The following is a 70058-nucleotide window of genomic DNA, read 5'->3' on the forward strand; positions in this document are numbered from 1 at the left end:
AGTAAGAGATTAAAAAGCTGGGGGCTCACAGAAGGAGGAGCAATGTCTGCCTAGGGATCCAGGCTTCACTTTTGCAGAGACGGGCTCCAGGAGAGGGACCAGGTGGCAGAGAACTTGCTTCACTGTCAGGGAGCCAAGTAGAGCTGCCCCCTTCCCTGGGCTTTGCTGACATCCAGGGTCCTTTAGAACTCTCTGCATTCTCTGCAGCCCTATCCCCATTACCACCCAACCCTGTCAGACAGGCTTCTCCCTCTGCTTTTCTGAAAGCTCTGTTTACTAGAAAATAAAATCATCTTAAATTCTAATGGGGGAGCACTCAGCTGTGTGCCCTCTCACCACAACCCAGAGGCTAAGGCGGATCCTGCAACGCGAATGTACCGAGACTCAGTTTTACGTAGATAAATAAGGGGAAATGGTCCAGGTTGGACATCTGTTATGTTCTCAGTTGTGCCCTATGTTAGGAAGCAGTAGTGAAGTCAGAATTTACCAGAACAGGGAAACTGGGCACCAGACCAAGGATGGAGCTGCTGGTGTTCCAGAGGCTACACCCCCTCCCCCCCCTCTGACAGTCCATCCTCTCTCCCAAGCTACACTGAGCCTTTACTCACACGTGAGGGTCTCCTCTGAAAATGATGACTTGGGGTGTGGCTCTGGGTTGATCTCCTGCACCTGCAAGCCAGTGAGGCAAGGCACAACTGCCATCCCAGCACTAAGAGGTGGAGGACGAGGACTCCAAGCTCATCCAAGTTTGAGACCAGCCTGGGGGGAGGAGGGTGCATGGGCAGAGGACACAGTGAGCCATGGCTGCCTGCAACCCACAGATTGAATCCTCAGAACGAATCCACTGACACTTGGAGCTTGGTCTTCCAGGCTCCAAAACCATCAGAAACAAAACAAAGGCCCCAGATTGTCACAGTTATCACAGTAGCCCTGGAAATTGAGATATAAAGTCAGATGTTGATTCATCAGGTTATCCAGGAACTCAGTATGAAGCTCAGGATGGCCTTGGACTCCTCATCCTCCTGTTTCCACCTCCCAAGTGCTGAGGTTACCTGTGTATGGTGGTTTGCCCACTCAGAAGAACCGTTTGGAGTTTTTGTTGTATCTTTGTATCTTACTCAGGTTCCCATCCCATCCCCCACCCTTCCTGCCCCTCCCCCTTTCTCCCTGGGTGGCACCTGTGTTTTAATTTTCAGTCTTTCCTTTCAGGTGAGGAGACTGAAGCTGAAAGACGTTAAAGGGACAACTTGAGGCTACTTGCCACTCACGTCAGAGATTTACTTGTGCAACATCTGGCCTTGGAAACAAGGTGGCTTCTGTAAGGTTCTAGAGCCCACAGCAGGTCCCCTCAGGGCCCACAGGCAGAGTAAGTGGCCACCACTGCTTCTCCAAGGGAGCAGCTGCAGCTGGGGACAGGAAAAGGCTGGCCTGGTCGGTCCCCCCCACTTCCAACAATTTCCTATCTTGGCAACCTTGGAGCTCCCTCTTGAGGCAATGAGGTGAACTGCTGCCTGAGGCCTGGGCTGAGACAGGCTGGGCAGCAGGTCAAAGAGCCAGAGCTGAGAATTGGACAATCTAAGTCTGCCCTGTGCACCTGCAGGCCAGGGTGTCATCTGGGCTCCACCCATCGGCTTATGAGCTGCACATTCTCAGGTGTGCCACACATTAGGGAGCAGAAGTGAAGCTCAGGGCCCAGAGGACCCAGGGACCAGTCAGATTTCCAATGTACATCTCTAGATTTGCTATTGACAAAGTGAGGATTTCCCATGGCTTCCTACAGAACAACCATTTATGCATTTGAGAACGTACTTTAGTAAGAGATGATGCATCTAACCCTCAAGAGACTGGAGGCCCCAGGGAGATTAGAAGTCAGGTGGGGTTGAGGGTTGGGAACATCCACTTGGAGGCGGGGTGGGGTGGGGTGGAGGTGTGGGATGTAGAGCAGTCTGAGGGTGCATGGGAGTGGAGTGGGGGATTGAATATGGAGTGTAAAAAATAAATTAGAAATAAAATTAAAAACAAGAAACGAATGTACTTAGGATGGGAGGTGGTGGCACGCGCCTTTGATCCCAGCACTTGGGAGGCAGAGGTAGGTGGATTTCTGAGTTCGAGGCCAGCCTGGTCTACAGAGTGAGTTCCAGGACAGCTAGGGCTATACAGAGAAACCCTGACTCGAAAAACCAAAAAAAAAAAAAAAAAAAAAAGAATGAAACAAAAGAACAATAACAGAAAGAAAGAAAGAAAGAAAGAAAGAAAGAAAGAGAGAGAGAGAGAGAGAGAGAGAGAGAGAGAGAGAGAGATAGAAAGGACAGACAGGAAGGAAGGAAGGAAGGAAGGAAGGAAGAAGAAAGTGTTTTAGGGGCTATCTCCCAGGCCTGAGGATCCTGTGCTGCCACCAGAACTGGGTCACATGACATTGAGAGCACACTTCAGTTTCTCAGCGCTGGAGAGGTTTTGAAGAACAACAAGGCCAATTTCCAATAATTAGTTCCAAAAATAATTATCAATTTCCACTCCCAGTCAACAGTTCTTATTCTGTATGAAGAAAAGTACATGTAACATACAGTCATGTGTTCCTTAACAGAGAAGACTCACCTAAGAAAGATGCCACTAGATACTTCTGTCGTTATCAGATATCACAGGGTGCCCTTACACAAACTGAGAAGTACCCACGTCATTAGGAGATATGATCTCTTGGAACTACCATTGAAGTCGTGGCGCACTGTTGACTGAAACATTTTCACTATGAGACTATATATATGCCCACATGGGAACTCAGAATAAAGTCACCTATTAAAACCAACACGGCCATTTTCTCAGAACCAATTGCTCCAGCCAGTAAAGGAAAGCCAGCCATTAGAAATAAGGATCAGCAGTGTCTGGAGGTGTCCTGCTGCCTCTCTGTGAGAGAGGGAGGCTTTGGAAGGCCATTCTCTAACTTAACAGTCACCTGAATCAGTATTTTGTCTGTGGCTGGTCACCCACAGTTTGTGGTCTCCACAGCCTACCTTGGGGGTGGGAACTCTGGGTTAAACCTTAGATGGAAGAACCTCTTGGGATGGTGAGCTTCTCACTGCCCTGCTGCCTCAGTAAATACATAACAGGCCTCACAGACAACAGACATTCCTAAGGACACTACCAAGTCTGTCTGATAAACACTATGGCCCTGTGCTCTTCTCTCCACCGAAGCCCTCTGCTGTTTCTTCTGCAGCTGATGGACAAATCCTTGCCTCTGTAGGCACAGCAAACTCTGGTCTGTGTGTGTGTGTATGTGCTGTGTATGTGTGTGTGCTGTGTGTGTATGTGTGTGTGAGTTGTGTGTGTATGTGTGTATATGTGTGTGTATGTGTGTATATGTGTGTGTATGGTGGTGTGTGAGTGTGTGTGTACATATCTGTGCATGAATTCTTGTGTCTATTGATGTGTGTTCCCATGTGTATGTGGTGTGTGTGTGTGTGTGTACATATCTGTGCATGAATGCTTGTGTGTCTATTGATGTGTGTTCCCATGTGTATGTGGTGTGTGAGTGTGTGTGTGTGTGTACATATCTGTGCATGAATGCTTGTGTCTATTGATGTGTGTTCCCATGTGTATGTGGTGTGTGAGTGTGTGTGTGTGTGTGTACATATCTGTGCATGAATGCTTGTGTCTATTGATGTGTGTTCCCATGTGTATGTGGTGTGTGAGTGTGTGTGAGTTGTGTGTGTACATATCTGTGCATGAATGCTTGTGTCTATTGATGTGTGTTCCCATGTGTATGTGGTGTGTGAGTGTGTGTGTGTGTGTGTACATATCTGTGCATGAATGCTTGTGTGTCTATTGATGTGTGTTCCCATGTGTATGTGGTGTGTGAGTGTGTGTGTGTGTACATATCTGTGCATGAATGCTTGTGTCTATTGATGTGTGTTCCCATGTGTATGTGGTGTGTGAGTGTGTGTGAGTTGTGTGTGTACATATCTGTGCATGAATGCTTGTGTCTATTGATGTGTGTTCCCATGTGTATGTGGTGTGTGAGTGTGTGTGTGTGTACATATCTGTGCATGAATGCTTGTGTGTCTATTGATGTGTATTCCCATGTGTATGTGGTGTGTGAGTGTGTGTGAGTTGTGTGTGTACATATCTGTGCATGAATGTTTGTGTCTATTGATGTGTGTTCCCATGTGTATGTGGTGTGTGAGTGTGTGTGTACATATCTGTGCATGAATGCTTGTGTGTCTATTGATGTGTGTTCCCATGTGTATGTGGTGTGTGAGTGTGTGTGAGTTGTGTGTGTACATATCTGTGCATGAATGCTTGTGTCTATTGATGTGTGTTCCCATGTGTATGTGGTGTGTGAGTGTGTGTGTGTGTGTACATATCTGTGCATGAATGCTTGTGTGTCTATTGATGTGTGTTCCCATGTGTATGTGTACTAAGGATCAGCTAGAAGAGGGGGTCCTGAAGAAGGGGTGCTTAGGGGCAGCAAAAGAAACAACTTGAAGTCAATCGCAGGGTACAAGCTGACAGCCTGTGTTCTGCTGGAGATGGCTCCCCAGACAGCTCTGTAGATAGTGCTTGGCTCTGCAGTCTGCTCAAGACAGCTCTCTAGTGCTAGAGACAGCTCTCTCCTGCTAGGACAAAAAATCCTAAAAGCTCTCTGGATAGCTCGTGGGTTTTCCCACCAAAGTCAGAAAAGTTGCTTGAATAAATTCTTGGATTTTCCGACAAAAGCCAGAAATGTTGTTAGAAAAAACTCTTAAAGGGTTGTGTTTGTTCTCCAAGCAGTTCTCTCTGGGTAGCTTTCTCCTTGTAGACCATGGCCCAGTCTTTTATCTACATATCAATCCAGTAATTTACTCCAGGTTCCATCTTGACCATCCCATGAATCAGCATTCCATGCCCTTAGACCCTTGACTCTTAGGAAAAAATAGCCAGCATATATATATTTTTAATGTTGCAAATGAATTCAGAGGCCTGCCTGCCTTTAAACTTAGCTGGGTGAGGTCCTGCCCTGGGATCACCACTGTTTAAATTTCCTTATCTCCTTCTGGATCTTTCTGACAAGCTGGCTATATCGCTGCTGCCTCTGTTTTGTTAGGTCCGTGAAGCCCCTCATGTAATTCATATTGCATCCTTATATTTTGCATAGTTGAGAAATCATGTTTATATATATATTGAACTCAACCAGAGTTCTTTCCCACAGCTTCATGGGCTGTCCTGAAGGTCACACAGCGTTCATCATTTTTTTTTTTTTTTTTTTTGGTTTTTCGAGACAGGGTTTCTCTGTGTAGCCCTGGCTGTCCTGGAACTCACTCTGTAGACTAGGCTGGCCTCGAACTAAGAAATCCGCCTGCCTCTGCCTCCCAAGTGCTCCACCATGCCCGGCTCATCATTTTGCTAAAGACATTAGACACACCTTCACTGGATTCAAACTGTCTCTGATTATCAAGGAATTATTAACCTTGGTAGAGAAGACATTCCCCCAAAAGAGTTAAAAATATACAACCAAGCCTTACAACCATAAACATTCATGGAGGTCCATGCCCTGCTGGCTCTGCTCCAGGGACAGGAAACATGTCACACTGTCCCTTGCCCATGGCCATGCAGGACTGGGCACATGTGGAGGTCAGAGCTCAGTGTGAGGCATCCTTGTTTGTTGCTCCCTACGTGTTTTGGGGAGGGGGAGGGGCTTACCTAGGGGCTGGAGGGAGGATGAAGAGAGGATGCAGGGTGGGGGAAGAGGAAGGAGGCAGAAGCAGGAGGAGATAAAGCCAACCAGCCACTGAGTTTTCAGTTGGAGTGGCCAATGGCCACGCTATCCAAGTATGCCTGGGGAGGTTTGCAAGTGCACAGTCATTGAGTTAGCAAAGGCATTTTAAGATTAACTGGTGCGCCCACGCGCGTGTATGTGTGTGTTGTTGTGTATCCGTGGATTCAGGGGAATCTGGGTAGGGGCTGGTAGCGCAATCCTCCCAGAGCTTAAACTAGAATAGCAAAACTACACACAACATTGATCTTCATTTCAAGATGTCAGAAGCACTGGTGAGAAGTAGATAAGGGTTAGAAACAGCAGCTTAATCAGCGGCACCTCTAATGCACTAGGCCACGAAACAATGAAGATTTTTTTTAAAAGGCTGAGGTGACGCCATCCACAAAGTGTTTGTTGTATAAGCATTAGGACCCGGGATTCATACCAAAACCCATGTGAAAAGCGCATAGTGGCATGCGCTTGTAATCCCAGCACCAGGAAGGCAAAGACAGGAGCTCTTCTGGGGCTCAATGGCCACAGAGCCTAGCCTGTTCTGTGAGCTCCAGGCCAATGAGAGATACTGTCTCAAAAAACTAAGATAGATTGGTCCTGGGGAACAACACCTGAAGTTTTCTTCTGACCTCCATACACACATGTGTGTGCCCCACACAAACATGCAACCACATGCACACGCAAAAAGTGGGGAGAAAAGACAATGTGCCTGAAGAGAAGAAGCAGGACGAAGTGTTAAGCCAACAGAATTTCAAGTGCGCATGCCTGTCTGCTCTCTGGTATGAAAGGCTGGTTACAACAATGTAACAGGTGGGTCTCCACTCCTTTATCCAGTGGCAACTGCTAATGCCATTTTGCGAAGTGCTGTTGTGGGTGAAATCAAACCTAAAAAGCCCAAACTCTCATCTCAACTCAGAAAATGTCTCCAGAGAAAGAAAAACAGTGCTGTGATTGAATACACATTAAACCAGAAGCCTCGGCCACCACACAAAATCCTGCCCACCACGTACAACCCACTGTGGTAAGAGCTGGGGGTGGAACTCAGCCTGGACATGCTTGGCAAGTACTCCACCATGTGCCTACAATCCAGCTCTTAGGTTTTGTTTTCCTTCTTTAATTTATTCGTTGATAATTTCACGCTTATGTAATCCATTCTGGTCACACACATCCCTCCAACTCCCTTACTTATCCCACCGTGGACAACCCGCATTTCTCCCAACAAGTTCCCCCATGTCTTTTTACTTTGTTTCTATTTTTGTTTCCTGACCCACTTAACCAGGGCCATTCATGTGGACATGGACATGAAGTTACCCATCAGGTCGCGATGAACTCACAGTGGCTTCAGAAGCCACCGAATTAATTTAAGCCACATTCAATTAATTTAAATCTTAGTGCAGCAGGAGGCCTGTGATTGGCCAGGGAAAAGCCTGCCACAGACTTCTGCTCCTCAAGGACTCCCCTGGGTGGGGTGGGGAATCCATGAGACCTTCACCTGTCTATGAAGATGTTTCTGGGCTCAGGCTTGTGCAGACTCTTGCAGGCAACCACAGCTCCTGTGAGCTCATGAGTACAAGGGCTCTGCCACATTAACTTCCGTTTGCTACAAAGAAACAGCTCTTTGAAAAGGCTGAGAACCGCACCAGTCTATATATAGGTAGAATCATAAATATTAGGAAGGCAGTCTGACAATGTTCGTTTAGCAATACAAAAGTTTCATGCCCTCTTTTGCTTTTGACCTCCCCAGTTGTGGGCCTTTGACCAGATGCACAACACCAAGCATGACCTTTCTTCTGCAGAGTGGGCAGCAGGTCCAAGTGTAGATCAGTAGGCTACCCCTATAACCGATGTGCCGCTATTGTATCGGTAGGCACGCCTTGTCTGGCAAGTTGCTATTGTAGCATGTAAGGTCTGATACTGAGGATGACCATGGCTGACCCTGCTCTCCCGCCTGCCTGCAAAGTAGCTTCCATGAAGGCTACACAGCAGGGATGAAGCTTCTAGCGCAATTCCAGCATGGCTTCTCTGTATTCTGCAACCAACATGTGTTTTGTCTTCAGCAATAGGGTCTTACGATCCTGTTCTTGTGGCCAACCAAGAAGCTCTTAGGTTTGTTTTTTTGTTGTTTTTTATTTTTGTTGTTGTTTTTTTGAGGTAGGGTCTCACACTATAGTGTAGGCTGCTACATCTTTTATGATAGCCAGAAAACCTCGTTCTTCAATCTTTCCTCACATTGACTAATTGCATTTAGACTCTTACGTCGAGAGATTTCAGCTGGTGTGTGTGTGTGTGTCAAGTGACATTAAAGTATATTTTGTGCAAAATGAGAATATGATATTGTAGCTGTCCAGCAGCCATGGATTAACTGGGTTACCTGAAGGGGGGTTGGAAATGAAAAAGGAATGGGGTAGGAGAGAAGGATGAAGCCGAGACAAAGTTTCTGATCAAGGCTCAAAGTTCAATTTTCAGCGCTGTGTTTGTATAGGGAAACCCCACAGATCTATCCTTTGTTTCAGGTGGACTGAGTTGCAAAGCAAGCTCAGCGGGTGGTCAACTCCTCAAAGCTCCAGGAGGGAACTGCAAATGCTGGGCAGCCAGCTAGGTTGTAAAACCACTGGGGGTTTGTTTAGCCTGCTAAGACTGGGGGAAGTGCACATGATATTATGAGTTTTAAGGGATCTTGACGTTGTGTGTTATTTGACTATGATGTCATACGTGATACTTACCTGGTTACTTTAAAATTAAAAAATAAACAATTTGGGGCTGGAGAGATGATTCAGCAGCTAAGACACTGAGTGCTCTTCCAGAGGTCATGGATTTGGCTCCCAGCACCTCATGGTGGCTCACATTTGTCTATAACTCCTGTTTCAGGAGGGTCCAATTCCTTCTTCTGACCTCCACGGGCATTGTATTCACATGGTACACATTCATAAATGTAAGCACCCACACATACACACCAGTTGTCACCAGCTGGAGGAATGCTCCTTCAACACCAGAGAGTGAAGTTAGCTTTTTTGTTGTTGTTGTTGAGATGGAACTAGTTATAAAAGGCTATTTGGGTTGAGTGTTTTCATCTGCAGCAGGCTGCCTTGTACACCTAAAACCAGAATTCTTTCACAGAACACTGGTGCTAGGTGAGTGATTTTAAACATCAATGGACTTTGCCACTTGTTAGCTTTCTTGATCACGACATCAGGAGGAAGGAGGGAGGAAGGAAGAAGAAAACCCTGAAATCTGATAAAAACGCTTTTAGCAACAAATCAGGTTCCAAATCAACACGCAAGACCAGCAGCTTCTCTTGTACCGGGGTGGCTATGCTAAGAAAGCAGTAGGAAGACAGTCTTGCAGACCTTGATGCAAGCGAAGAGAAAGTGCAGTATACATGTGTGTAAAACTAAAAAAAAAAAAAAAAAAAAAAAAAGAGAGAGAGAGAGAGACTGTTGCAAGACTTAAAACTCTGAAACAACTAAATATTGGCTCATGCCTGAAACTTGGGAGCCTGGCTTGCTGCTAATTGGCTATGGAGACAGTCCGTGTTTCAAAAAACAAAACAAAACAAAACAGAACACCAATCCAAAAATCCCAGAAACAAGCAGAAGAAACTAGGGAGAAGATACAAGCATTGTGCTTCTGACAAGACTCCAGACACTCAGGACCCCAGTGTTGAGAACCGAGAAGCCGGGTGTGGTGGCTGGAGAACCGACGGATGCAATTACCTCCAGCTCAAAGCTTCTGGCTAGGAACGGTGACCATCCATGGAAGTCCCCACTGCAGCTTTCCTCACAGACTCACACATTGGCTTCTCAGAGGCTCCCTACAGAGTTGTGACCCTATTCCACATTGGCAGGCATCCCAGGCTTTCCTTAAAAATCTGGAAGCAGTGCCTAGAGAAATGGCTCGCAGTCAAAACCACTCGCTGCTCTTCCAGAGGACCCAAGTAAATCAGTGGCTTACAGCCACTCACAACTCCAGCTCCAGGGTGTCTGGCGCTCCCTTCTGGCCTCTTAGGGCACATACACTCATGTGGCACACAAACCCATACACAAATAAAACAAAAAAAAAATTTTTTTTTGAAAATCTGAATGCAAGCCTTCACAACCCTGCGACTCGTGTATACTGCATGACTGTAAAAGCTGTGCCATGGGAACAAAGCTAAGGACAATCTCTGCGACTAGCTTGTGCATTATTCGGGCCCTGGGCAGAGCTGCAGCAGCCACTAATGTCTGCATGGCAGAGTTTGAGAAAATGCTTCCTCAGGAAACCTTACTCAAGCAGCACACCCCTCATGGAAATACTCTAAAAATCTCTCCAATGCATATACAGCTTCATACCTTGGAGCCTGCAATAGATAGGTGGTCTATAAATTTCTTAATGCACTGAAGGCACCTTTTCTGTTGTCCCGATATGCATCACCTTTCTTCTTCAAGTTTTATTTTATGTGTATAGTTGCTTTGCATGTCTGTACATGTGTCATGTGTATGAAGTACCCACAGAGGCCAGAAGAGGGCGCCAGATCCCACTGGAGCAGAGTTACAGATGCTTGAGAGCTGCCATGTGGGTTCTGGGAGCTGATGCTTCCTGGGCAGCCAGTGCTCCTAACCGATGAACTGTCTCTCCAGCCCACTTGGCTCTCAACGTGCCTTTAGTTTTTCTAGGACACAGGCAAAACAGAGTGTAACCTGGGGCTCAGTAAAACAAAACACAAAATAAACAAGCAAACTTACAAAACCCCACACAAGTGGAGTACAAGCATCCATCTCTCTGTGCTCCCTGACTGTGGACACCCTGTGGCCAGCATCCATCTCTCTGTGCTCCCTGACTGTGGACACCCTGTGGCCAGCATCCATTGCTCTGTGCTCCTTGACTGGGGATACCCTGTGGCCAGCATCCATTGCTCTGTGCTCCCTGACTGTGGACACCCTGTGACCAGCTGCCTCACACTTCTGCCATCTTACTTTCTTTTCATCTCGCTGTGGTAGGTATTCTGACAATTGCAGGGAGAGAGGGCTGATCCTGGCTCGAGTCTCCTGGGCATGGTCCACCCAAGGCTCCTGGGCGTGGCCCACTGTGGCAGGGAAGTTGAGGAGCCCTTGGTCACAGCATATCCATAACCAGGATGGGTAAGCAGGCTGCTGCCCAGCTCCCTTTCTGTTCTCACATAGTCCGGGATCCCAGCCAGGGAACAGACAGCCCACAGTGAGGCTGTCTTCCGGTTTCAATGAAAACAATCAGAATTATTAATCCCCACAGTCATGTTTGGGGCTTATCTCCCAAATGACTCCAGATCCTGTCAATGTGACAGTTAACACTGAAAACCACTCCCACTGTGATGAACTGTGCTCTTTTTAAACTGGGGCCCAAAATAAGCCCTGCCTTCCCTGTCTTTGCTTTATCACAGGAACTAACTAGTCTGGAGAACTCACCCAGTGGCTCACACAGTGACATTAAGATTGATGGGGGGGGGGGGCACTGAGGTTGGGATGTGATATATGAGAGATTATATTAATTAAAAACAGCTACCTGGTGCAGATGCAAGGCAGACAGAAGAAGGTGGTTTCAGGTATGTGTGTGTGTGTTTGTGTGTGTGTGGGGATCAGATGGCAGGAAGTGTGGGGCTTACCTTCCCTGCTGTCCCAGACCTGGGTCCTTTTGTGGTGGACGGCTCACACTGAGGCATGCCTTTCCTATTTCTTGGCTCTTCCCACCTCCCTGTCTTACCCAGCTCATTGAGCCTCAGGGCCTCAGCCTCCCTCCTCCTCTTTTCCTTCTGCCGCCTCCTCCAGGTTCTCACCTTGCCCACAAGAACAGATAGACAGAGCTAGAACTGGAACTTCAAAAGATGCCGTCTTTGTGGCATTCTCTGTTTGAAGAGGGTTCTGCCTGTGTGGTGAGGTTTGCGATGGCTTTCTTGAGATGCAGGCTCATTGACGTCAAAAGTCTCATTAGCATCAAGTCCATCCATGAACAAATGTGTTCCAAGCCTTACTGTGTGTTAGGGCTATTGTGTGAGCTGGAGCCATTTCTGAGCCATTCCTCCTATGTGTAACAGAGGAGAGGGACCGACCCTAGTATAAAAACAATGGTACCCATTTGAGTCCCCCCCCCCCGCCCCCCGCACCTTTCAGGCTGCAGAGGAGACTCCTAGTGTTGCTGGGAGATGGCCACCTGTGCTCAGGCCTCTGTGGCTTTGCCTTGACTGAAGAAAGACACCAAGTCAAAGGTCAAGATCCCTCCTGAAGCTTCTTGTATCTGCTGGCGGCCCAGCACATGGGTGCGAGCATCTGGCTTCCTCTTTCCATTCAGGAGACAACTCCAGAGTTCCCTGTGATAAGAGCTGGGGTAACACCACAGCGTGGTTCCTCTGTGACCACCACAGCATGGCTTGTCTGTGCCCACCACAGTGTGGCTCCTCTGTGCCCACCACAGCGTGACTTCTCTGTGCCCACAGGTCTCCACTCCCTGCTGTCCCACAGGTGCCACACTGAAGGACATGCACTCGGGCTCAGGTCCACACTGAAGGTGTGCGCTCCGGCTCAGGTCCACCCTGAAGGACATGCACTCCCGCTCAGGTCCACACTGAAGGGTGCGCTCCGGCTCAGGTCCACAGTGAAGGGTGCGCTCCGACTCAGGTTCTGTTCTCACACCATCCTGACTGAGCAGGTCCTTGCGCGTGTTTCTTACCTTACCTGCTCTGAGAGACCCTAGAGCTCACTTCACTCTCCTCCTACAGAGCAAGAAAGATGCTGGAGGTCAAATCACAGATTCCTGCCCCGCAGCGACTGAGCAGAGCCTCTTTGTTTTTATTCTGGCTCTTCTAAACCTTAGGCTGTGCCAGGAGAGAGAAGCTTTGAGTCCCACAGAAACTGTCCACCACGGGTACCCGGAAGTTCAGAGGCCGAGCGTAGAGGGTGCCTAGCCTCAGTAGCACCTGCCATGGAGAATGGACACAGACCTAGAAATTGAGTTTATCGATGATTATAATAAATTCTTCTTCTCCCTAGCTCTTCCACCTGTTGCCTAAACTGGGTGTGGTAACTCAGTGCAATCCCAGCACCGGGGAGGCTGAGAGGGACAGTGATCTGGGGCTCAAAGATGGCTCTAAGTTCAGTGAGATACTCTGTCTCAAAAAATAAGGTAGAGTTTGAAGAAGACAGACAACATCAACCTCTGGCACCCCCCTCTCCAAATACATGCACACACACATACATACATACACATGTACACACACATACACACACACACAAGAGATTTCAGGAAAACTCAGAGGCTGAGGCTCCACCCATCTGGAACACAGGACCTGGGCACCAACATTTTAAACATTCTCCACAATCCTAGGAAAGGAGAAAATTGAGAACGCTTGAGAGTGCCTAGGAACCATAATCATCATTTACTCATAGGACGTAAGTCGTGAACAAAGCCATCGGAGTCTCTACACATGCCGTGAAGATAAGCCAGAAGCTCACTACCACTCCCCATCTGCAGCCTTGTACCTCACACCAGCGCACAAGATAAAACCTTCTGATAAAAAGCATCCCTCTGCCCTAACCACCATCCGGCTGTGTGTGAGGCCACTGAACTAACTTAAAGCTGGGGCAGGCCTTAGAGATGCAATGTGGCTGCTTTGAAATTTCTGTGCAGTCCCAGGGAAGGTTTGTGTGCAAAATCCATGCACAGAAAATCAGCTGTGCACTGTGACAGAGAGCTGGGGTGGCCACACTCCTGACACACTCACAGACAATGAGGTCAAATCCCCTTAAGTCTCGAAGTTTCTTCCCTTTGATATAATCAGTAGTTGTAAGAGCTTGAGATCAATCCCCTGCCAGTTCCCAAATATAATTATTAGTGCATATTAATTGCATAAAATAACAGGCTCCCCAAGTCTTGCTCCTGTTCCTTGGTAACCCCCTTTTCTCCTTTTTGACTCTTTACATTTTATCTTACTTTATTTTTATTTTATGTTTTGTTGAAACAAGACATCACTATGCAACCCTGGCTATCCTGGAACTCACTCTGTAGACTAGGCTGGCCTCCAACTCACAGAGATCCTCCTGCCTCTGCCTCCTGCCTCCCGCCTCCCGCCTCCCGCCTCCCGCCTCCCGCCTCCCTCCTCCCTCCTGCCTCCTGCCTCCTGCCTCCTGCCTCCTGCCTCCTGCCTCCTGCCTCCTGCCTCCTGCCTCCTGCCTCCTGCCTCCTGCCTCCTGCCTCCTGCCTCCTGCCTCCTGCCTCCTGCCTCCTGCCTCCTGCCTCCTGCCTCCTGCCTCCTGCCTCCTGCCTCCTGCCTCCTGCCTCCTGCCTCTCTCTGCCTCTCTGCCTCTCTCTCTCTCTGCCTCTCTCTCTCTCTGCCTCTCTGCCTCTCTGCCCCTCTGCCTCTCTGCCCCTCTGCCCCTCTGCCCCTCTGCCCCTCTGCCCCTCTGTCCCTCTGCCCCTCTGCCCCTCTGCCTCTGCCTGTCTCTGTCTCTGCCTCCCAAGTGTGTGCCACCATTTTCGGCCCTTTTTTATTTTAAAGTTTCTGTATACGACAGGAAGTGCACACTGCATGTAGTTCTGTGTCTGGCTTAATTTTTGGACTATAATCCCCCTCCCCCATCCATTCAATTGCTCCAAGTGAGATCATGCTGTTCTATCTGGCTGTGTGCTAGTCCTACTGTGACTTGGGCAATACTTAGAAACAAAGCAGGAGTATTGTTTTTAGCCAAAATCCAAATAAAGGTTCTAAGCAGTTAGTGACCCCAAACTGAATGCTGAGAGAGAAAAAAAATCACTGAAACAATTGGTGAAGTTAGAATATGTACTTTCTTCATAATAGTGTTTATTGTGCTGGCGTTAAGTTTAAAAAACTATTGTGTTTCCTGTACATGCGTGGGTAGTTTGCTTGTATGTATCTGAGTGGTCAGAAGAGGGCAGCTGGAGTTACAGCCAGTTATGGCCACCATAAGGTGCGGGAGGGGAACACAGCTCCTTTAGAAAAGCAGCCAGAGACTGCTTGAGACCGCCTTGCCACTTTGCCAGCTCCTAGTGATACATTTCTTGGTGCTGATAATGGTACCACTTTTTTCAGAAGAGAAATGCCACCTTACTTTTTACAGAATTCATTCATTTAGGGAGAAAGAAACACGGAGGAACCTGTTATTTTTCTCAAATGGTTCAGAAAAATCTACCACAGCACACAGAGAGAATGATGCAGGTAGGTTGTAAGAATGCTAATACTCGGTCCATCTGGAAGAAGAGATCACAGCTTTCTGTACACACTGTCCAGTGTCCCTTTCTATACCATTTTAGAAGCATCAGAAAGACGTTTGCCTGTAGGGAGTTGGAGGGTATCTAGGCAAGAGATAAGGGTTGCCTCAGGGGTAGGATCTAAATCGTAACTCTTAACAAATACTTGGTTCTAGATCTCTTTAGAGGAGATGGCTTGTCTTTTAAACAATCCCTTTATGTGGAGATTATCATACCTCCCCATGGCTCCTGCCCATTTCACTCATGGGTGTTCCAGCACACCCATGCTTGGTACAGACAGAACCATAGTACATGGGACATCTTACCCTGATTTTGCTTGTTTCTTTGTTTAGATAAGAGTCTAGCAACATAGCCTAGGCTGAGGTGTACTGTGTAGATCATGATGCTTCCCCCTAAACTTGAAAGCATTCTGCCATAGCTTCCCAAGTGCAAGGATTATAAGCGTGTGTCACCATGCCTGGTTTTAATTGGATACTTTTTACAATAAGTATTTTTTTCTGGACATTGAAATGGTCTTCTCTCTTTTATTCATTACTCCTCCTTAGACTTTTGTGATGTGAAAGGGTCTTGATTGTTCAACTCCTTAAAGGCTAAGTATATAATTTAAAGTATTTTTATTCTTTCTAATTACAAGTGTTTGAAATGTTGGGGGGAAAGGAGTGGTTGTGTACTGGTTCATTTGGTAGTCAACTTGATGCCGGGAATCACCTGGACAGAGTCCAGGGGCTCTTCCAGACCGGGTAGACCTGTGGGCATGTCTATGGGGAACTACCTTGATTGCCTTAGTTGATCTGGAAAGACACTGTCCACTGTGGGTGGCGCCATTCCTTGCACTTAGAGTCCCTGACTGAATAACAGAGAAGAAAGCTAGCTGAGCACAAGCCAGCACCATGCATGTACCAGTTTTCCTTGCTCTTGACTGTGATGTGACTGGTTGTTTTAAGCTCTTGCCACCGTGACTTCCCAGCAGTGATAGACTATGGCTGGAATTATGAGCCAAGCAAGCCTTTTGGTCTTTGAAGTGGTCTGAATGATAAAGGCCCCCACTAGGTGCATATGTTTGAATGTTTGCTTCTCAACTGGGACAGATTAGAAGGCATGGCTTCTTTGTTAGGGTTTTACTGCTGTGAACAGACACCATGACCAAGGCAACTCTTTTTTTTTTTTTTTAATTTGTTTGTTTGTTGTTTTTTGTTTTTCTGTTTTTTTGAGACAGGGTTTCTCTGTGTAGCTCTGGCTGTCCTGGAACTCACTCTGTAGATCAGGCTGGCCTCAAACTCAGAAATCCACCTGTCTCTGCCTCCCAAGTGCTGGGATTAAAGGCATGTGCCACCATCGCCCAGCTTTTTTTCTTTTCTTTTTTAAAGATGTATTTTATTTTTATGTATATGAGTGCACTCTAGCTATACAGATGGTTGTAAGCCATCATGTGGTTGCTGGGAATTGAACTTAGGACCTTTGTAAGAGCAGTCAGTGCTCTTACCTGCTGAGCCATCTCTCCAACCCCCCAAGGCAACTCTTCTAAGGACAGCATTTAATTGGGGCTGGCTTACAGGTTCAGAGGTTCAGTCCATTATCATCAAGGCAGGAACATGGCAGCATCCAGATAGGAGCAGCTGAGAGTTCTACATCCTCATCTGAAGGCTGCTAGTGGAAGACAGATTTCCAGGCAGCTAGAACTAGGGCCTTAAAGCCCACATCCACAGTGGCACACCTACTCCAACAGGGCCATACTTTCTAATAGTGCCATTTCCTGGGCCAAGCATATACATACCATTACAATTGCCTTTCTGGAGGAGGTGTTGAAAGAGACCAGTGGGTTCTGAGGTTTCCAAAGTTCATGCCAGTCTCTCTCTCTCTCTCTCTCTCTCTCTCCTCTCAGCCATTTTCTCTAGCACATGCCCGCCTTGTTCCTGTCAGCATGATAATGGTCTAACCTAACCTTCTGAAGCTGTAAGCAACTCTCTAATTGCCTTCCTTATGAGAGTTGCTGTGGTCCTGGTGTCTCTTCACAGCAATAGAACAGTAATGATGACAGTCTCCTTGGGTGCCTTTTGTCAGTGTGTTATATCACAGTGACAGAAATAAAACAGTGTTAGGAAATGGATCTTGGGAATAAGTGAGTGTCAAAACCTCCCTACCTAAGTTTCTATTTAGTTCCCACGAAATAGGAGCACCAGGTACCCCAGGAAAGTCCACTGTGCTCCGTCCGCCTCAAGGGCGAGAGATGTAATCAGCTTTCCTTGGATACAATGCGCTATAAATCTCTTGGGGGGAAAAAAGCACCTAAAATATCAGCATCCTGCCATTAACCATTGTTTTTCACACTCAACCTTGTCGTCTTGTGGTTGTATCTTCAGTGATATGTGAAAATATCGCTATAAACAGCACTTTCCCCGGGCTGATCTGTCAGACCTTCTGTAACTTATGTGGGAAATTAAACTGATGAGATGGCAAAGACTTTTCTGATAAGTTTGTTCTACTATTGATAATACAAGAGCTTTCAGTTAAATTTTATTTATTTATCTCTGTATGAGCTTTTGTTAAATACAGGTTTCCATCTGCAAACTCTTGTAAGCAAATTCTAGGGGATTTGTAGTTGGAAGTGAGAGTGTTACTGTAAATAGCAAACAGAGGCCTACTCCAAAGAAAAGCAGTGCTGATTTGAAAAGAGTACAATGTTACAACGTGCAGCAAGATTCACAGTAACCACCAGTTTATATAATGAGGGTGGAGCGTGGCAAATCCAGAAACACAAAAATGAAGCTTGAGTAAGATACTGAGAAACAGTATTCCCTGGCCTCAAGGATTAATCCTAATGTTGCCAGTCTGAGGCTGAGCCCAAAGTGGAGGGAAAGCTGTCCCAGTTGTTTTCTGTAGCGATGTTTTCTTTGTAAGGTTGTGGGGGCATTGTGTGGGGTGTGGTTTGGACAGTGGTTTGTTAGCAAGGTTTATTTTATTTAAGGCTACAGAGACAAGTCAGGGATTAAGAAGGCTGTTGCTCTTGCAGAGGCCCCAAGGTTAATTCCCAGCACTCACAGGGTGGCTCATAACTCCAGCTTCAGGGGATCCTATGCCCTCTACTGGCTTCTGTGGGCACTGCACACATGTGACATTTACTCTCATACACAAATGTAGAGATAAAAATAAAACTACATCCCTTATTAAAAGAGTTTATTTGTGTGTGATGCGCACCCATGCATGCATGTTTGCGCATCTGAGTGGTCCTGTAGAGGTCAGTAGAGGCAGGAGGTACCAGTCTCTGCCTCCTCCGGAAGCAGAGGCTCTCTCGGAATTCATGATTTCTGTGATCAGCTGGACTCTAGCAAACCTAGAAACCATGCCATCTTTGCTCTTCTTAGAGCTGGGGTTACAAGCTTTTGCAGGAACGTTGGCTTGTTACACAGGTGCTGGGAACCAAATTGTGGTCCTCATGATTTTTAAGTGAGTACTCTGCACTGCTGAGCCGTTCTTTCTATCTGTGGCAGAAGTTCTGTGTCAGTGCCTTTCGGAGTATGTGAGAACCCTTCCAATGCAACCTTGTGGTTCATTTGTTTGTTCCTTCCTTCCTTGGTTCATTCATTCATTAATTTTTTCCCATCCTTCTTCCTCAGGTGGTCCCAACATGTCTGGCTTTCAAAGATTTAAAGATTTTAAAGATTTATTTCGTGTGAACAGGTCTTTTGCCCGTGTGTCTGTCTGTGCACCACATGCATGCTGGGTACTGGAGAAGGCCAGAAGAGGCCATAGCATCTCCTAAACTGGATTTAAAGCCAGTTGTGTGTTGCCAGCCATGTGGGGGCTGGGAATGAACTCAGGTCCTTTGGAAGCAGAGCAGCCGGTGACACTCTTACCTGTGGAGCCACTCTCCGGCTCCTTTATGTCACATTAGGGTCACACAAGCCACTCCATCTCAGTTCTGAGAATTTTCATAACAGATAATCCTAAAAGAGTTTTTTCTAATGTTATCTGTCTTTTAGTTTTAATGCAGGTTAATAAGAGGGGCCCCCTGAGCTGTGCTTCATGAAACTTCAGTGTAGGCTCTGGCCTTACCACCAAATAGCTGTGTGTGTGTGTATGAGAGTGTGTGTGTGTGTGTGAGAGAGAGAGAGAGAGAGAGTTTGTGTGAGTGTGTGTGTGAGAGAGTGTGTGTGACTGTGTGTGTGTAACTGTGTGTGTGTGTGATTGTGTGACTGTGCGTGTGTATGTGTGTGTGTGTGTATGTGTGCACGCCCTTGCCCCTGTGTTTCTGTATGTGTGCATGGATGTGCACATGCATGTACAACCTGTAAAGGCCAGAAGTTGAGGCTAGGTGTCGTCCTTAGTGGATTTCTACTCCACCCTTTAAGAAAGAGGCTTTCACTGAACCCAGGGCTTGGTTCTGTCAGAATGCCTGGCTGTGGACTCCACGGATCCTTCAGTCTGTCTCCTCCCCAGGCTGGGATCCCAGGCAGACGCTCTGAGCTCGGCCTTTCATGTGGACTGTGGGTTCTTACACTTGCTCCGTGTGCACTTTGCCTGCCTGCCCAGTCTCTCCCCGTTGTGCTGTGATACTCGAGTGATTCACTTCACTTCCATGGAACTAAACATTCAGAATGAAAGAGGTCGAGGGTGAGAGGAGAAAGACAGACTGGCAGGCTGTCTTAGTTAGGGTTTTAGTGCTGTGAACAGACACCATGACCAAGGCAACTCTTATAAGGACAACACTTAGTAGGGGCTGGCTTACAGGTTCAGAGGTTCAGTCCATTATCATCATGGTGGGAAGCATGGCAGCATCCAGGCAGGCATGGTGCAAACAGAGCTGAGAGTTCTACATCTTCATCTGAAGGCTGCTAGTGGAAGACTCACTTCCAGGCAGCTAGGGTGAGGGCCTTAAAGCCCACACTCACAGTGAGTGACACACCTACTCCAACAAGGCCACGCCTCTCAATAATACCACTCCCTGGGCCAAGCACATACAAACCATCACAAAGTCATGGATAGATCCCAAGACAGCAATTCCAGTATTCAGGAGGCAGAGTCAGGCAGACCTCTAAGTGCTAGGCCAGCCTAGTCTACACAGGGAAGTCCAGGCTAGCTTAATCTACACAGAGGGGACTAACACACAGGGAGAGGGCAGATTTGCGAGTGGCCCTGCTGGGCAGGGGTGGGAGCCAGTTGTCTCTGACCTGGCACATCACCGATGGAGTTGGATTCATACTTTCCATTACCCCGACGAGCATCAGCAGCACCTGAGAGTCCGGTGTTCACAGTCAGCTCGGCACTGACATTTTCTTATCGCTATTCTGTCTTAAAGACCGGGGCTTGCCCCAAGCTCTGTTAAAACCTCTTGGTGAGGAGAATTACAGGCATGAACTGAGGTGTCAGAGATGCCTCTAAATGATAAACTCACTCGTCGTCAGAAGACAGTTAGATTCACGGGTCACAGAGCAGAAGCTGAGAGGAACATGCTGTCACCTGAATAGTGAGTGTCCAAGTGCCAAGGCCAGAGAGGGGAGCACATGCCTGCAGCTCTAGTTCCCAGGGAGGCAGAGCTATGTGGATCCCTGGGGCTCGCTGGTAACCAACCTAGCCCAATTCGGGAGATCCAAACCAGAGAGAGACCACATCAAAACAACAGAAGCAAATGGTAAGAGACACTAAGAACAAGCGTTCTGCTGAGCAGTAGTGGTGCACGCCTTGAATCCCAGTATTCCAGAGGCCTAGGCAGGTGGCTCTCAAGAGTTCAAGGCCAGCCTGGTCTACAGAATGAGTTCTAGGACAGCCACGGTTCTGCAGAGAAACCCTGTCTTGAACAACAAAACAAACAAACAAGCAAACAAACAGGAACCAAGAGTAGATGGACAGATCCCCTCCCATACCACCATCCAGAGGAAAGGTGATGCCCCCTACTTATCTCTGCCCCAGATCTGAGGTGAAAAAGACAGGAAGAATGTACTGAGGCTCGAGAGTCAAGGAGCCCTGGTTGCATAGCACGCTGTTCCATTGCTCTGGAGACAGGGTGGGACTGTCCCAAATAGCAGAGGGGTTGGGGCTGTAAGTCAGAAGTAGCTCTGACTGTTTCATCCTTTGGATTGGCTGAGGCATGGTATATAGCTGAAGTGCTCAGGAGGAGGAGTCAGCACAGCAGCAGACATGCAGCAGAGGAGTGGGCAGCTCTGAAACCTCAGAAGAAAGGCTCGCTCAGGTACCTGGTAAAAAGCATCCTTGGGGTTAGGGCTCAGAGGCAGTGCGGGGGACCATTTTCATCTCCTTACAGAGAGATCAGGAGAAGGCTGATATTTCGGGATCATAAGAGTTTTGAGTGTCTCCAAAGCCTGAGCCCACAAGCGCGTGTGTCTCTTGGTGACTGACAGGAGCATGTCCCTTGTTCTCCAGGACACAGAAAGGGCTGAAAACTCTCATAGGAGTGGAAAAATTAGGCAAGACAGCACCTTCTGGGGATCAACCTTTCTCCACAGAAAACTTCCATTCAATCCCACCTGCTTGTATGTCTGTCAATGGAGTCTTAGAATCTGCATTGTGTGGGGTGTGGAGAAGGGAACCTAGGACCTTGCTCAGGTTAAGCATGTGCTGTGCCCCCAGGCCCTGTAATGTTTTATTTTGTGTTATGTGTGTGTGTGTGTGTGTGAATATGTGAGTGTGTGCATATACAGAAGGTCAGAGGCCAGCCACGGTGCTATGTTTCAGGCGCTCTCCCCTTGGCTTTGTGCTCACCAAGCAGGCCAGGCTGGCCAGGGCCACGGAGCTCTGCCTGTCTCTGCCTCCCCTGCATGGGCATTGCGAGCACACACTGCCAAGCATGGGTTTTGGGGTTTGAACTGAGGTCTCCATGGTTACTTAGCAGGCACCTCGCTTACGGAGATATCTCCTTGGCCCCAGTGTTTTTTTTTTATTTAATTTTTAATATTTTTTATTACATATTTTCCTCAATTACATTTCCAATGCTATCCCAAAAGTCCCCCATAGCGCCCCCCACTTCCCTACCCACCCATTCCCATTCTTTTGGCCCTGGCATTCCCCTATATTGGGGCATATAAAGTTTGCAAGTCCAATGGGCCTCTCTTTCCAGTGATGGCCGACTAGGCCATCTTTCGATACATATGCAGCTAGAGACAAGAGCTCCGGGGTACTGGTTAGTTCATCATGTTGTTCCAACTATAGGGTTGCAGATCCCTTTAGCTCCTTGGGTACTTTCTCTAGCTTCTCCATTGGGAGCCCTGTGATACATCCAATAGCTGACTGTGAGCATCCACTCCTGTGTTTGCTAGGCCCCGGCATCGTCTCACAAGAGACAGCTATATTAGCCCCAGTGTTTGACACGACTGAATTCTAGCCTTTACCAGGCTTACCTCTGGTGAACCCGGTGCTTCTCATTTTGAGCGTGATTGGGATCATTTTTTTTTTCCTATTGCACTTTAAATCGTTTTGGGGGTTTATGGAAGCAATGAGTGAATGAACTAAATTCAAGAATATCATAAGATACATCTGAAGCAAAATACAAAATGAGACATCATGTATGCAGCATAGGAATGAGTATACAAATGTTGTCTGTTGAATACATATATACTTTGTTTGTTTGAAACAGGGCTTCTCTGTGTAGCCCTGGCTGTCCTGGAACTCACTCTGTAGACCAGGCTGGCCTTGAACTCAGAGAGCCACCCTCTTCTGCCTCCCAAGTGCTGGAACTAAAGATGTGTATCAACACACCTGACCTGTATTTTGTTTGTGGATCCATAAAATGAAAGAGAAGCCAGGCACAGTGACTTTTAATCCCAGCACCTGGGAAGCAGAGGCAGGTGAATCTCTGGGAGTTTGAGGTCAGCTTGGTCTATATAGTAAGTTCCATGACAACTAGGGCTATATAGTGAGACTATCTAAAAATACCAAAATTGACTAATTACAACGAGAGAGAGAGAGAGAGAGAGAGAGAGAGAGAGAGAGAGAGAGAGAGCAAGGTGGTACAGATCTGTAATACCTCCACTTAGAAGGCTGAGGCAGGAGGATCATGAGTAGTAGTCTGGGCTATGTAGCAAGTTCCATACCAGCCCAAACCACTTAGTGAGACCCTGTATGAAGGAAGCAAGGTCTAGGGAGAACAGCTTGGTGGTAGAGTGCTTGCCACACACTAGCACCCTGATATTGAGCCGCAGGGAGAAAGGGGAGGTGTTTAAGGGCTTCAATCTGTGAATACAGCCATCAGCACCTCTCACGTGCCTGCTTGACCAGGTCTTCCTGCCTCGATGGATTACACGATGGAGCCCAACGTCACGATGACCGACTACTACCCTGATTTCTTCACCGCCCCCTGTGACTCAGAGTTCCTCCTCAGAGGCAGCATGTTGTATCTGGCCATCTTGTATTGCGTCTTGTTTGTGCTGGGCCTTCTGGGGAACAGCCTGGTCATCTTAGTCCTTGTGGGCTGCAAGAAACTGAGGAGCATCACAGACATCTACCTCCTGAACCTGGCCGCGTCCGACCTGCTCTTTGTCCTGTCTATTCCCTTTCAGACCCACAACCTGCTGGACCAGTGGGTGTTTGGGACTGCGATGTGTAAGGTGGTCTCTGGCCTTTATTACATTGGTTTTTTCAGCAGTATGTTCTTCATCACCCTCATGAGTGTGGACAGGTACCTGGCTATTGTCCACGCTGTCTATGCCATCAAGGTGAGGACGGCCAGTGTGGGCACAGCCCTGAGCCTGATAGTGTGGCTGGCTGCTGTCACAGCCACCATCCCGTTGATGGTTTTTTACCAAGTGGCCTCTGAAGACGGCATGCTACAATGTTTCCAGTTTTACGACGAGCAGTCTTTGAGGTGGAAGCTCTTTACCCACTTTGAAATCAACGCCTTGGGTCTGCTGCTTCCCTTCTCCATCCTCCTGTTCTGCTATGTCAGGATCCTGCAGCAGCTGCGGGGCTGCCTGAACCACAACAGGACCAGAGCCATCAAGCTGGTGCTCACCGTAGTCATTGTGTCTTTACTCTTCTGGGTCCCATTCAACGTGGCCCTCTTCCTCACGTCCCTGCACGACCTGCACATCTTGGATGGATGTGCCACGAGGCAGAGGCTGGCTCTGGCCATCCATGTCACAGAGGTCATCTCTTTTACCCACTGCTGCGTGAACCCCGTCATCTACGCGTTCATAGGAGAGAAGTTTAAGAAACACCTCATGGATGTGTTTCAAAAGAGCTGCAGCCACATCTTCCTCTACTTAGGGAGACAAATGCCGCTGGGGGCGTTGGAAAGGCAGCTGTCCTCCAACCAGCGATCTTCCCATTCTTCCACCCTGGATGACATCTTGTAAGGGGAGTGTGCAGGGCAGGCAGCCTCCACCTGCATTGCTCTTCCTGGCCCCAATCTTCTCCCCTCCCCCCACTCATGTCTCCCTTCACCTCCTTTTCCCACTTCTGGTTTACAGGAACAGAGTCTCACTATGGAGCCCAGTCTGGTTTTGAACTCTCAACCTTTCTGCCTCAGCCTCCTGAGCGCTGGACCAGCACCATCCTACTTTAAAAGAGATAGAATACATGGTTTTCTTCATTGAAAAACGTGACCTCTTAGTTTTGGGATTTTTTGTGCCTGTGTCTATGACAGATAATGTCTTGCAGTTTTTCTCATTTATAATGATCCGGCCAGGTTTGGTTTCCTAAAATGTATTGACCAATACTCCTATCCTCAGGAGCTGAGGAGATGGCTCTGCAGCTAAAGGCACTTGTTCTTACTCTGAGAACTGGACCCAGTTCTCAACACCCACATGGTGGTTCAAACCATCTGCAACTCCAGTTTCGGGGGATCTGGCGTCCCCATCTTGTTCTGCAGACACTAGGAACACATATAGCAAGCATACATAACTGCAGGCAAAACACTTATACACATAGAACAGAGTAAAATAAAATCTATTCTCTGCAATGGTAAAAAAAAACAAAAAACGGTATTTGTGTGGAAAAAAATGGCATTACTTGCTCTTTGAAGGTTTGATACAACTTATTAATAAACCAATCCAGGGGTACTTCTGTACAAAGATTTGCATTTAATTACCAGACGGAAGCATTCAGCCTTTTTATCTGCTTGTGGTTTGTAAGAAATTCTGCTATTCTCTTTAAGTTCACAAGTACATGAGTATGAATTCTTGACAATTAATTTTGTTGAACAATCTTTTTGTAGTATGAGGGTGTCCCTTTCTGGTCCTGATACTGATCATTTGTGGCGCTCTCTCTCTCTCTCTCTCTCTCTCTCTCTCTCTCTCTCTCCCTGACCCATCTCCCTCTCCCTTTCCCTCTCCCCCTCCCCTCCCTCAGCCCCCTCTCCTAGATCAGTTTTGTGGGACTTATCTGTTGCTTAAATCTCTGCAGCGAGCCAGCCTTTGGCCTCGCTGACTTCCTGCCTCCTCTGCTTGCTGATTTCTGTTTTTATTTTCATTTCACCTATTTGCTCTGAGTCTGGTTTGATATGGGCTCCTGGAATTGTCTCTTATCTAAGCATTCACTCGATGCTACATAGTTCCATCTAAGCGCTTTGGTTTTGGGGTGCATTTTACACATTGTAAGTTTGGTCTTAGCCAGAAGTCTGAGAAGTAGTCGTCTACTCCTGCCTTAGCCACTGTTCTACTGCTGTGAAGAGACGCCGTGGCTAAAGCAACTTATAAAAGAAGACATTTAACTGGGGGCCTGTTCAAAGCTTCAGAGGGTTTATCACCGTGGTGGGGAGCAGGGTGGCAGGCAGGGAGGCATGGCGAGAGAAGCAGCTAAGAGCTTTCCATCCTGATCCACAGGCAGGAGAGAGAGCGAGAGAGAGAGAGAGACACAGAGAGAGAGAGAGAGAGAGAGAGAGAGCTTCTTCAACAAGGCAACACACCTTCTAATCCTTTTCAACAGTTCACCACCAACTGGGGACTAAGTATGCAAATATATGAGCCTATGGGGCTCACTTAAACCACCACAACCAGCAGAAATATTATTATATCAAGAATTCAAATTATTCTGGAAAGTAAAGAAGAATTCATAACATTGAGAAGAAAAAAACCACGACAACTTCATACAGTATCTACTTACACTCCTCTCAGAGAACATGCACATAGGGTTTTTTTTTTTTTTTTTTTTTTTTTTGGTTTTTCGAGACAGGGTTTCTCTGTATAGCCCTGGCTGTCCTGGAACCCACTTTGTAGACCAGGCTGGCCTCGAACTCAGAAATCCGCCTGCCTCTGCCTCCCGAGTGCTGGGATTAAAGGCGTGCGCCACCACGCCCGGCGCACATAGGGTTTTATTCCTTTAAGATATATCGAGAATTATTTTATGATGCAAGACATGGTTTCCATTCACCCGTGAAGGTAACAGGTTGCTTCTGCAGGTAACTAGTCACGCAGTTCGAGGCTTCTGTGTTCTCGTTCTTTCTCTGATTTTTTTCCTTTCTGCTTCTTTCTTGTTGCTTTTGTGAATCAGGGAGTTTAATGAGGGTTGCTTTCAGAGGTCTATGGGTGAAGAGCGTTTTGCAGGAACAAGAGCAACTACCAGCGGCCACATCACTGGAGACTAAGACTTCTGTATTCTTTATTTGTTTAAAACAACTTTTATTTTTATTTTTTATTTTTATTTGTTTTTTTTGAGACAGGGTTTCTCTGTGTAGCCCTGGCTGTCCTGGAACTCACTTTGTAGACCAGGCTGGTCTCGAACTCCCAAGTACTGGGACTAAAGGCGTGCACCACCACCACCTGGCACAACTTTTATCATATTTTATTTTTAAAAATGATTTATTATGAGTGTAGAGATCAGATCAGAGGACAACTTGCAAGAGTTGGCCCTGTTTTCCCAGTGTATGGGTCTCAGGGATGGAGTCCAGGCACCTTCCCCTTTGAGCGGCTGCACAGGCTGACTCCTTGGTGATTTTCCTTGGTTGTTTATCCCGTGAGTCGACAGAAGAGGCACCGCAAAACACCCAACTCTGATTACGGCTTATTTATTTTCCATTTTAATTCTGTTTGTTTTTACTGTATAGTTTGAAGCTGTTATTGGATATGGACAAATAAAGAATTGTTCTGCATATTTTTAAACCAAATAGCCTCTTTTGTTACTATGACATTTCCTTTGTGCCCAACAATAGTTCTTTTTGAGAGGTAGGTAGGTGGGTTTGAGACAGGATCTATCTACATAGCCCTAACTATCCTGGAACTCACTGTGTAGCCCAGGCTAGCCTTGAACTCACAGAGATCAACATACCTCTGCCTTCAGAGTGCTAGGATTAAAAGCACGAGTCACCATGTCTGGCCCAATAAATATTTCTACAAAGCAAGTTTGAGGTCAGCCTAGGATACAGAAGACCCTGTCTCCCCCCTCCCCCCAAAGTTCAAGGAAAGATAAAATTATTTATTGTTATGGCAAGAGGTTGCCAAGTTGGAATCTTAGAGTAGGATGTTGCTGAAGCCACAGGCTCGTAGCTCATCAGTTGTATCGGCCAGCAAGGCCACCATCATCTTCCTCACAGTCTCCATGCTTCTCTGACCAGTGACGGCAACATGCTGTGTGGGGTGGGACAGGCGACTCTGCAGTGTGTGAGAGACTTGGGGAGTGGAGAGGGGCTTCCGCGGACATTTTTCAAGACTGTCAGCTTCCAGGAGTCCTTAGCAGGACTCACTCGGGCGTCTTGAGTTACACTAAGCTTTCTGATGAGGCAAAGACCTGACTTGGTCCCGCTGCATCCCTTACAGCTGGCCTCAGGTAAGCTCTGTGAACTCCAGGAGGTAAGAGGGGGTGGAGTGAGCGGAGACAGAGGGATCATCTGTCCTGCCTGCCCACACAGCTGCCTGATATCCTTACGGAACCCGTCAACTTCCTTCATACATTTAAACAGGAAATCTTAGTAACGTAATGAAATAATCAGCGGATAGGTTAGGACTTGTTTGTTTGTTTGTTTGTTTTCTTTTGGTTATCACACTTGGGGTAACTGATATAACTGTTTGCTGCTCCCAATTCCTTACCCATTAAAGGGGGCTGGGAATGAAGGTAGAACTCGGTGAGGAATTGGTTAGAACAAGGAAGTTGTGCTCTATCGCCACCTGCTGTTCACTGTCTAGCGGTACCACCAGCTGCCCACAGTTGCAAAGAACTGGATTTCCCTGATGCTTTGGGTTCAACTGGCAAACCCGCATTTGGACTATGTGATTGAATACACATTAACAAGCAAGCAGGTTAACACTTGCAACAGTGTCTGGGGTACAGTTGGGATCCCCTGCCTGTCTTGCTCATTGCCACATCCCGGGTCCCAGCCGTTGTGTACTTGCTGGGTGGATTGAGAAGCTAGCCCCTGGAGATCATTAAGAACCAGGGAGAACTGTGGGTGGAGAGGCGGCTCAGCAGTTAAGATGATTACCACTCTTGCTGGAAGACCCGGGTTCAATTCCCAGCACTTACCTGTCAGCTCACAATCCCTTGTAACTCCAGATCCAGGGTATTTGTGGGTCTCCCTTCTTCCCAGGGTCATTGGCCACCAGCCCATGAGGATGAAGAGATCAGAGTCAACGAACAGGGTTTCGGACGGCCCGTGAGTGTGAACGGAAATGATGACACTCCAGGATCAGCTTTGGGGAGACAGAACAACTTTATTTGGGGTGAATCGAGGGCTGTATAGCTTTGGGGAAGGGGATAGGAATATCCAATGTTAGCACGAGCCATGTTGGAAATGTTATGGCCAGCAAATCAGTTTCCTGGAGACTGCCCACCATTTTGCATGGCTGCGATGGGTGTGCTTTGAGAGATATGGATCCCAGAGACCTCATCCCAGGATTGCTTCCCACTGCTGATCTGCCTTTCCTGTCACTATTACACAGCCTAATGATTCCGGGGTATCAGCCCACCCTATTGAGCAAACTTCTTGCAGATCAACATGAAGACAAACTTTTCTGAATTAGTGCTGTTTAGATGAATTAATGACTTTATAAAACTCCTGATTTAATTCAAACAACTTTAAGAAGAAAGTTAAGGAGATGGTTTTAGTCGTTTTGCCAGAAAGATGGAATAAAGTTAGTATCAAGAATAGAATGGGCCTGCTCCTCATTAGAATTGTTAGTAAAGGCTGCATAAGAAGGAATCCAGTGAGCCTTCACAATTATACTAAGAAGAGAAACTGGCTTGGGACAGATGTGTGATCAAGGAAAAACATTCACTCTTGGTCAGGCCCAAGGATGAGGCTACAGGTGTGCACTGTGATAAAGCGAGGCCATGTAAAACTGTTGCTGTGAACTTATAATGAGCTTAGAGAATGAAACACTGCTGTGAACTTAACTATCAACGTCCTTCTGTAACTCCCCTTTTGTGTAACATTTTATCTATGAGGTAATTTTATAAAGAACTTCTGTCTAAGAAGGTATAAATGCGGAGAGAAAAAATAAAGTGTGGCTCTTGGGGCTCTGCTCCATCCACCCAATGTATATATATGTATATATGTCTCTCTATGCACAATCTGTATGTGTCTGTCTATATGTACGTGCATACGTATAAATATAGGTATAAGTGTATGTACGCATGTTCACTTGTGAAATCGATGAAACAGTTGGTCATGCCCAGTCGAGTGTGTGCGCGCATGACTTTATCCTTTTTCTTTGTCTCTGGCTTATATAGCGTTGAGGAGTAAAGATCACAAGTAACTAAGGTTCTTTTCTTAATCCCCTGCTGCTATCAGTAGGAGTTGATTGCCAGACTCCATGAGCTTCTGGCCCCCAGAACAGTAAGAGAGAACTAAAGGCCAGGGGTCATCAGCCTTTGGTCTTCATCCTCTGTCTCCCACCCCAGTACCTGACCCTGTCGGGGCTGGCTCCCCAGCACAGGGTGGGCAGAGGTCATTAGTTGAAGGCTAAGGCACTGAGATGCCTTATGAACATGGGAGGCACTCTAGGAATCTCAGGTGCTTGCTGACCCGGTTCTTATCTTTATTTGTTTTGTTTTTTCCCTGATTGGTTTCTTAGAGGGAGAAAGGACGCTGAACCTATAATCTAACCAAGGCAACATTTCTCAGTTGTGATTCCATATGACGCTAGCTTGTGTCAAGTTCACATAAAACTTGCCAGGTCAACAGCACAAGCTGCAGAGGGGGCTCTCTGATTTCCAGGTAGGAAGCAAGGAAGAAGGTTGGAGGCAGGATGCGTGGCCGTCCATATCCCTTTGATGGAAACTCATTTCCCCAGGTGAAAGATCCTGGCACCTGGAAGTCCTTTAGCTAGGGGCTCAGAGTGTCTCAGTGGGATCCCAGGTTCCCTGTGAGGGGAAGGGGCTGCTGCAGGAGCTGTGGCCTCAGCAGCAGCTGGAGTCTAGCACCAAGCCCTTATAGCCTCAGGACCTCCATGACTGGCTTACCCAGGTGCCCAGGATTGATGGTGTAGCAGAAGCCAGAGGCCTTGAACCAGACTAAGCACAGTTGAGAAAGCAGAACATAAAAGCCTTCTATGACAACCCCTAGACTCCACCCCAACCCCACTCCCCCAAAATGGCAGCTCTATCAAGAACTAAAACAAAGTGACAAGGATGCTGAAATGTAGCTCGCTCTCCACAGCTGAGGGCTTCTGGGGGGCAGGGGTGGGGGCGGGGGCGGGTGGAGACTCACCTTCCCTTGGGGCCACTAGGGGTTTGACCATGCTCTGGTGAGTATATAGACAACCCCAAAAGGACTTGGTTTTTGTTTGCTTGTTTCTTCCTTTTTACTTTCATCTGTTTTGGGGGGTGGGGGAGAAAGTCATGGGGGAGGGGCAGCCATGGACAGAGCAGGAGGTGAGCATGATCAGGGTGCATGGTGTAAGAATCTCAAATAATCAATAACAATAATATATATATATATATATATATGGGTTTTTATGATTCAGGAGACAGAGGCAGGAGGATTGCCTGGGCTACAACATGAGTTAGACTCAGTATGAGCAATTTCATGAAAAAAAAATTTTTTTTCCCTCTCAAAATAGAAAGCAAAGATGGCTGGAGAGATGGCTCAGGGGTTAAGAGCACTGATTGCTCTTCCAGAGGTCCTGAGTTAAATTCCCAGCAACCAGATGGTGGTTCACAACCATCTGTAATGGGCTCTGATGCCCTCTTCTGGTGTATCTGAAGACAGCTATAGTGTACTCATATACATTAAATAAACCTTTAAAAAAAAAGCAAGCAAGCAAAGATGGCTGGGACCAAAAGCTTACCGCTAGAGCACTCACTTGGTGTTCGAAGGTCTCAGGTTCAGTTTCCCCGCTATAAAAAAACAAAAACAAGGCCGGATGTGGTGGCACATGCCTTAAATCCCAGCACTCAGGAGGCAGAGGCAGGCAGATTTCTGAGTTCGAGGCCAGCCTGGTCTACAAAGTCAGTTCCAGGACAGCCAGGCTAAACAGAGAAACCCTATCTTGAAAAAACAAAATAAAACAAAAAACAAACAAACAAACAAACAAAAAAACAGCCAGTGTGGTGACACACACCTTTAATCCTAGCATTTGGGAGGCAGAGGAAGGTGGATTTCTGAGTTCAAGGCCAGCCTGGTCTACAGAGTGAGTTCCAGGACAGCCAGGGCTATACAGAGAAACCCTGTCTTAAAAAAAAGAAAAACCTTGTCTTGAAAAACAAAACAACAGCCGGGCGTGGTGGCGCACGCCTTTAATCCCAGCACTCCGGAGGCAGAGGCAGGTGGATTTCTGAGTTCGAGGCCAGCCTGGTCTACAAAGTGAGTTCCAGGACAGCCAGGGCTATACAGAGAAACCCTGTCTCAGAAAAACCAAAAAAAAAAAAAAAAACCAAAACAACAACAACAACAACAAAACAACAAAACAAAATAAACAAATAAAAAACATAAAGACAAGGCTTGAGAGCCAGGGTCAGAGCACTTGCAGAGGACCTGAGGTTGGTTTCCAGCACCCAGGCAGGGCAGCTCAGGACTGCCCGTGAGCTTCTGGCCTCTGCAAGAAGCTACATTCACACGTACATACCCACACATACAACTAAAAATAAAAGTCAGGCATGGTATATACGCCTTTAACCCCAGCACTTGGGATTAAAGAGGCAGGTGGAGCTCTATGAGTTCAAGGTCAGCCTGGTCTCCACACAGAGAGACACACAGGCAGCTAGTTAGTGCCAGGTATAGCCAGGGCTATACAGAGAAACCCTGTCTCGTAAAAAATAAAAATAAAGAAAACAAAAAAGAAGAAATATGAATTGTATTTTTAAAAATTCGTGTCTAAAGGCTTCTTTTCTTTTCTTTCTTGAGACAGGGTTTCTCTGTATAGCCCTGACTATTCTGGAACTCACGCTGGCCTAGAACTCAGAAATCTGCCCGCCTCTGCCTCCCGAGTGCTGGGATTAAAGGCGTGGGCCAGCCGGGCTTGGTGGCGCACGTCTTTAATACCAGCACTCGGGAGGCAGAGGCAGGCGAATTTCTGAGTTCGAGGCCAGCCTGGTCTACAAAGTGAGTTCCAGGACAGCCAGGGCTATACAGAGAAACCCTGTCTCGAAAAACCAAAAAAAAAAAAAAAAAAAAAAAAAAAGGCGTGCGCCACTACTGCTCGGCGGTGCTTCAGCTCTTAAATATAAATGAAATATAATTAAAACTCAGCCAGTCACCCATTTCAAAAAGCGCTTTAGCTATCAGAAAATAAAAAATATATTTAAAAAAAAAGCGCCGAGCAGAAGGCTAGCCTGTAACTGAGAATCGCGGATCCTGCAGTTCTAAGTGCAGCCACCAGGTGGCGATGAGATCTCGTCGCCGGTGCACAACGTCACCGGAAGCGGACTCTCACCTTTTTTTTTTTTTTAACTGGTTCTTCCTGCTTTCCCCTCCCCCGGAAACATCGAGCCGCTCGTCTCGGGTAATGAGACCTGAGGGCGGGCGGACGAGCTGGGAGGGATGGGCGTGAGCGCGGAGCCCCGGAGCCTCTCAGTCGCCGGGGCCGGGCTCGCGTCCCCAGTGATCGAGAAGGCGCGCTCGGCGCTGCTGCAGTCGCAGGATGTAGAGGACACGGTGGAGACGCTCATGGTGAGCTCGTGGGAGCAGGGGGACCGGGACGGGAGCGGCATTGTGGGGCAGGGGACAATGCTTCGAGAACATTCTAGTTCTAGAATATCCTAACGGCAACTGATGAGAGCGCCTCGGGGCACCTCAGGCCGCCCGCCGCAGGACACCTTCCCTGACCGGCTTCCCTGCAGGCTTCTGCCTTAGCTTTCGGGGATCACCAAGGCCACGCCCTTCCGTCGGGTTGGCTGCGCTGCCGGGCTGCCATTGGTGGAGACGGGGGCGGGGCGGGGCGGAGTCTCTTGCTGCCAACCTTAGACGGAGGTGGGGCTGTGCAGGGCGGGCCCGGGCTGGGATGCGCCTCAGTGGGGTGAGGATGCACGGCTTTGGGGGATGGATATCTTTTAAAAATTCTTGTTTTTTTGAGTCGGGGCCTCACTGTGTTTCAGCTAGGGCTGAAACTCGCTATTTAAACCAGGCTGGCTCCGAAGTGCTAAAGGAGTGTGCTCCCCTATGTCTGGAGCTTTTTGGAAGTCTTTAAAAGATAACCACTGTGGCTCCAGGACCATGTCTTTCAAAACTGCATACCTTTTCTCTCCGATGTGTGTTGGACATAGACATTTTGTTGTTTCTCGTTTTGCTGTGGGGTGGTAGAAATTGTGGCACTATGTCCCGCGCTGATTTTCCCGCCAGCAAGAAACAACGCGGCACACAAACAGGATCCTTCTGTAGCAAGCTTTAATGCGTCTTGAGAGGGAGAGCATCAGCTTCACAAGGCGGAGACCCCAAGCTCGAAAACCGCCTCCCTTATATAGGAGATTTCTCTCGCCTCGGACGTGGCGATTCTCTATAGGCCAAATTCTTGTCACCCGAGGTGACGTTGTCAGGCGGGCAACTGGCACCATGAACGGTTAATGCCAGCACATGCGCGGATCACTTGTTCATCTCCAGAGGCAGGCGATGTCGGTGCCATCTTATAATGGCGACGATGTGGGGTGGCGCCCCACATCTCCCCCTTTTCTATACAAAGGCAAGCCAGCCACCCATTCAAGGAGGGCGGAAGTAGAGGCCGAATCCCCAAAGATAATTTAAAAACAAAAGATATGTGCAGGGGTCTTGTCTAGGCTCTAGGTGGGACCCGACATACTCCTGACCGATCTCTCTGTCGTTTTTCTTGAGGAAGGGACACTAGGACAGGCAACCCTTTTCAAGACGGCATGCTTCCCAGAGAGAGCGGGGGTATCTCTCTGTGCGATGCTTAGCTCAACAACCCTCATGGGCTGCTCAAACCGGGCACTCATCCTCGTGCGACGCATAGAGATGCTGAGGGTGCAAGAGCTGCCTGGCCGGCGACCGGCTGCTAACATCTACTGCCGTTTTAGTGCCGCAAGCCAGACTTCCGCTGACCTTCCATGCTCTAAGGCCATGAGTTATCATAATTTTTTCTCTCTTGTTTTTACTATAAATTTTGCAAATTAGCCAAAGCATAAAGCCCAGTCCGAGGCAGAAAAATGCTCCAAACATTCCCACCCCCACCCACTCTTTAAAATAAGAAAATGCTGAAGAAATCCAGGAGGCGAGGCCTTTGGTGAGGGACAGGTCTAGGCGGGTGGAGTTGATTTGTAATATCGCTGTTCGGAGTTCCCGCAGGGTCTGGTCAAATTCAACTGTCCAATTCTGTAACAAATGCTGGGATAAAGCTTTAGAAAGATTAGCAGCCCGTGTGAAATTGTCATACTGTACAGAGGTCACACAAAGACCTGGCAATCTTCTTTCGCACCCTAATTGGGCAACTTGCCACAAAACATCTAATTGCTCTTGGACTAAATCTATGCGTTGATTCACTAGCAATAACCTGCCTTGAATCTGGGTATAAGCTAGATGTCCAGCCTCCATGGCCGTGGTCACCGTAGAGGACAATTTATTTATGGTGGCAGCCGACTGCACCGTGCCCGAAAGGGTCAGGGCCGAAGCAGTAACCGATGCTGTTACAGCGGTGGCTGCGATGATGCCCACAATTACGGCAGAAATTCCAAAATCTCTCCTTTCTCTGAATAATGCCATTGAACTTGGGGCCTCCACAGGAACAGGCACAAATCGGGGCAGGCGTGCTACCAGGGCCAAGGGGAACTCAGATGCATTCCAGCACAGAACATAATAACATGGTTGCATCATACAATCAAGCTTATCGGAATTACTTGGCAAGGAAGCATTACTAACAATCTAAAGAAAAGGGGGCCATACGCATATTGGCATCCTGACCAAGGCAAAGGGGAATGCGAGTCCTCCTTTGCATGGCAGAACGGGGCCAACTTTGGTTGTCTGAGACCTTCAGAATAATTAGCCCAAATAATTCTGTAAAATTCCCGCCCCAATGTGTAGCATTTGTCCATCCATTAATAATATTTGACATAGATTGAGTATGTAACCCAATATAACTGGGCACCGTCCCATTGATGCTAAAGCATAGGCTACCCAGAAGGTAGTGAGTTCTATTATCCACTACTCGTTCTATTTGAGAATCCCAGGGCAAAAACGGAAGGCCTAATTCTTTATCAGTAGTAAACAAGCGAGGGAAAACTTGGGCGTTATACATCACCGGCATTGGAAGTGGGAAGGTTGACATGATTCCCCATCGAAACTCATGTGTCCTTATCGTTGGCACTAGGGTTATCCACCGAAAGGTCAGGAGAATGATCATCTTCTTGGTTTATACTTCGTGTTAGCCGCTCCGGGATCCAAAAAGGATTTTGTTCACTCTGTGGAAAAACACAAACAGCTCCCCTGGATCTTATTAGGATAGGATCCGGGCCTTTCCATTGATTAGTCAACACATCCTTCCATTTTACCAATTCTTTTGGTCTCTTTGGTTCCGAGCAGTGGCGCTCTGCAGCGCTCCTTCCTGCATCGTCCAGGTTTAAGAAATTTAGAGTAAAGAGTGCCATGGATAGTGCCACTCTTGGGCCAGGGGGCAACTCTGTTATCGCTCCCCCTTTCTGTTTAAATAAATAGGATTTGAGCGTTCGATGAGCTCTTTCAATGATGCCTTGTCCTTGAGGGTTATAAGGAAGTCCAGTGATATGGGTCACCTGCATTTGTGCACAGAATTGTTTGAATTTATTTGAGGTATAAGCAGGTCCATTGTCTGTCTTAAGACATTTTGGTCTACCCCAGGCACTCCAGGCCTCGAGGCAATGTTGAATTACATGAAATGTCCTTTCTCCTGAAAGTGGAGTTGCAAATAACACACCAGAACAAGTGTCAATAGACACATGAACGTATTGCGTCTTACCAAAAGATGCAATATGAGTGACATCCATCTGCCAAACTTGTAGGGGGGAGAGTCCCCTCGGATTGACACCATAATGAGGTGTGGGCAGAAACTGACAACAGTTTTGGCACTGTGTGACTATCTCGCGGGCTTCTTTCCTTGTTAAAGAGAAGCGCCGGCGAAGTGTTTCAGAGGTAACATGAAACTTACTATGAAAATTTTTGGCGGCCTCTAGTGGTGAGGATAGTGCTGTGGCCACAAGTCGCGTAGCCTGATCTGCCAGCTCATTACCCTCTGTCATGGGGCCAGGGAGTCCAGAATGGGCTCTCATATGTACGATATAAAAGGGATGTTTTCTTTGTAATAGAAGGTTTCTAATCTGTTCAAAGGTTTGTGCTACCCTACTAGAAGGTTTTATTAGGCCCGCAGTTTCTAGCAGGCGAACTGCATTAACCACATACAAGAAATCAGAAATAATATTGAGCGGGCAATCAAATTGCTGTAAAACTTCTAATACTATCAAACACTCAACAATTTGAGGGGAAACCTCCGAATATTGTCTGATATGGGTAATGTTATTAACTACATAGGCCCCTTGCCCGGTTTTGGAGCCATCTGTATAAATTACAAGACCATTTTTAAGTGGGAAATGACTTGTTACTTTGGGAAAAACTAATGGATGGGTCAGGGCAAAGTGTAACAATGGGTGCTTTGGATAATGATTATCAAATTTTCCACTAAATGTGACACATAGAATGGACCAATCATTAGAAGCAGCAGCTAACACCTGTATTTGATTAGGGGTATAGGGAATGACAATGATATTAGGTTCAAGGCCGAAGTATTTGATTGTCATTTTTAATCCCTTTAATGCTAATTGTGCTACTGCGGCCGGATACCAATCGATAATCTTTGCAGGGGAGGCTTGTGGATGAACCCAGCATAGGGGCCCCTCTTGCCAAATGACAGCAGTTGGTAAGCCTCGAGTGTCCAAGATACATAACAAAACCGGCTTGGAATAATCTATTCTAACAAGCTGCGCTTGACTTATTGCTTTTTCTACTTTATTAAGTGCCTCCACTGCCAAAGGATTCAATTTTCTAGGAGAGGTGATATGAGAATCCCCTTCCAAGATATCAAACAGGGGTTTCAATTCTGTTGAAGGGATTTTTAAAAAAGGTCTAAGCCAATTGATATCTCCCAACAATTTTTGAAAGTCATTTAAAGTATGTAAATTATCCATCCTGATTTCTATTTTTTGTGGCTTAATAATGTTGGGCTGTATAAAAGAACCTAGAAACTGTCCAGAGTCTGCCAATTGCACCTTTTCAGTGGCTATCTGTAGCCCCCATTGCTCTAATGTTTTCTGTAACACAGGAAAAACCTGTTGCAGTACAGATGGATTCTTATGGCAAAGCAGGACGTCATCCATGTAATGGATAGACACTATTTGTGGAAATTGTCTCTTTATCGGGGCGAGTGCTTGGTCTACATACAGTTGGCAGATAGTAGGGCTATTGGCCATCCCTTGGGGCAAGACTCTCCATTGATACCTCTTATCTGGTTCTGTATGATTGATAGAGGGGACACTAAAGGCAAAGCGAGGTCTATCCGCAGGGTGTAACGGTATGGAAAAAAAGCAATCTCTGATGTCTATAATGAGGATGTTCCAGCCCTTAGGAAGGGCGGACAGCATAGGTAATCCTCTCTGTACAGGCCCTAACAGGGACATCTGTCCATTTATAGCTCTTAAATCATGTAACAGACGCCATTTGCCAGACTTTTTCTTTATTACAAATATGGGGGTGTTCCAGGGGGAAGTAGAGGGTTCAATATGGCCGAGTTTTAGTTGTTCTGCAATAATTTGTGTTACAACGCTCAATTTCTCGGAGGTTAGCGGCCACTGAGGAACCCACACAGGATCCTCCGTTTTCCATGGTATAGGTCGTACTGCCTCAGTGGCGCCTAGGAAAAACCCAGGCCTGCTCTGTCCTTATTGGCCTTGTGTGAGATTGGGCGCGGTTCGCCTTGTTCATGGCGTCCCAAACCCTGGCCTTCTTGATAACCCATTTTCTCCATCATTTCTCTAAGACGTAATGAATAATCATTGGTCAGAGTCAGTCCTAAATCTGTCATGACATCTCTCCCCCAGAGATTTACAGGTAGGGGTAGAACGTAGGGGGAAAAGCATCCTTTTAAACCCTCTGGTGACGTCCAGACCAGCCGGTTGGTACTAATGTCTGGACTGGATTGATACCCCAGGCCTTGTAAAGAATGAGAAGATTTTGTCACTGGCCAAGCTTTAGGCCACCAATGTGTGGAAATAATACTCTTATCAGCTCCGGTGTCAAGAATGCCCTCAAAATTTTTACCATTTATGTTAAGGATTAATTTCGGGCGCGAATCAAGTGACAATGTCAAATAGGCCGAATCCATTTCTGAAGATCCCATAAGTTTTTTATCTTGATTGGGTAATTCTCCCAGCAGCGGGAGGAGGAGGAGCTGAGCAATCCTGTCCCCTTTTTTAATAGAAAATACACCATGAGGGCTGGAGCATAGAATCTGCATATTTGGGATGTGTTGATTATCTGTTATGCCTGGATGGACTATTAGTCCGCATGCGGTAAGGGCACCACGGCCAATGATAAGTCCCACCGCGTTGTCCGGTATGGGAGGCCCTAAGGGCATGGCAGGGACAGGTTGAACCCCCATCTGAGGTGTTAATAAGATTGAGGTGGTGGCGCACAAGTCCATTCTTGTGCCTTGGCTTGATCTGCCTCCTCGCTCAGGGGACTGGTCCCAGCGAATTGGGTCCCGTATTTTTGAGGGCCCCGGGGCCGGGGGCCCGCAGGCCCGTTTTTTGGCTCCTGTCTAACAGGGATAGCAGGCGGGAGGAGGTTGCCTTTAATGTCTCTAGTTGATCTGCATTGACTGACTGGATGGTAACCCTTTCTACATCGGGAACATAGGGTAAGAGTTCTCTGGTTTTGCTTAGGTGCTCGGCAATCTTTTGCGAGATGCCCTGATTTCCCACAGTTGAAGCAGGTGCGACTGCTGCCCCCCGTAGGGGGAGGTCGCCTTTGTGCCTGTAAAATGGCTGCGGCGAGCCCAGAGTTACTCAACGGTCCACCAATCTCTCTACATATTCTAAGCCATTCTGACAATCCCTTGTTTTTCCTCGGCGCTATTGCACTTCTGCACTCCTGAGTGGCTTGTTCAAAGATTAATTGCTCTATAAAGGGTCCGGCACAATCAGGATCCCCGAAAATCTTTCCTGCTACCTCCATCATCCTGGCCACATAGTCTGAGAATGGTTCCTGAGGTCCCTGTATAATCTTGGTGAGCTGATTACTAGTTTCTCCTTTACGGTTGAGTGATTTCCATGCTCGTATAGCAGTACTGGATATTTGGGCATAAGCTCCCCAATGATAATTGACCTGATCTGCTGCATAAGGACCCTGTCCTGTAAGGAGTTCAAAGGTCCAGTCTCTTTGCTCTGGGGTCAGGGCTGCGGCATTAGTCCTAGCCTGGGCCTGTGCCGCCTCATGCCATAGGGCCTTCCATTCCATGTATTGTCCCATGCTTGGTAGCACAGCTTTCGCCACTGTTTGCCAGTCACTGGGCGTCAGGGCGGTTAATGCCAGTCGATCTAACTGCATTAGAGTAAAACTGGCATTTGCTCCAAACTTTCTAACTGATTCTGCAAGCTCCTTTATTTGGTTATAATCAACAGGAGCATATACTCTCCCACCATCTTGCTCATAGACAGGGTAAGCGAGCCTGAGCTTGCGATGCACCTTTTCAGGTAACAATGAGAAAGCTTTAGGGCGTATCTCATAAGGTGGTGGGGCAGAGGGAACTGTCTGTACGGGATTCCTGGGTAAAGCATTAGGTTTTGTTGAAATGGCAGGTTTAGAGGTCCGTTTATTTAACGGCCTCTCATCAGGATAATACCTCTCTCTCTCATATCTGGTTGCTTCCTCATCAAGTTCTTCCTCTTCCTCTGTATCTAGTCTCCCACTCTCTGCTCCGGATGACTCTTCAGAGCTTTGAATATTGAGTGCTTCAAGCTCTTGGGTTGGGTACAACCCAGGCTTAGATATAGGTTGAAAAATCGGTACTCCCTCGGAGTCCGATTCCTCATGTGGGGAGGCAGGTATACTGCTTGTTCCCCTCTCTCCCGCCCTCTTAGGCTTCCTGGGAGGTCCTTTTTCACTTTTATTCTTTGGGATCCTCTTCCTAGTTTGTGCACGTGCACCCATCCTCTCACTACGCTCAGATTCTGACATGCCATCCTGAACGGTCTCCAAAGCTATTTGTCCCTTTTTTCTGACTTCCTCACATGTTTCATCCTCAAGGCAGTTTTTGATCATCTTCCAAACTGCTTTGGTGCCCATACGTAAGTCGGGGCACAAATCAAGATCCTTCCCCAATTTTTTCCATGAGGCCAAGGTCAAGGAGCCAGAAACGGCATACCAAGGGGCAACTCTATCTACCTCCTCAACAAAGTGCTTAAGAACCTTGTCCCCTAGCTTTAGGTCTCTTTTCTTAAGGAGATTTTCAAGTGATGTTTGGATTGACTGTGACGACCCCATAACGGGTCAAAAGTAACCGCAGCTTATCTACGTCCGCCTTAAGTCACTGTTAGAATCAAAAAGATGTCTTGGCGCGGCCCACGGCTTATCTACGTCCGACTTACGGCAACAGCGAGAAACCGAAAGTAAGGCTCGCCTTTCTGCTCTTTCATTTACAAGAGACTAATTTGGCGCCGCGATGGAGTGCAACGCTGCTTATCTACAACGGACTGATATGCTGTTGGAAACTTGTTAACACCACCGCCTATGTTCACAGATATAACTGGCCAGGAGGAAGAGTAGAAGAGCTAAAATAGCGATGATAATGGCCTCTGGAAATCTAAACCACAATCCGGACAAACCCAATACCTGGGAAAGAGTTAAAGAAAAGAGTTCATGTTCAGGCATACCTTTCCGATGCGTAGTCTAGCCACAGTTCTGAACCCTCCCCGTCGCCGAGGGGTCTCCGAAGGTGCTGACGATGGTCTGGTCACAATTCCCGGGTTTTTCGGCACCAAATGTCCCGCGCTAATTTTCCCGCCAGCAAGAAACAACGCGGCACACAAACAGGATCCTTCTGTAGCAAGCTTTAATGCGTCTTGAGAGGGAGAGCATCAGCTTCACAAGGCGGAGACCCCAAGCTCGAAAACCGCCTCCCTTATATAGGAGATTTCTCTCGCCTCGGACGTGGCGATTCTCTATAGGCCAAATTCTTGTCACCCGAGGTGACGTTGTCAGGCGGGCAACTGGCACCATGAACGGTTAATGCCAGCACATGCGCGGATCACTTGTTCATCTCCAGAGGCAGGCGATGTCGGTGCCATCTTTGCCATCTTATAATGGCGACGATGTGGGGTGGCGCCCCACAGCACTATTTGGCTGTTGAAATGCTGCTTACTCCCATCGTGTTTTGCGTAGTACGATTTGCTCATTGTGCTTTTAGTTTTTATTTTTATCTATGTGTGTGTTGGGGGTAGGTGCACAAGAGTGCAGATGCTGAAGAAGGCCAAAAGAGGACGTTGGTATCTCCTGGAGCTGTGAGCACCCCTTTCTGTATGGGTGCTAGGAATCTTATGGTCCCTCTGGAAGAATACACTTTGAACTAGTCTCTAGCCCTTACTGATTGTTTTGATCTATTCTCACACTTAAAAAAAATTGGACTATTCAGCTTTCTTTAAGTCATGTATAATAAGGTGTGCTACTAAAATAAATTGAAACTTGAAGTTGGAGGTGTGGCCTTTCAGGAAAGCACCTTTGTCTTCATCACTAAGCTCGCTGGGCGGTGGTGTACACCTTTAGTCCCAACATTAGGGAGGCAGCCAGCCTGTTCTACAAAGTGAGTTCCGGGACAGCCAGGGCTATACAGAGAAACCCTGTCTTAAAAAAAAAAAAAAAAAAAAAAAGGCTGGAGAGATGGCTCAGTGGTTAAGAGCACCGACTGCTCTTCTGAAGGTCCTGATTCAAATCCCAGCAACCACGTGGTGGCTCACAACCATCCGTAATGAGATCTTACACCCTCTTCTGGTGTGTCTGAAGACAGCTACAGTGTACTCAGATATAATAAATAAATCTTTAAAAAAGAAAGAAAAAAAGAAGACTAAGCTCAGGACCCAGCATGGTGGCTCATGAAGGAAGAGGCAGGCTATGTGAGCATGAGACTGTCAAAGCAAGCACAACAGACCCACAAAATCTACTCTCAAAGGATATGCTGTAAGCATACAAAGGCCACAGCGCTGGTCAGGTTATCTGTTTTGGTTTTTTTTGTTTGTTTTTTTTTGGTTTTTTTTGTAGATTTTGATTTATTAGAATTGATGTTGAAAGGTGGAGGAAGTACCTTTAATCCCAGAATCCCAGCACTCAGAGACCGGTGAATCTCTTGAGTTCAAGACCAGCCTGGTCTACAGAGCCAGTAGAAAAACACAGTCTCCCCAGGCGTGGTGACACATACGCCTTTAATCCCAGCACTCGGGAGGCAGAGGCTGGCGGATTTCTGATTTCGAGGCCAGCCTGGACTACAAAGTGAGTTCCAGGACAGCCAGGGCTATACAGAGAAACCCTGTCTCAAAAAAACAAAACAAAACAAAACAAAAAAAAACCCAAAAAACAAAAAGGATGGAAGGATAGAACAGAAGCTGGCTGAGGGATTCGACAGCATGGTTCAGTGGAAATGCGAGTGAGCAGTGGCCAGAGAAATGAGAGACAAACGAACCAAGACGAGAGGCTGGGTCTCACTGGGGCTGGCTGGGGAGGAGGACTCATATGTCTGATTTCTCCTGGCACACCGCCACATTTGTAACCCTTTGCTCGTTCCTGAATGAGTCTTTAGAGACTCATTCAGTCTATAGAGAGTCTCTGCTGTCCAGGCTGAAGGGGAAGAGAGGGCTGACTAAGGGTCTTCATCAGGAAAGGCCAGGATGCAGCAGGCAGAGTGAGGGATGGAGGGACTGTTGACTTTGAGATCACTGTGGGCAGGAGGGGACTCAGGTGGCAGAGTTGACAGGAAGGGGGGGGGTAGAATGGGAATATTGTGAAGACTGCTCATGGGTGAGGCTGCTCTGAAAGGGCTGCAGACTGAGGAGATGAGAGATGCAGCAGCTTTGAGAAATAGGCAGAGTGAAGAGAGACCTGTAGCCAATTGGGGTGTGGTGGGTGGGGTGGGGTGCCAGTGGAAGGAACCATAACTTAGAGAGAGGTAGTCACTGATATCAAATATACCTAAGAGTTGAAGTAAGTTAAGGACAGGGCTGAAGGTGGGGCCTAGGCTCAGTCTCCGGGAGCCTTACTGGGGGATTCTAACTTGATGGCAAGCCCGAGGCCTGAAGGGTGACTGGCAGAGGGGAATGGAGATGGCACAGTGTGGTGCTGAAAACAGAGGTTCTGGGACTAATTTCCAGGCAAAGAAGAGATGTCTCGTGAAGAGAGGGACCATGCATGTGAGAAGGTTGAACTCCCTAACACTGTAAAGGCTCAGGTGAGGCCGAGGTGCAGTTTGGGAGTGTTCAGCAGTGGAGGATGGGGAGGGGGCATTGGCAGTGTTGTCAGTGCAGTGTTGACATACACACACTGCCTGGCTTTGCCTGCTGTCCTCTGAGAGCCCCTGCTGGCACCCCAGGACTGGTGTCAGGTCCAGTATTCACTTCTCAGAACTTGCTTAGTCTCAGTGGTTCTGAAACTAACTCCAGTTGGACTTAATAGAAGTTGAGGTGGTTTCTCTTCTCTGAAATGGATACTGTAGAGGACAGACATTTTGGTTCCTGGTAGTTGATGTAACAGAGACTCCGTAGTCATTGTAGTAAACCCTCCGGGCTACAATGTTTCGGGTTTTTTAAACAGTAGTCTATGAGCATACCACCTGGAATGCACCCACTCTGGTCAGATCTGCTCACGAGTGGGGTGGGGCAGTGTACAGATGCCACCAAAGGAGGGAAGAGCTGCTCTCCATGTGGGCTTGCCAAGTGTCCCGTTTGGAGGAGAGGGAGTTTCCAAGTGCCTGTTCGTTGTCACTGGGATTCTGCTACATTCTGGAAAGGGGGCACTGTTAAGGCAGCTCCAGTACCCTGCACTGAGGCTCCTGGGGTGTGCCTGAGGGCGGTAGGTACTTCAGTATCTGAAAGAGTGCTGCCCATCTGTGTGGCCTTGGAAGATAAGCCAGTTTTTGAAGGCTGGGGCTGGGGGTGGGGGGGTGGTGGTTCATAAGCCAAAAGCGGCCGCTGTGTAGGGTTGTTGGTGGGCTCCCCGGGCCCAGTGAGATGGTGGCTGTAGAAGGGAGGCAGAGCGCTTTTGTTGTTTCTTCCAGACAGGGTTCCCTATGTAGCCCAGGCTGGCCTGGAGCTCGGAGATATCCCCCACCCCTCACCCCCACCCCCAGTGCTGGGATTAAAGGCATGTGTGCCTCACCTGCAGCTTAAAAGGCAGAATTTTAAGCACAAAAATACATGGAGCACTATACACAGTGGCCAAGCTTCTGCTTTCGTGGTTTTGACATGTTCCTATAAATACCTGCAGATCCTATTCCAGGTAGCCTGGGGAAGCTGACAGCATGAGGAGAGGGTCAGTAGTACTGCAGTCATGCCGGATGAGGAAGCGTGCTAGGAAAACGGACATGTTATTCAGTGAAACCAACATTATTAGCAGTGAATAGTGAAACCAGAGGGGCCCCTTTTGCTGTGTACATTTCAGAGATGGGGAGATAGAATGGGGCTGTGACAGGTGGAGCCTGAAGGATCTCAGAGGAGAAACCAGAGATGCATATGTGGAGAAAGGAGCTGGGCGTGGTGGGCAGATCTGCTGATGCCTGTTCTCTTGTCTTGCAGTTACATCCAGTGATTAAGGCTTTCCTCTGCGGCTCCATCAGTGGGACCTGTTCCACGCTCCTCTTCCAGCCTTTGGATCTCCTCAAAACCCGTCTGCAGACCCTGCAGCCCTCAGACCTAGGGTAGGCCATTGCCCTGCTTTGTGGAGGAGCCAGGATTAAATGACTTCATTATGTTATAGAAACACAAGCTGGGCTCGAGTCCCTTTCTGTTGTTGTGTTTGCTTGAGACAAGAGTTTTCTTCCTGTGTATCCCATGCTGGCTTTGAACTTGTAATCCTCCTGCCTCAGCTTCCTGAGTACTGGGCCATGTGCTTTGTGGATATTGTTTTCTGAAGGAAAAAGTTAGTGTAGCTTCATATGCATACATAGTATGATAATTTTGCTGACTAGATGGTGTCCTTTTGAGCAGCTTCCTGGCTGACATTTGCCTTTCTCCTGTGCTAGCTTGTATTATTATAACTGTGCTGCCTGGAATTGGGTTTTGTGGAAGTAACGTTCATTTTAAATGTGTGTTTTGTATCTCTTGGCAATATGGGAACTACACAAAGTGTCTGCAAGTGGAATTTATCCCATTGCTTGTGGTGTGAATAGGTGGTGAATATCTATGTGCCAAACCATGAACACATGGAAATCAAGAATAATTCTAGGGCTGGTGAGATGGGCCAGCTGGTCAGAGTGTTTGCTGCCAAGCCTGACAACCTGAGTTTGACCCCTAGGGCCCTCTTGGTAGGAGAGAACTGATTTCTGCAGGTTGTCCTCTGACCTCCACACATGTGTGCATACACACACACACTAAAAGCAATTCTAAGATGCAGTATAGAGGTTGCTGTGTGTTCAGATGGTCTGTGAGTGGGGAGTCTGCAATGAGGATGTCTAACTGATTTCTTTTCTTGCCCTGTCTGGTTTGTCTTCCTCAGGCCCAGGCGTGTTGGGATGTTGGCTGTGTTCTTGAAGGTGGTCCGCACAGAAAGTCTCCTGGGCCTTTGGAAAGGGATGTCTCCTGTAAGTCGCCTTTCGGATCTGGGCTCTCTTGTGGGACTCATTCTCCTCTTCCTCCTCCTCACCGGGCGCTCAGGCTTCCCACAGCATGGGGGTATGGAGGCCCTTGGCATGGGAGTATGGAGGCCCTCCCGTCCCGTTTGTGTGAGTCGGTTACTTTACATTGCTGTGACCAAATCCTTGAGAGAAGCAGCTTAAGGGAGGAGACACTAATCTGGGCTTGTGTGAGGATGTAGTCCATCTTGGTGGGAAGGGCACAACAGTTGGAGTAGCTCTCAGCAGCCTGTGGGAAGGGCATGAGGCAGCTGGTCGCACCTCAGCCAACAGAAAGCAGAGAGCTGTGAAATAGCTCAGAAGCCAACTCCAGTGACCATGCCTCACCTTATATTCTACAGCCTCTCAAACGGCCCCAAGCTGTTCCCCAGTCGGTCCTGTCCAGTTCTATAATGAACAGTTGATAGGTTTTAATCGAGCCCTGTTCCGAGTTCTCGTGAGGCTCCACTGTTGTCCATGCAGCATGTCCTAGCCATGGTCCATTTGCCCTCATTCACTGTAGCTGCTTAGTGATTGGATCACCTGCTGGGGCGTCATGAGGTGTGGGTTCAGGCAGCCAGATTTTACTCCCTGAGGTTCTCAGTGCACAGGAGCGCTGGCAGTGTGCTGTGCTAACAAGAAGCTGGGCAGGGCTTTCTGGGCAAAAGGTGGAAGATCTTAAGAGGAAAAGAAACCCTCTCTTCAGCAGGAAGGGATACTGTGGCCATGACATTGTGAAGAAGGAAGAAGAAACCCACACTGTTTTTGTTGTCATAGTTCAGATCTGTCACAGCCTTGGTGTGTGGACAGTGCTAGGTCACTGATTTGTGAGCAAAACAGGAACAGAAAATATGGTTGAAATTTGCCAGCTCACCCTGGAGTGAGCCCTGAAGGCTGTGGCTCCTGTAGCAGCTCTGATGAGCTGAAGGGATGATGCCTGATCATGGTGGTGTTCTGAGCAGTTTCAGAAACAAGCCAACTTTTCATCTGTCAGCATCACCTGCCCCTCAGCCCAGCCATAGGGTGACATGACTGGACCCCCACGACAGGTCAAGGTCAGTAGGAGTCTGACCTACCTAGTGCCTCAATCTCACCCAGGCCCTTCACTGTCTCAAATACCACAGGAAGAGGGAGAAGGAGGCTGTGGTCATGCACATTTAGTTAGTATGCCTTGTTTGCAAATGAGGCTTATGTGTGCTTGGACAGTGGAGACAGTAGTGTGCATAGGGCTCAGTGTCAGCCAGTGGTCTGGCCCACAACAGGTCTGAGGAGACTGTGTGCATTCCTCTGAAGTGTGACTGTTAGCACAGCACCGGATCCAAAGCTGGCGTCCACTGCCCATCCGTGTAGCCTTGCCTTTGCCACCACTGTGTGAATGGGCTGGGACACCTACACCTTTATTTCTTTGCTCAAAGGCTTTTTCTGACCCTAAGGACCTACCTTGCCGGAAGTCCCAAGGCATTGGTTTCCACCCTCCCCACAGCAACCTCCAGCCATTAGAAGATGGAAAGTGATGTTTAAACTACACCCTTCCCCTCAGCAGAGAGATCGCAGAGGGTGGGGTGTTTACTGATTGCTAGAGCTTGGGGGGCTGGGGTCTAACTCACCCATAGCTGTAACTGCCTTAATGCACTCTTTACTGGCTGCTGCCTGTCCTGCCTCTGCCTCTCTCTCTCACTGGCACTCCCTTCACCTTGCTTGTGGATCACCCTGGGCTCTCTAGAGACCCCTCTCCAGAGAGTGCACTCAGTCTTTGATCCCCCTCCTCCCTCTGCCTTCCCCTGCAGTCCATTGTGAGATGTGTCCCTGGAGTGGGGATCTACTTTGGCACCCTGTATTCTTCGAAGCAGTATTTCTTGCGAGGCCATCCTCCCACCGCCCTGGAGTCGGTCATCCTGGGCATGGGCTCCCGCTCTGTGGCAGGAGTCTGCATGTCACCCATCACAGTGATCAAGACACGCTATGAGGTGAGTTCCATAGGCTCTGAGTAGTGAACACTGGTGTCAGCCCGGGGTGTGTGGTCTGACTTAGAGTCACGTATGCTCAGATCACTCACTTTTGTAGGCAGGGCAAGCCATATATATGTGCACCAAAGCTGTGGTGGCTTGGCTGGTATGTAACACAAAGTCTGCTTAGGCCACTGCTCAGATGCTGGCCTGTGCCAGTCACTAACTCTGCCCTCGCTTTGCAGAGTGGGACTTACAGCTATGAGAGCATCTATGCAGCCCTGAGGAGCATCTACTGCAGCGAGGGCCACCGTGGCCTCTTCAGGGGCCTGACAGCAACTCTCCTCCGTGATGCCCCCTTCTCAGGGCTCTACCTGATGTTTTACAGCCAGACCAGGACTGCAGTGCTGCACGGCACAGGTAAGAGTGGTCAGAGGAGTGGCAGAGCCACGGGGATTTTGCCTTTTTCTCTGGGGCATTCTTAGCAGCTTTAGGAATGGAGCCACTTTAGAGCTAGGTGCTAGGATGCAGAGGTCGGGTGTCAGACTCTGCCCCGACAGGAGCCTTGTGTCTTCTAAGGGAGGAGGGTAGGCTAGGTGAGAGACAAGTGTGTCTTGACAAGGTTATGCGACAGCACGCCACAGACGTGACCTGAGGGACCCTAGGATAGAAGCTTTGCAGTGCGGCCTGCGAGTCTGTTTTTCAGTGCGTGCTTGGTGTGATTCCCATCAGACTAGCTTGGGAACACTGATAGCTGTGGACTTGAGGGAAATATTTTCACTTCCTTCCCTTGCTGTATTCCCTGTTCTTTTGAGCCCTTTGGGTAGAGGTAGAACTGTAAACTTGAGGTGTTTGTTGCAGACTTTTCTCACCAGCGAGCTTGTGGACCACACATGGACCACGCCTGTGGGTGGTGAAAAGCTCTCCAGACAGCAGGGTTGCCTGAAACCCCTTCTGCAGAGTGACCTGAACTCAGTATGGAAGTGGTGATGGCTCACCTGCTGCAATTAGTGTTTGAGGGGATTGGCTCCTCCCCCAGCGGCAGGTGTGACCTGCAGGTTACAGCCTCATTTTGTATCAGAATTTTAAGACAGTAAGGAAACATAGAGGTGGTATTTTGTTTTTGTTTTTGTTTTTGTTTTGAAACCCAGTCTTATTCCGTCATCCTGGCTGGCCCAGAATTCACTCTTGTAAACCAGGCTAGTCTCAGACTTTAAGAGATCGCCATGTCTCTACCTCCGGAGCACTAGAATCAAGATGAGTCATCAACCTGACCCATCATGTACAATTAATGCACACTAAGTAGAAAAATAAAATTTTAGTTATAAAAATCTCTTAAAATTGGAATTCATCAGTAGTTTTTAAATATTGGAAATATATATATTTAATCTTATGATGAAGAAAAACTCAAGTTGTCCTATCTAGAGTTAGTAGCAAGGTAAGAGTGTCCACACCTGTACTGTCCAGTCAGGGGGTGCTTACACCTGCATTGTGCAAGTCGGGTGCTGCACAGCTGTCAGCGACAGACACCATTATCCAGACACATCACAGACCTTGGTCAGGTCTGCTCTGAGCACACTGGGTAACCCTGCTTTTTTGCCGTGTCTCTGAAGCATCTGAGTTTTGTAACCACACGCTGCCCCTGCTCTGTTTCAGCCCAGCTGGATGCTGCTCTGATGCCCCTTGTTAATTTCTCCTGTGGGATATTTGCTGGCATTCTGGCTTCACTGGTGACTCAACCTGCAGACGTGATCAAAACTCACATGCAGCTCTCCCCAGTGAAGTTTCAGTGGATTGGCCAAGCGGCCACTCTCATCTTCAAGGTAAGTCTACAAAGTGTGTGCTGCGCTTGTGGTTGGGGATGTGTCTGCAGCAGCTGCACACTGGGGAACGGTAGAACTAGGCCTTCCCAGGGGCTGCAGCGGTGGCCCAGCCATTAATGGCTCCTGCAGAGGGTGTCATCTTTGACAGCCTGAGCTAGATCCTTGGTTTGGCAAACAGCCCTTGTCTGTATTTTGTATGCTGCTTGGCGTTTATTTACAGTATATGGATGGCCCAGCTGCTGAACAGTGGGGCATACCTGTCATCTTAGCTCTGAGATCTGTGGAAGGAGGATCATCTCAAAGCATCAATGAACCAGAACAATAAGAATAGAACCACGCCAGGCATGGTGGCGCACGCCTTTAATCCCAGCACTCGGGAGGCAGAGGCAGGCAGATTTCTGAGTTCGAGACCAGCCTGGTCTACAAAGTGAGTTCCAGGACAGCCAGGACTATACAGAGAAACCCTGTCTTGAAAAACAAAACAAAAACAAACAAACAAACAAAAGAATAGAACCACATACATACACACCGACCAAAACTGTACACACAACCCTGCGTAAAGATTCTCAGCTCAGAGCCGGGCGTGGTGGCGCACGCCTTTAATCCCAGCACTCGGGAGGCAGAGGCAGGCGGATTTCTGAGTTCGAGGCCAGCCTGGTCTACAAAGTGAGTTCCAGGACAGCCAGAGCTACACAGAGAAACCCTGTCTCGAAAAACCACAAAAAAAAAAAAAAAGATTCTCAGCTCAGAGAGCTCCCAGGACAGAGAGAGAGCCTTTTAGGTGTCTGGGCCTGGTTTTAATTGCTGGAACCCCCAGAAGAACTTTTTAATGTTCCTCTAAAAATCCCTTTATTTTTATTTAGGGGTGTGTGTGTGTGTGTGTATGTGTGAGCATATATATATATATATATATATATATATATATGAGCATATATATGAGCATATATATATATATATATATATATATATATATGCATGCAAGGATTGTGCAACAGGGTACAAATTGAGCCCAAGCATGCAGTCCTTATGAGACAGGACTGTCTCACTGTACATCCCTGTAGTTGTCTTCAGGCACACCAGAGGAGGGCCTGGGTGGCTAGATACTGCATCACCTGGTACTGGAGTTAAAGACGATTGGGCGCTGCCATGTGGGTGCTGGGAAGCAAGTGCTCTTAGCTCCTGATCTGTCTGTCTGGTTCCTAAATGTCCTTTTCTGAGCCAGGGCTTCTCTATTACATGGCTCCGGATGCCCTGGAACTTGTTATATAAACCAGGCTGGCCTTTAGACATCCACTTGCTTTTGCCTGCTGAGTGCCGGGATTAAAGGTGTGTGCCAGCACTGCCCGCTCTAACTGCTCTTCTCTGAACTAAGACGTTTCTATAGGCAGTGCAGGTCTAAAGGGCGGGCCTCAACAGTTAGAGTGGAGGCCGCTGATTACCTCCTGGGGCCCATAATTCATAGGTTTGCCATAACATTTAAACAAGAAGATTCTGAAGTGTAGCAGCACTGTGTCTGCTGCTGGTGTCATTGCTGTGAGCAGCACCGTGTCTGGTGCTGGTGTCATTGCTGCTTTGCTTCTGAAGCTTTCTCCCTTGTGTCCATCACAGAACCATGGGCTGCGTGGCTTCTTTCATGGCAGTGTTCCCCGAGCCCTCCGAAGAACGCTGATGGCTGCCATGGCGTGGACCGTCTATGAAGAAATGATGGCCAGGATGGGCCTGAAGTCCTGACGAGAGAGAGCTGGTTCCTGCCATGAGCTGCTGCAGCTCACTCCTGGAGTCAGGTGAAGACTGTGCTGTCTGAAGAGCCAGGCACAAGTGCTGTCGCCTTTAGTCCGGAATTCAGAGAGAGTGGCTGGGTGGCTGGAGCCATAGGCATGGAGTTGCCAGTACCTATCGCTCTGTGCACACTTCCCATCAGTGCTGCGGGGCTGGAAGTCGAGCTTGGTTGCCCCACAAGGCTACTTGAGAGGAGGCCTCTGCAAGGTCTCTGCTTCAGCCACCTGCCTACTTTAAAGGGCGCCTTAGAATGTTGGTAATGAAGGAATCCCCCAGTAGAGAAGGTGTGGGTCTCCTGCCATGTCTGAGGGCAAGAGTCTCAGATTAGGGAAGACTGGACCTAAGAGAGCTGAGGTGGGCCAGTGAGATGCCTCAGCAAGGAAAGGTGCTTAACAGAGGCCTGCGTTGGCTCCCAGGACCCATATGGTGGAGGAGAGAATTGCTGCAAGTTGTCCTGATTTCCTCACATGCACCCAGACCCAATAAACAAATAAATGTATTACTTTTTTTAAATAAAGACATCACCAGGGTGGAGACTGTCTGTGACAGAACCAAAACAGAACAAAAAAACAAGATAGGCATTAGTTTCGTTCCTAGGCCGCCTCCTGTAGGCCCCGAGAATGAACGGGGACAGTCTTTCCCAGGCTTCATGTGTACTGCCGTGATGTCTGCTGTTCTCACACTTTCCATAATTAAAGTTCAAAGGAACACAGTAGAGCACTCTGATTGACAGCGGTCTGGAAAACAGAAACAGGAACTATAGCAGAGGGGGCTGGAGAGATGGCTCAGCGGTTAAGAGCACTGACTGCTCTTCCAGAGGTCCTGAGTCCAATTCCCACCAACCACATAGTGGCTCACAGCCATCTGTAATGAGATCCGATGCCCTCTTCTGGTGTGTCTGAAGACAGCAAGGGTGTATCACATACATAAAATAAATAGGAACACACCATTAATCCCAGCCCTTGAGAGATAGGCAGGTAGGACTCAAGAGTTCCAGGTCAGCCAGGGAGGGCTACGTGATCAAACCCTGTATTTATTTATACATATAAAAAAGTTGTGGTTGGTAAACCTTACTAGTGTGCCTTACTCCCTCAGACTAGCAAAGTAGCTCTAAGGTAACTTAATTTTTGACCTGCCAAGTAAGTCCCTAAAACTTAACTTTTTTTTTTTTTTCGAGACAGGGTTTCTCTGTGTAGCCCTGGCTGTCCTAGAACTCACTCTGTAGACCAGGCTGGCCTTGAACTCAGAAATCCGCCTGCCTCTGCCTCCCAAGTGCTGGGATTAAAGGCGTGCACCAACACTGCCTGGCTTTTTTTTTTTTTTTTTTTTAACTTTTAAAAACTGCTTTGGAAGCTAAGCATGGTGGCACACGCCTTTAATCCCAGCACCCAGCAGGCAGAGGTAGGAAGATCTCTGAGTTCAAGGCTAGCCTGTTAGACAGAGCAAGTTCTAGGACAGCTAGGGCTACACAGAGAAAACCATGTCTCAAAAACTGAAGGAAAAACAAAAGTGCCTTTAGATTATGTATTCAAAGAGGCTTCCTACTTGTTTGAAGCCCACTGTTTTGGTGGTTTGGGGCTGGATGTTTGGCTGAGTGTCATGCTAATTCATGCAAGGTTCTCGTGGGTTCATTTGCATCAGCAACAGAGCAGACAGGAACACTGGTCCTCAGGCTTGGCATTCCCTCACTGGGAGTCAGAGACAGAAGAGCTGGAAGTTCAGTCATCCTCCACTTGTGAGACCCTGTTTAAAAGTGCAGCCATGACCCTATAAACTAGTTTTAGAACATTTCCACCCCGACCCCCCGTAAGCTCTTATACCTACTTATAATCTTCATTCCCAGACCCAGCACTCACTTTCTATTGTCATTTTTTCTAATTAAATAATAAATGCTTTTATTTCTCCAATAACTTTTAAAATGTGAACATTCTGTGATTTAACCAGTTTTTACTTGCAAGTAACTTCATTGGGCCTTTTTGTTGTTGGTGGTGGTGGTTTTTTTTTTCGAGACAGGGTTTCTCTGTGTAGCCCTGGCTGTCCTGGAATTCACTCTGTAGACCAGGCTGGCCTCGAACTCAGAAATCGGCCTGCTTCTGCCTCCCGAGTGCTGGGATTAAAGGTGTGGGACACCACCACCCAGCGGCAGTTAGCTTTCACCATCCTTTCTGTCTAGATAATATCCAAAGACAAGTCCCACAGGGAGACGTATAGGAACCCGGTGCTCACGTATAAGCTGAAATAAGGTCATCTTGACTGCTTCAGCCTGGTGCCAAGCGTGACCAAGGACAGCCGCAGGGAGCTAGGCCACTCTGTTTTTTCTTTTTTTAAAGACGGGGTTTCTCTGTGTAGCTTTGGCTGTCCTGGAAGTCATTTTTGTAGATTAGGCTAGCTTCCAACTCGCAGAGATCTGTTTGCCTCTGTCTCCTGAGTGCTGGCTGGGATTACAGGCATAGGCCACCACTAACTGACCCGAACATACCACTTAATAGATTTTAGAATATTCTGTTTTACTTATCAAGATATCTTGATGCACATTCGTGATGTGGCAAGTTAAATGCTTTGCTCTTTTTAGTTTTACTGTTTTATATTTATTTTGAGACAGAGTATGACTACAGCTTCAAACTCATGGTCCTCTTGCCTCAGCAAGAACTGAAGAAACCCAGAGCCTTTCGATGTTAGTACTCTACCACAGAGCTGCACCCACACTCCTCTGGGTTTTTGATCTATTATTTTTGTTGTATGCATATATGGTTATCCTTCAGTATCTGTGGGATTTGTTCCAGAACCACCTATGGATGCCAAACCCAAAGGTGCTCAAGTCCCTAATATAAAATGGTCTGAGCTGGGTGTGGTGGCACACGCCTTTAGCCCCAGCACTTGGGAGGCAGAGGCAGGCAGATTTCTGAGTTCGAGGCCAGCCTGGTCTATAAAGCGAGTTCCAGGACAACCAGGGCTATACAGAGAAACCCTGTCTCGAAAAACAAAACAAACAAAACAAAACAAAAATGGTCTGGTATTTTCTAATAACCACAACCCTCCCACAGACTCCAAGTCATCTCTAGATTACTTGAGACATGGAATACAGTATAAACGCTTTGTAAATAGATGACGCATCCAAATTTCTCCCCACTCCCTTCAACACTTTTGTAATATCTTACTGGGTAACTACTATTTTGTAGTTCCCAAGTGTAAGAAGGAGCCAGTACCAGAGGGGCAGGCGGGTGTGTGCTCCTGCAGTTAATCCTTACATAGGTGGCCCAGGCTTGAAGCCTGTTCATTCATCTGACCAAAAAAATAATTTCATGTGTACAGTCCTGTCCTTTATACTTTAAAGTCTGGATTGCCCGTCGGTAAACCGTCCTCCAGACTCGCAGGAACCCTGCAGGCTGTGCTTGCTGTACTCAGGCCTGATTTCTATAAATTTTACAAGACAACTAAGCTGCGGACTTCCCACGCTCGGCCCCCCGCCCCCCCCCGCCCCCCCCCCCGCCCCCAGCTACTTCCGGCCCGCGGTCTGTGCAGCGATTGCAGCCGAGCAGGCGCGGGCCACTTTAACTTCCGCTCCGCGCGCGCTACAGCGGGCCCACTCGCTGAATCTGCGCGTGCGCCAGAGTCTTTTTTCCGGAGCGGAAGTTCTCCCCTTTTGCTTAGCCTGCTTTGCTATTGGCTGGCTGTGAGTTATTTAAGGACGTCATTTCCGGCCGCCCGTCCTTTTCCGCGCTACCCGGGGACGGGTCCCTACGGCGTTGTTCTTGGTGAGTCTCACGTGGGGCCCTCGGCGTCTCTGGACGCCGCGGGACGCCGCGTCCTCGAGCTTCCCGCGCCGTGGATGGTCGCGGAGGGCGCAGAGGCTGCGTTTGCCGGGGCGGCTTGGCTCCTGGCGGCAGCGCCACGTGCTGGCCCGCGGCGAGGTGGGGCGGGCGCCACTCGGAGGCCCTTCTGCGGTTCGCGCCACGCTCGAGGGCCCTGTCGGCAAGATGCTGGGAAAAGTGCTTGTGAGGCGCATGGAGATGGGGCGGGATCTGCTGGCCAGTCTCGAAATGCAATTCCCGAAGCACCCGGAACATGGCCGCCTTTGCGCAACTCATGGTGCAAAGAAGCAGCTATACCTAAGTAACTATCCTGTAGTCAGGGTGCCTGTGGAGGCGCTAACTTCAACTGTCCAGTTTTTCTGCATGTGCTCTGCTGACAAAGCACTTAACTTAGTGACTAGCTGGCCAGAAAAGTCGAAAGGCACGGAGGAACAAGAACACAACCCATTTCAGCTCAGATGTGCCGCGCTTAGTTGCATACATACGCCTTTAATCCCCCTCTCGGGAGGCAGGGCAATTTGTGAGTTCTAGGCTCAGAAAAAAAAATGGATAAATTATATTCCTTTTTTAGATTCCCATCGTAACTTAAAGGGAAGCTTACACAATGTCCGGAGCCCTTGACGTCTTGCAGATGAAGGAGGAGGATGTCCTCAAATTCCTTGCTGCGGGAACCCACTTAGGTGGCACCAACCTTGACTTTCAGATGGAGCAGTACATCTACAAAAGGAAAAGTGACGGTCAGTTGCCACCTGTGATAGTCAGTTCCTGACTATGGTGTTCTAATGGGCATAGTGCTGGTAACTGAATGGTTGGTGTTGGAGTGCTACTCTGGCTTGTGATGTATCTAAGAGGATGTGTGGGAAGGGGCCAGAGGTCATGGAGGACTGACTGAAGGGAAGAGACAGACTGACCCTGCACACTATTAAAGCTCAGGGTGGAGGCCAGTCTTGGCCAGTGAACTTCTGAGTGTCGGAAGTGTGCTACATTGAATTTATGGCAGGATTTTCGCTAACACCAGTAGAGCTTGCCTCTATGACTGGAGTTTGGTAGTGGTCACTGCCACATACGTACACTATGCCTTCCTACAGCGACCGATCACAAGGCTATGAGGCTAGCAAGCCTGTCTGGGACACCCACTTTAAACCACTTGTTGCTGGGTGTGGTGGTTCACACCCTTTAATCCTAGTGTTCCGGAGGCAGTCAGGAGTCTCTGATCAGCTAGGTCTGCAGAGTGACTGCCAGACTTGCTGCCTTGGGAAGCCCCTCAGAGAGTTCCGTTTGCTGGCCTAGGTATCTACATCATAAACCTGAAGAGGACCTGGGAGAAGCTGTTGCTCGCAGCTCGAGCTATTGTTGCCATCGAGAACCCTGCTGATGTCAGCGTCATCTCCTCCAGGAACACTGGCCAGGTTTGTGGTATCCGTGGGCTTTTGCTTGGGGTCAGTAATCGATAGAATACATTGGGCATACAAAGCAACGTATCCAACGTGGACAACCCAGGAGGTCACTCTCCCTGGGCTCTGTCCTAGTGGCATAGGGGAGCATAGGCCTTGCCCAGTGACGTACAGTCCCTTTCCACGGCGTTGGAGATGAAGCTGGGCTTTGTGCCCGCGCCTGCATATTCCTACGACTTCTCAGAGTCCTGTGGACAGTGACTGAGGAGGCAAACCATGCAGGAAACAGTGCTGACTTGGTGGCAAACAGCTTTGTGTTAGAGGAAATTGGTGCTGACTTAAGGGGAAGGCAACGTCAGACACACACAAAATAGCCACGTTAAGTCTTAGTTAACATCAGTTGATAAAACAATGAGATATGAACTGTTGAGAAAATAGTTTTGGTACGTGGTGCTTACAACCATCCACACTTATGTCCAATACCAGAGAGACCTCCATGTGTGGGGGTGATGTACATTGCAAGATAACCACTCCTACATTAAATAAAGAACTATCCACAAACAGAGGAGGAGGGGTGATGAGCTTGCTCTGTGTTTGGATAAATTTTTCAGGTGTTTGCTGGGTACCTGTAACTGTCCTTTGAGGGGCTTGGGCATGTGAGAAACTTGATGAGTCGAGTGCCTCACACTAAGGATGTGATCATGCAGGTGTTACAGTTAGCCTAAGAAAGTGCTTCAGCACAGTGCTTTGATGCTTTGGTGTTTGATAGGTGACTAGAAGTGGGTATCAACAGTTTCCCCGTGAAGCATGCATGATAATGCTGACTCAATCTCCCTTCAAAGCGAGCTGTGCTGAAGTTTGCTGCTGCCACAGGAGCCACTCCGATCGCTGGCCGCTTCACACCTGGGACCTTCACTAACCAGATCCAAGCAGCCTTCAGGGAGCCACGGCTTCTAGTGGTGACCGATCCCAGGGCTGACCATCAGCCACTCACAGAGGCCTCTTATGTCAACCTGCCCACCATTGCTCTGTGTAACACAGATTCTCCCCTGCGCTATGTGGACATTGCCATCCCATGCAACAACAAGGTACTTGGTCTTGCAGAGCTGACAGAGACACTGGGGAAGCCTTCACGGTCCCCTGCACATTGTTAGAGCTTGGAGTTGAGGTCACAAGCTGGTCGATGAACTCACAAGTGTAGGTAGTGTGCTAAAAGAGTGGCAAGGTTTTCGCTAACACCCCACTCTGGTCCAGTGAGTGGGGTTTGATAGTAACCTTTGCTACAAAATTGATGCATGAACTATGGGCCTGTGTGTTCTCGTAAGTGAATGTTACGAGATTTGTTGTTAGTGTTTCGGGGAAGGGGGTCATTTTGTGAGTGTGTGCCCAGTGCATTCCTCTACCTGGGGCAGTGAGCTGCCTTGTGGGTACGTGGAATCTAAGACTCGCTGGGCTGCCTACGTGAATCAGGCTGGCTTGTGTTTTAATGACTAGCCTCCTTACAGGGAGCTCACTCGGTGGGTCTGATGTGGTGGATGCTGGCCAGGGAAGTACTCCGCATGCGAGGTACCATCTCCCGTGAGCACCCCTGGGAGGTCATGCCTGATCTTTACTTCTACAGGGACCCAGAGGAGGTAAGACTTACTCTAGTATATGCTGGGGGCCACTAAGGGATGGGCAGACCTTGGTTCTGGTTCAGTGAAGCTAAATTTGTCTCTTCTGTGCTTTTAAACTAGATTGAGAAGGAGGAGCAGGCTGCTGCTGAGAAGGCTGTGACCAAGGAGGAATTCCAGGGTGAATGGACTGCACCAGCTCCTGAGTTCACTGCTGCTCAGCCTGAGGTGGCTGACTGGTCTGAGGGTGTGCAGGTTCCCTCTGTGCCCATCCAGCAATTCCCCACGGGTGCGTATCAAGGCCAGGGCATCAGGCTGCCAGGGAGCTTTTACAGTGTGGGGTTGTGAGCGATTGGCAAAGCTTCAGTGGCCATGAGTGACTCTGGGTGACTTCAGTGGCTCCTGACACTGGATGGGCGGGTGGATGCAGTGTGTCTTGACACTGCTCTTGGGGTAATTTGGGGAAAGTTATAGTATACTCTTCCTAGAGCTGATTTTTTTTTTTTTTGTACTTAACAGAAGACTGGAGTGCACAGCCAGCCACTGAGGATTGGTCAGCAGCTCCCACAGCGCAGGCCACTGAGTGGGTTGGAGCCACCACTGAGTGGTCCTGAGCTGCTGTGCAGACGCCTGAGCAAAGGGAAAAAAGATGGAAGGAAAATAAAGTTGCTAAAAGCTGTGTCTTGTGGTCTTCACTGCAGACTCTACCTGGATTGGTGTTTGGCTATACAACAGAGGCAGTTTTTAATGTAAAATGTAGTAACAACACAATGTTTAGGTGGCTTTGGTGTTAGCTTTACAGTGATAAGCTGCTTGGTGCCTCTGGAGATTTCATATAGGTGGGGTGTCTCTGTTCTGTCATGCCTCATAGATCCTTCTACCTCCAGATTGGAGAGGGAAAAGGCTTATGCCACTGAACCTGGCCAGATTGGGATTTTGTGTCCCAGGAACAAAGTTAATGCTAATAGTATCCTCAGGGTGAGGCTGATAGTCTGATGCTGTGAATTCACAGTAAGTGGTTGGGATTGCCAGATGGAATTGAAGAGGTGGACTAGTCAGGAATTTGAGGGACCTAAACTTAACCAGTGTGTTGGGTGGGGGCCTGTGAATAGGACTTGGGCTGGGAGGAGAGACTGCTGCATGGTATTACATCTATTTAAGGACAGTAACTGGTTAAATGTTTTTCTAGCTTTTATAAAGTTTCTGCTAGGCCTGGTGTTGGTGGTGCACACCTTTAATGCCAGCACTTGGGAGTCAGGCAGGTGGGTTTCTGTGTTTGAGGCCAGCCTGGTCTATAGAGAGTTCCAGGACAGCCAGAGATATACAGAAACCCTGTCTCAGGAAAAAAAAAAGTTTTTGCTAAAAAATAAGCATTTTTGCTCAATGGTATTAAAGATTGTAAGACGTTAAATTGTGTCATTACTTCTCCAGGTACTGTCTGAGCCCATACTCACCAGGGATCTCAATGCTGTCTGCTCTTAACAGTTACATAAAAGTGGCAAGCACTGCTTTTTACAACAAATAGAATCAAATAGGTTTTTCCTTCAGGAGCTGAGTAGGCCCTGCCTGCCTCCTGCTGAGGTTCCACCCCCCCCCCCCCAAGATAGGGTTTCTCTGTGTAGCCCTGGCTGTCCTGGAACTTACTCTAGTACAGGCTGGCCTTGAACTCAAGAAATTCCCCTGCCTCTGCCTCCCAAGTGCTGGGATTAAAGGCGTGTGCCACCACTGCCTGATGAAAGTTCAATATTCTTGAATATTTACTATAAAGAGACAAAGCTTTACCGGTTTGCTATTTAGCAATATAAGCTAAAGACCAGCCCCATCTGCTCTAAGCCACAGGGTGGGATTGGACAGTTAGGAACCATCTTCCCGGAAGTACTCTTAATGCGAAGAGAAAACTGTTGTCTGTGAAGGTGTGTGTGTGTACACGTACAACCAAGCATATGGTATGAGGTTTAAAAAGCTCTAGGAGAGCCAGGGTTTTTGTTTTTGGTATCCCCCAGACAGGGTTTCTCTGTGTAGCCCTAGCATTCACTTTGTAGACCAGGCTGGCCTACTCAGGAATCTTCCTGCCTCTGCCTCCCAAGTGCTGGGATTAAAGGCGTGTGCCCCACTGGCCAGAGAGACAGTTCTTATGGCTTCTAGTTGGCCCCAGAGGAAATTCCCAGTGAGAAGTTCCAACCAGGTTGGAGTTTTGTATTTACTCATATTCCTTCATAGGTTGTGCCCATAATGGCCAAGCCTCTCTCCATAAGGCTCACATAAGAGTCCTGAGGGGAGAAAGCGAGAAGGTAGTGGGGAAGAGAGCAAAGGCAAGTCTCTTGGGAGGGACACGGATGGCTGTGAGGAGGAAGTCCCTAGGGCAGCACTTCTCGCCTTGTACACTTTCCAGCCCGGGGTAGACCTCAGACCATCTATCACTGAGAGCAAAACTGTAAACCCCGCTGCCATGTTTTCCCAGATTGTGCATTTCATACAAACAGCAATGTCTATTTAACACAGTGCTGTAATTGAAGAAGAAATAATGCTTGCAAAATGGGCAAGATATAAGAAATAAGAACTAAGAAAAGCTCCTGTTGAGTTTAATGCTGGACTCACAGCTTCTGCCCTAGAATCTACAAAGGACATCACTTCAGCATGCCAGCCACAAGGCACAGTGTGGCAAAGGTGCACACTATTGCTGGCCTGTCTCCTTAGTTCTCAGACACTCATGGTTTACTTCCTGTTGTCTCTTCTCTGAACTTGGGACTGTTAAAACTTAGATGGAACAGGGAGACTCCAAATGTCAGGGAATGTTAAGGACCAAGACATTGGTCGGCTAAAGATAAAGCATGGAGGGATTTAGCAGAACTGAAATAGTTTGGTTTTTGTGCATTGGTCATAAACATGGAACTGGTAGATCTAGAACAAGGCTTTTTGTTGCACCCTTGGCCTGTGCTGGGAGAAGAGGTGGGGGAGCCCCTGGCCAACTCGTCCTCTGGGATTCACTTTCTGAAGATGGGCAAAGGGGGTGGGGTGGGACTGGATCGTTCTTTAGGGCATGAATTCTGAGCGTTTTCTCTGTAGAAAACATGCCAGGAGCTGCACTGCCGACAAAATTCTTGTAAACTTGACCATCCATCTCATTAATTCCTGAACTCAGATGTGGGAGGGCCTCTTCCCATCGACTTAATTCTGCAGCAACATTTCAGGTATAGGCCCTGGGGTTGTGAGGGTCAGAGAGAAGGGTGGTCCTCAGTCCTGCCGTTCTTCAGGCTCCCACGGTGATCTTAGTCCAGGACCTGGAGCAGTGCCTGTGGAGGGGAAGGAGAAGGGTGAGGGTGGGAGGACGAAGCTCTCCCAGAGTCTCCAAGTGACACTGGTAAAGGGAGATCCAGGTTAAAGAGAAAGTGCTGACTGGCCAGGATTGGCTCAGCAAGGTGCCTGCCGTGGATCCTGGGAACCTGAGTTCTGCCCTCAGGACTTTATGGTGGAAATAGCCTGGGTTCCTGCAAGCTGTCCTCTGACCTCCTCACATGAACTCCAAAATTGAAATGTATTTATAGGTATATAAAAGACTTCTTTAGAAGCCTCACTGGGCTCTCCCAGACTCCAGACTCACAACATGGTCAGGAGAGAGAAGCGGGGATGGGAAGGGACAGCAGATTTGAGCCAGGTTTGCAGGACATGGATCTTCCTGACACCAAATCTTAGCTCAGGCTTCCACAGGCATAGGGGGTCCTGGGGCGGGCTATGTGGCTGGAGGCAGAAGGCAGCTTGGCTGGGACCTGTGTGGCTGCCGATGGCACCTCTGGTACCTGTTTTTTGGGGGGTGGTTTTTGTGTCCAGGTAGCCAGGGTGTTATTATGAACATGGGTTTACAGAAACACCACCATCACCAGGTCGACTGCTCTAATTGTATTCTTTGTTAATCACATTGGTCTCACTGCACACCTGTCAGAAACGACAAGGGGAGCATCCAGGATCTAAGTGTCCACGCACACCCACGGGTGTAGTAGATACAGAGGTCATGAGCTTATCCTCAGGCTAGGGAACACAGACAGCATTTCTGAAAGGTGCTCCCTTTTATGGTAAAAGGGAGGTTCCTGGAGCTGGGAGAAGAGCACTTGCTCTTGTGTAGAGCTATAGCTCCAGCTCCAAGGAATCTGATGGCCTCTACTGGCCTCGGCGCGCGTGCACACACACACACACACCCCTACCTAACACCGAGCACCACAGGCCTAGGCCAGGACTTCGGGGGGGGGGGGAATAAGACACACAGCTGGCTCAAGTTACCTGGATTGCCATTCACAGAGCACATCAGCAGTCAGAGGTATTTGGCCCGTCAGAAACTTCTAATACTGTAGCCTGTGTTCATACAGGTCTGGAAACATCCACAGTATGACGGGAAACTGAGTCCAACCCAAGACCTCCTGCTTCTGTGGATGCAGCAGCCCACTCGCAGGGGCCTCCTGGATCTGCGCAGGCGAGTTCCGGGACTTGGAGATTAACTGAGCCCCATGCTGGTCGGGCTTTGCTGAGTCCCAGACCTGGTGCTCCTTGCCCCGGATGCTCTCACCCATTGGCTCTGGCTCCACCGTTAGGTGGGAAGTTGGATGGGTCTTCACCCTCCGAGGCTCCAGGTTGGGTGAAGGCAGGACTTTCTGGTTGGGTATGTGTCTCCACTGTGTCTGCTCCTTAGCTCCCACTTTCTGGCCTCCGTTGTCCTTGATTTTCCACCCAAGACTCACCCTTAGCCTCCCTCAGAGTCTCATGCATTCCTAGTGGCCCCAACCCAGCCAGCTCCCAATGTCTCCAGATTGGTTCTAAGAGTTCCTAACCTGTTCCCAACGGTCATCTGCCAAGCCTCCCGCAACCCCAACAGCTCCCAGACTGCCCCCAAGGTTCACCGGTCAGTTTCTGATCACCCGCAGCCTAGCCCCAATAGCCACTAGTTCCCAGCTACACCCCTTTGTCCCCAACGGTCGCCAGCCTATCTCCAACGGCCTCAGTCAACTCCAACAGCACCCACCCTGTCCCTCATGTCCTCCAATAAATGCACCCCGCGCCTGCCAGTCCACAGTGGCTTCAGTTGACTTCAAGGGCATCCAGGCTTCCCCGCAGTGCTTCTGACGACCCGTCCTCACCAAGGGTCCTCAAGTCACCCAAGGTGCCAGCTAGACTTTAGCCTACATGCCTTACGGGTTTGGGCTGGCCCTTGGGGCCAGAAGCCTTCCTGGAGGAGTTCAGGGTGTGACCAGTGAAGAGCCTGGGTTGGGACAGGAGCCTTTGAGGGTTACGTGGTGTGAAGGTCCCTGAAGGAGCCTAAAGTCTGGGAAGGAATTGGAGCTGAGCTGAGGTTCTGACACAGCTGGGAGGAAAGTAGAGGCAGAAGCCACCAGGAGACCAGCAGATGTGTGACTGCTGTTGCGGGGATCGGGGAAACAAGTCCAGACAAGTGGAGGACGGGGTTTCCAAGGAGTGTCTGGATGACCTGGGCGGGGGGGGAGGGGGGGGGAAGGTGAGTCTTACTAGGGATACCTCCTGTGTGACCGGCCCTCTGCCTCCTTTAAGGGCCCTGTATCCGGAAGCACCACTCACACCTCCTAAAGAAGAAGAGGGCTTCTAGATTTACGATGCACACTACTAAGAAATGGGACTTTGACAACGTACACTTTAGAAACACCTGTGGCCTTGAAGCATCAGTCTTTAATCTCTACATCAATTCAAGTAGTTCAACTACCATTTTTATTTTATTTTATTTTATTTATTTATTTATTTATTGAGACAGGGTTTCTCTGCATAGTCCTCGCTGTCCTGGAGCTCATTTTGTAGACCAGGCTGGCCTCGAACTCAAGAGATCCACCCGCCTCTGCCTCCCAAGTGCTGGGATTAAAGGCGTACGCCACCACACCCCGCTCTATTATTTTATTTTGTTAATAAAATAAAATTTTATGGGGCTGGTAAGATGGTTCAGCTGGTAAGAGCACCGACTGCTCTTCCGAAAGGTCCTGAGTTCAAATCCCAGCTACCACGTGGTGGCTCACAACCATCTGTAATGAGATCTGGTGCATCTGAAGACAGCTACAGTGTACTTATATATAATAATAAATAAATCTTTGAGCCAGAGCAAGCAGGGACTGAGCAAGCAATTTCCAACAACCACATGAATGCTCACAACCATCTATACAACTACAGTGTACTCATATACATAAAATAAAATAAATCTTTAAAAAAATTTTATTAAAAATTTAAAATTTATTTTTATTATAATATAATATATTAAATTATATATATATACACATGCAAACTTAAGAGGCAGTTGTGGCCACTTTCAGGTCATCCCCTGAGAAGTACTGAGGAATGGTCAGAGGAGTCTTCCTGCAAGCCTCCACCATCTGCTCCCTGCAGCCTACTCAGCAGTGTGGCTGAAGTCTCTTAGGCCAGGATATGGACATGAGCGTGGTATCTAAGGAACCTCTCCCAGGTGCATCTGAGCCTTGGCATCGAGAGTTACAGCCAGTGCCTGACCTGTGACTGACAGGCACACAGATGATGTTTAGTCCTGCTCCTCTGGGTGCAGACACTGTGCAGCCTCCTGTCCTTAGGTGATCTGGTGTGGCTCCAGCCTCCAGATCAACAACATTAACGGGCAAGACATAAGTGCCACAGGCTTAAGAGATGAGCTTTGGGGCTCTGTCCAAAGCCCAGAACTCTTTGGATATGTCAATTAGTTGCACAAAAATATAGGTGGCATTTAAATTTTTTCAGTTAGATATAAATTTAATATTTATTTTTGCTTAATGTATGGGAGTGTTTTGCCTTCATGTATGTTTAATGTATGGAAGTGTTTTGCCTTCATGTATGTTTGTGCACCACATGCATGCATAGGGCTGGCAGAAGGCAGAAGAGGGCACTGGCTCTCCTGGAATTGGACTTATAGAACTGTTTTGGGCCTGCCTGCCTCCCAAGTAAATGCTGGGAACCAAGCCTGGGCCATCCTCAGGAACAGTCAGTGTTCTTAACCACTGAGCCATCTCACCAGCCCCAAATTTTATACACACATACAGACACACACACACACACACACACACACACACACACACACACACACACGTACATCTTCATCTTCTACATCTTCATCTGAAGGCTGCTAGCAGAATACTGGCTTCCAGGTTCTCAACCTGTGGGACACAACACCTTTGGGGGTTAAAACCCTTTCACAGGGATCCCCTAAGACTATCAGAAAACACACATATTTACATTACAATTCATAACAGTGGCAGTTATGAAGTAGCAACGAAAATAATTTTATGGTTGGGGTCACCACAACATAAGGAACTGTATTAAAGGGTCACAGCATTAGGAAGGTTGAGAATCATTGCTCTGGGTGGTCTGCAAATAGGTCATCTAGACTGATTGGCCATCAGTCCCTAAGGATCCTCCTCCTGTCTCTGCCTCCCCAGTGTGAGGATTACAAGTGCACACTACCATGTCTAGATTTTAAAAAGAAAGGATTAGTGTGTGTGTGTGTGTGTGTGTGTGTGTGTGTGTGTGTGATATCCAATGCCCATTTCTGGACCTGCATACACTTGGTGCACATGAGCCCATAGAGTATTTTTATGTATGGACATAAAAATAAAATTAGCAATACAGAGATCTTCATAGCAAATGGGAAACTGAGACACAAGTTCAAACTTACTTGGAGGGTGTCTTTAGTTTTTGGAACTACTTAGGTAGAAGGGCGTCAGCTGTTTTCCCACCACTCCCAAGGGCAAGTGTACCTGGGAATTATCCACCACTTAAAGTGTCAGCCAGACAGTCTGGAAACCTTAAGAAATATGGAAGCACCAGTAAACGGGTCTAGTCTGAATAACAAGGTTAAGAGGGCTTCGGTGTCACAGACACAGGTTCTATTGTGAGAAACTGCATTGCTCCTGGAGCAGGAGGAGGGGCTTACCCAGGAAGTAAACACACAAGTCTCAGGAGGCTCCTGAAAATTACAAGGTTCATGAGATTCTCCCCTCCCCAAGGTTATGAAATCAGCGGTGACTGCTGAACAGATATACTCTCAGACAGGCTGCAAACTGTGCTGGGAGCTTTAGGGATGCTGGTTTTGTGGGTTGTTAACCTGGACTGGAGTGGTGATCCACCTTCCCTGGAGTTATTCATGTTCCTGTAACTCCTCATCCAGTCTCTTGTAATAACATTCATAAACTTGCTAGTTCACCGAACTAGACTTCAGTGGGTAGAATTGTTCTCTTTGTTTTCAATGATTTATGCAAGGGAATACATGCTTATTTGCATTTCCCAAGGAAAAGTCACATCACAGCCACCCTGCTGGGTTTTATTCAGTGCATGATTCAAACCCAGGGTTTCTGTATCCTAGACAAGCACTGTACCAACAGAGTTACACCCCAGCCCTGAACTCACAGAGACCTCCTGCCTCAGCCTCCCGAGTGCTGGGATGATAGGTGAGCATTGACATTCTCAGCTCATCCTGGATATTTAATACAGTAATTAGGAACAATACTGTCACAACATGGAAACTCTTGAACGGTCAGTGAACTTGGCCCAGATTATGACTAGTTCCTCATCTCTGTCAGCATGTCAGTCACCTTCTATGGGGCTTGATAAGGTCTGGGAACTGTTTGGTTAATATCATAGATTTATGTGGCCATAAGATAGCTACCAGGGCAATCCAGGAAGAGCCTTTCTAATTGAATAGCATTATTAGCCTTTCAACTGTTGTTACTGACTTACTCTGGCCACCAGGGGGCAGGACAGTACCATGGTTGCAAGCACAGACCTCTTCTGACTGGAATTCTGTTTGCTGAGGCACACGCCTGTAATCACAGTTGAGGCACGAAGAGTTTCTAGTTTGCTTTTTGTGGCTGTGATTAAAAACAAAACAAAGCACATAAGACAAAAGCTGGCTAAAAGCAACACGGGAGAAAGGGTTTTATGATGCCAGGTTACTGCCCCATACTGCAGGGAAATCGCAGAGGCCGAGACAGTTTGCCTCAGTCAAGTTTAGAGAGAGATGAAGGCACCCACACTGCAAGCTGCCTGCTCACTAGGACACAGTCAGCCAGACTCTGCATAATTCTGCAGCCTAGAGCCCCCTATCCAGGACCTGGGGCTGCCCACAAAGGTTGACTCAATTAATAAACCTGGACAATCATCCAAAGATATGTATGCCCACAGGCCAGTCTGATGTGGCCAATCCCCCAGTTGAAACTCCCTTCTTAGTTGATTCTAAGTTGTATCAGCTTGACAGCCCAAACTAACCAGTACAAGCAAGGGCGGTGAATTTGAGGTCAGCTTCAACAACACAAAAAGACCCAGTCTTAAAAATAAAAACAAGCCGGGCATGGTGGTGCACGCCTTTAATCCCAGCACTTGGGAGGCAGAGGCAGGAGGATTTCTGAGTTCGAGGCCAGCCTGGTCTACAGAGTGAGTTCCCAGGACAGCCAGGACTACACAGAGAAACCCTGTCTCGAAAAATCAAAAAAAAAAAAAAAAAAAAAAACAAGACAGGTTATGTCACACAAGACACACATCTCTAATTCCAACAGTTAGGAAGAGAGGTAGGAAGATCTCTGTGAGTTCAAAGCCAGCCTGGTCTACAGAGTGAGTTCCAGGACAGCCAGGGCTACATAGTGAGACCCTGACACATACACACACTAAATAAACCCAAACCAAAATATGTTCCCGCCCCCACCCCTGCAAAAACACAAAACTAAACAGAACAAGTTACAAAAAGACAAGTGCATCTCCGACCGTTTACTTTGTGATTTAATGGAAGCTTTGGGGGGGCGGGCAACTCCAGCTCCAGGACTTTGATGCTGTCCTCTGGCTTTTGTGGGGACTGTGCTCACAGGCACACCCACACATCTCATTAAAAATAAGGTCTTTTAAAACATTTTGTTTTCAAAAGCTATGAAAGTGATAATTAAAATATATACCTATTTGGTTGTTTTGGGGTACTAGGCAAACCGGGAGACACAAGAAGACTTTCTCTGCTTAATCACACGAAACAAAGCAAAGACAATGAAACTCTCCACTTTCCATCTTTCAGTGTGAGAGCATGCAGCGTCCTGTGACAGCACAGAGCTTCCCTGTGACAGCACACAGTTTCCCTGTGACACCATACAGTTTGCTGTGACAGCACACAGCGTTCCTGTGACAGCACACAGTGTTCCTGTGACAGCACACACTTCCCTGTGATAGCACACAGCTTCCCTGTGACAGCACACAGTGTCTCTGTGACAGCACACAGTTTCCCTGTGACACCACACAGTTTGCTGTGACAGCACACACTTCCCTGTGATAGCACACAGCTTCCCTGTGTCCCCACACAGTTTGCTGTGATAGCACACAGTGTTACTGTGTCACACTTCCCTGTGATAGCACACAACTTCCCTGTGACACCACTCAGTGACCCTGTGACAGCACACAGCTTCTCTGTGACAGCACAAAGTGTCCCTGTGACAGCACACAGTGTCCCCGTGACGGCATACAGCATTCCTGTGACAGCACACAGTTTCCCTGTGACAGTACACAGTGTCCCTGTGATAGCACACAATGTCCCTGTGACAGCACACAGCTTCCCTGTGACAACACACAGTGTCCCTGTGACAGTACACAGTGTCCCTGTGATAGCACACAGTGTTCCTGTGACAGCACACAGTTTCCCTGTGACAGCACACAGTGTCCCTGTGACAGCACACAGTGTCCCTGTGACAGTACACAGTTTCCCTGTGACAGCACACAGTGTCCCTGTGACAGCACAAAGTGTCCCTGTGACAGCACACAGTGTTCCTGTGATAGCACACAGTGTTCCTGTGACAGCACACAGTTTCCCTGTGACAGTACACAGTGTCCCTGTGATAGCACACAATGTCCCTGTGACAGCACACAGCTTCCCTGTGACAACACACAGTGTCCCTGTGACAGTACACAATGTCCCTGTGATAGCACACAGTGTTCCTGTGACAGCACACAGCTTCCCTGTGACAGCACACAGTGTCCCTGTGACAGCACACAGTGTCCCTGTGACAGCACAAAGTGTCCCTGTGACAGCACACAGTGTTCCTGTGATAGCACACAATGTCCCTGTGACAGCACAGTTTCCCTGTGACAGCACACAGCTTCCCTGTGACAGCACACAGCGTCCCTGTGATAGCACACAACTTCCCTGTGACACCACTCAGTGTCCCTGTGACAGCACACAGCATCCCTGTGACAGCACAGTGTCCCTATGACAGCATGCAGTTTCCCTGTGACAGCACACAGTTTTCCTGTGACAGCATACAGTTTCCCTGTGATACCATACAGCTTCCCTGTGACAGCACACAGTGTCCCTGTGACAGCACACAGTGTTCCTGTGACAGCACACACTTCCCAGTGACAGCACACAGTTTCCCTGTAACTGCACACAGTTTCCCTGTGACAGCACACAGTGTCCCTGTGACAGCACACAGTGTTCCTGTGACAGCACACACTTCCCAGTGACAGCACACAGTTTCCCTGTAACTGCACACAGTTTCCCTGTGACAGCACACAATGTCTCTGTGAC

General features: G+C 48.1%; 3 protein-coding genes and 3 non-coding genes across 6 annotated transcripts; all 6 read left to right on the forward strand.

Moving 5' to 3' along the window:
• The first annotated feature begins 21109 nt into the window (after positions 1 to 21109).
• On the forward strand, positions 21110 to 24279 carry Ccr8 (C-C motif chemokine receptor 8). The gene is made up of 2 exons (XM_029481071.2): positions 21110 to 21161; positions 23204 to 24279. Exon 2 carries the CDS (start codon positions 23218 to 23220, stop codon positions 24277 to 24279), a length of 1062 nt encoding a protein of 353 aa, XP_029336931.1. The 5' UTR covers positions 21110 to 21161; positions 23204 to 23217.
• Positions 24280 to 32763: 8484 nt separating this feature from the next.
• Slc25a38 (solute carrier family 25 member 38) lies at positions 32764 to 52208 on the forward strand. The gene is made up of 7 exons (XM_021172358.2): positions 32764 to 32963; positions 45098 to 45219; positions 46017 to 46101; positions 47919 to 48098; positions 48323 to 48497; positions 49734 to 49900; positions 51509 to 52208. Exons 1-7 carry the CDS (start codon positions 32835 to 32837, stop codon positions 51629 to 51631), a joined length of 981 nt encoding a protein of 326 aa, XP_021028017.1. The 5' UTR covers positions 32764 to 32834; the 3' UTR covers positions 51632 to 52208.
• Positions 52209 to 55369: 3161 nt separating this feature from the next.
• Rpsa (ribosomal protein SA) lies at positions 55370 to 59193 on the forward strand. The gene is made up of 7 exons (XM_085828189.1): positions 55370 to 55434; positions 56063 to 56228; positions 56782 to 56900; positions 57728 to 57973; positions 58391 to 58519; positions 58622 to 58787; positions 59018 to 59193. The coding sequence occupies exons 2-7, from the start codon at positions 56096 to 56098 to the stop codon at positions 59110 to 59112; spliced, it is 888 nt and encodes a 295-aa protein (XP_085684315.1). The 5' UTR covers positions 55370 to 55434; positions 56063 to 56095; the 3' UTR covers positions 59113 to 59193.
• On the forward strand, positions 56403 to 56558 carry LOC147002168 (small nucleolar RNA SNORA62/SNORA6 family). The gene has a single exon (XR_015044573.1). It is a non-coding gene; the product is annotated as a small nucleolar RNA SNORA62/SNORA6 family (small nucleolar RNA).
• LOC115031990 (small nucleolar RNA SNORA73 family) lies at positions 56974 to 57176 on the forward strand. Its single transcript, XR_003837641.1, has one exon. It is a non-coding gene; the product is annotated as a small nucleolar RNA SNORA73 family (small nucleolar RNA).
• Positions 58025 to 58173, forward strand: LOC147002169 (small nucleolar RNA SNORA62/SNORA6 family). The gene has a single exon (XR_015044574.1). It is a non-coding gene; the product is annotated as a small nucleolar RNA SNORA62/SNORA6 family (small nucleolar RNA).
• Positions 59194 to 70058: the final 10865 nt, after the last annotated feature.

This window comes from Mus caroli, unplaced genomic scaffold (assembly GCF_978045245.1).
Source record: "Mus caroli unplaced genomic scaffold, Mus_caroli_1 scaffold_11, whole genome shotgun sequence".
NCBI lineage: Eukaryota > Metazoa > Chordata > Mammalia > Rodentia > Muridae > Mus > Mus caroli.

What these genes read in the sequence shown, in the direction of transcription:
- Ccr8 (XM_029481071.2), top strand. Translation starts at nt 23,218, where the DNA reads ATGGATTACACGATGGAGCCCAACGTCACGATGACCGACTACTACCCT.
- Rpsa (XM_085828189.1), top strand. Translation starts at nt 56,096, where the DNA reads ATGTCCGGAGCCCTTGACGTCTTGCAGATGAAGGAGGAGGATGTCCTC. An exon ending in CCTCCAGGAACACTGGCCAG is followed by an intron (nt 56,901 to 57,727) that starts GTTTGTGGTATC and finishes CTCCCTTCAAAG; the next exon opens with CGAGCTGTGCTGAAGTTTGC. An exon ending in CATCCAGCAATTCCCCACGG is followed by an intron (nt 58,788 to 59,017) that starts GTGCGTATCAAG and finishes TGTACTTAACAG; the next exon opens with AAGACTGGAGTGCACAGCCA.
- Slc25a38 (XM_021172358.2), top strand. Translation starts at nt 32,835, where the DNA reads ATGGGCGTGAGCGCGGAGCCCCGGAGCCTCTCAGTCGCCGGGGCCGGG. An exon ending in TGATCAAGACACGCTATGAG is followed by an intron (nt 48,099 to 48,322) that starts GTGAGTTCCATA and finishes CTCGCTTTGCAG; the next exon opens with AGTGGGACTTACAGCTATGA. An exon ending in TGCAGTGCTGCACGGCACAG is followed by an intron (nt 48,498 to 49,733) that starts GTAAGAGTGGTC and finishes GCTCTGTTTCAG; the next exon opens with CCCAGCTGGATGCTGCTCTG.